Here is a 72,089-nt window from a genome sequence, read left to right as displayed (position 1 = left end):
ACCACAGCGTCAGACTTTGGAGCAGCAGCTTTTGACTCCGTAAATAGAGAATTTAGAGCTTTGATTGGGAACACTGGCCAATGAATTTACATGGAAAATAGCAATATCATGGCTGTTATTTCGACATGGAGATATAAGTTGACTTAAAAATTTACAGATTGCTGTAAGAATTGCATCTTAAGATTTCTGCCTGCTATTCAATTCTGTTGATTTTTTTTTTTAAATAAAAACATATAAACTTTAACATTTTAGCATTTTTCAAAGTTTTTCTTTTCTAACGAAGGGAGAAGAGGAATGAAGGAAACAAGGGGCGATGAACACATCAATGCACAGATTTCAGGGACTTTGGGATTTACTTTATTTCCTTCCCTTCCAAGCCCTTTCTCCTCTCCATTCCATGACATAATTCTCATGAGTAAAATAGCTATCCTTCTTCACTCGATAGTATAGGTTATTTTTGTTGTTGTTGTTTTATTTTTTTATCTTTTTCAAAACAGAGTTTTTCTGTGTAGTCCTGGAAGTCCTGGATCTCACTGTGTAGACCAAGCTGGCCGCAAACTCACAGAGATTCACCTGCCTCTGCCTCCCACGTGCTGGGATTAAAGGTGTGCATCACCACCACCAGGCTTATTTTGTTTCTATCTAAAATATGTAGCACTATTTTAGTATCTTGAATTTATTATATTACTACTGTTCTCCCAACTTGATTTTAATTGTTAAAGATAAACGGTAAAAGGAATTTATCCATTTTGATAAGATAACTCAATTATTCCTTTTACATACTGAAGAGTGTCCTGGAATTAGTGAGTTTAAATTTATTGACTACTATCCATGAACATCTTGCCTGTTTTGTTGTTCTTGTTTATAACACACACATAACTATTCTTGCATATGTGTTCTTGTGTGCTTGGAGAAGGCTTTTTCTTTAGTGCATAAGACTGGTATCTTCTCATTGATGCACATCTTTGGCTTGTCCAGATGTGTAGCAGGATCCAGATACATACAGCTAGAAGCTATTTAAAGTGACTGGCCAGTGTTCTCCATCCATGCCCCTTTATAATCTACTCATAACACAGTCATCCTATAATAACACGTCACATCATGTCATCCTTTGCTCAGACCCTGCAATGCCTCCCTGTTTCAGCTGAGAAGTCTCTAAATGACCCTCTGCTATGGCCTTCCTGCCCCCATTTGCTCTTCTCTAAAAATATTTCTCCACTTCAGGGAATTTTTACCAGTTTATAAATCCTGCCTCTGCAAGTCTCCATCTGAAATGCCCCCTTGACAATGAGACTATCCACACATTTGGTGGTTGTTTATTCATTGACTCCCTGCCCCCATCATAGAACCACTATCCTTTGTTACCCAAGGCAATAAATACTCAATGTGTTTCATAATTTGTCATATTTTCTAGTGTTATAGCCACACTAGAATATCAGGTCAATGAGATCAGAGATCTTTACCCAATGTGTTCACTGATCTACCTCACGTCACCTACAACAGAATCTGATGCATGTTGGGCATGAACAGTGTGCAACTGTCATTCCGTGTCATTCTTTATAGGGCACTGCCAAAACGTGATATTGATATTTTTATTGCTAATGTATGGGGGCTATAATTTGAAGGGCTAATGTCCTGTCTTAAAAACAACAACAACAATAAAACAAAACATAAAACCCTGCCCTCTAAGCAGGGATCAGAACTGTCTTTCCACTGCTTTGTTCCTAGTATCAAGAACAATGCCTGGTCCTGACCCAGACAATTTGTTGAACAAATGGTCAGATGGAGGTTCCTAGAGAATTTTACTCTGCAATTTGGAAGTTAGTTGTGCTGAAAGCTAAGTCTATCCAGGGCTTTGTGACTCAGGCATGCAAAGTGCTTCTGCACTCACCATTGAGGCCTAAATCATCCTGCTCCCACCGAAGGTTTTCCCTGCTAACTCTTGCCCTTTAGAAATCTCATTGAGAAGAGAGTATGGAAATTTTCTGAATATCTACCTCAAGATAAGAACCCCTGGGAGCCAGGAGGTCCCTAAAGAATTCTAGATCTAATCCCTAAATCGTTATCTCTGGGAGACAGTCTGAGAAGAACCCCTGGAATTTTAATGAACAGGTGGGTTAGGAAAACAAACCTTGGCAAACAAGCACAGCAGCTCATTAACAGGCTCAGAACTCCAGGGTGACTGTCAACATCAAGGAACAGGGGCCTCAAAGCAGCGTTTAAAGGAAAGGCAGAAGAGCTGGCAGATGCAGACAAACGGCCCTTTGGTGTGTTTGCTCAGGTCCTAGAGCCTCTCCTCTGTGCCTACCTAACATGGCCAGGGAGTTGGGGTGACTCACAGTCCTGTGTTTATGAATTAGTCATAGACATCACCACCAGAAGAAGGGAGGTGGCTGTCCACCCATCCTAAGCTGCTTCTCAGATCCTGATTGCTTCCATCTCAGGAGCAGATGAAACAGGAAAGGACACTGTAAAAATCTGGACTGTACAGGAAAAGGGGAAGAAACACCATTAAGCAGCAAGAGAAGCTCTGGAGCCAGCTGTGTTCGTACAGGATCAAGCCTAGGAATGTCTGTTTATTCTCCCAATGATAAGAGCCTTCCTGGGTATGCAAATTGCCTGTTAAAGGGGATTCATGTTTGCAGTTCATTCTACCAGAAAGTGACATATGCACCAGTGTTCTAACTACTAACTGTAAAACTGTTCAAGGGAAGGTTTAACTTCTTTTCAGAACGCTTGCAGCCCAGCGGCATCTCTAGGAAAGCTGGTCTACAGATGCAGTTTTGGTGAGCAGTCTTTCAAACACCTGTGCTCTGAGTAGCAAAGTGTGCACAACACACACACACACACACACACACACACACACACACACTCACTCAGAAAACTTAGTGGGACAAGACCTATAATTCGATCAAATGAAAACTCCCCACTTTTAAATTCAGCACGTGTCTCAGACATGCACATGCTTTGGGTCATCTTAGCTGTTTCGTGTTTAGCTTCTGGGCTGGAGAAAGGGGTATTTTACAGACCCTGTGGGACTTCACAACTCTTTGCAGAAATCAGAACATGTTTATGAAAGAGTGGGCAAAACACTTCTCATCTGTTAGCCTTCTCAAAGTGCTGACAAGAACATTCCAATATCCAGCTTGAGCCCTTTATTTCTCAGGTCTTTTCTCTATTTACTCTGACCAGGCATGGAGTTGTTTCAGTGATCAAAGGCAGGCGACGAGGCGTGGCTATTCTAATGGGGAGCTGTGAGCAATGGAAGCGCTTCAAGCCTCAGGATCTTGGATATTTCTGCCCATCTGTGTATGATTCAGCCAAGACCGTCTCCTCCTAGGCCTGCTCTTGAACTTGCCTTGTTCACGATTCTGTTCTCAAAGATACCCTGCACCAAACAGGCAGACGCTCCTGAGTGCCTTGGTCACAGAAGTGGAGTGAGTGACCTTTGGCAACATTGTCTACTTCCTTCCATGGTGCAAACACTCAGCTTCACTTCCAGAGACTAAATATTTGGAAGACTTGGCCAAGCCAGAGAAGATGTTCACTCTGCTTCTTGTTGAGGCCTTTGTTCTGACCCCTGTATGTCCTCTCACTCTGCCCCTGTTCCCTTCTCTGCCCGCATACTCATTTCCATTTTAGCTCGGCTGATCTAGACTCATCTAGTAACTTTTTCCAAATACTCAGAGAAGCAGGACCCTCCCTCTAACACTCTGTGGGCTCTATGATTCTCCTTCATGGAGTTTCGCACAGTTCGGGTTGTGTCTGAACATAGTCAAAAGAATGACACATGGTAAATAAGGCCTTGGGGAACTGTGAGAGAGGCTCCAGGAGAAAAGGCATGAGGCCTTTTACCTCAGGTGCATGTCTTTTTGACTGGATTGTTCTTGGACATGATGTTATGCCTCCTGTGACAAATGCTTACATTAATTTATAAGACATGTTTATTCTTGGTGGATATCAGAACATAGCTATAGAACCCAATCTGGTCAGTGTACCCTGAAACTGGGTATGGCCTTCTGCCTTGCTTTTGTGCTTTCCCAGATCTAATCTATAGTGCATTCCAGGCAACTGTGTTTAAACTGACCTGTCCTGCAAACGTTCTGGGAAAGGGCTGTTTTGTCAATATGTGCTTACTGGCGTGTATTTGCATGTTTTTCTGAACCCAAATAACCTTCCTTAGATCATTGCCTTCTTCCTTTCATGTATAACAGCATTGAAACTGAAGTAGGGTTGTCTAGAGCATTGGACTGTAGTCTGCCCCATTCTTTCAGGTACTCAGACAATATCTGCCTAGGTCAGCTGAAAAATTGACCAGGTTGTTCATTATTACTTCCTTAATAATTATTTAAAATCTGATAGAATTCTAAAATGGCCCCCAACATTACCACCCTGAGAGACAGGGTGTTTTGTGTCTACCCCTTTCCTTGGTGTGGACATGGTCTGTGGATACAATGGAGTGCCATTCCTGTGGCTATGGACGCTGTCTGCTGAAGGTGAAAGGATCCTGCAGACATAATTAATGTTCCTATCAGGTGACACTGAGTGGATTAAAGGAATATCATTTTGGGTGGGTGTTGCCTAGTGACAGGAGACCTTTAAATGAGGATCCACAGACCCTCTCCTACTAACCTTAAAGAAAGCAAACTGACAGAGTTTGCGACTACAGACAGACTGATCCTGTCAGCAACTCCAGAGTTTAGAGGCCATCTCCGCTATCAATCCGCTGCTGTGGAGTGACTGTAAATCCAATAAGAATAACGCTGCTGTTGCACCGGGAAACACTTACTTGGGATGTTGGGCTGCCCACAGCATTAACAGAGGGGTACATGAGCAAACAGCGCCATTGACAGTCCTAGTAGCTCACACGATGCCTTCCAGAACTAGGAAATTCTAGTCAGTGAGAGAACACTTAAGACATGTTCCCCACGTCCTGCAACCACAGCGTTTAGAGTTGTCAGCCACAGAGAACCGCCACCAAGGTCTTGTGGACAACCATACCAAGTACGGGGAAGGCCTCAACTTCCCTGGCGATGATGAAGTTTCTTTCAGTTGGCGTTTTATTCAGTTACCTTCTATAGTGTTTCCTTCCCAGTTAGGGTACCGCCTTTGTTTAAATCCTCTAGCCACTGTTCTTTCAGATTTCAAAAGTAAAACTCTTTAAAAATACTCAGAAGCTAGCAATCTATAATAAAACTGTTCTCACAGTGTGGACGGGATCTCTGAAGAATCATTACCATCTGTCTTAAGCAAGTACAAATTGGTCCTGGGGCTTAGAAGCAGGAAGGGTACAAATTAATAGTAATAATAACTATTATTTGTTTAATTATCAAGATCCGCCACAGCATGAGAAGTTTCCATTACATCTATCAGGTGTTTTGTCAAAGCAGCAGTGTCAACACAAAGGCATAGACGAGGGTCCTGCCTTACTTAGCTCTTTATATCCACTCAGCTACATCCATCCACCAAAGCCCGTATTCCACACACCCGCCAGAGGACCACACGATCCACAGGTCAACTTGTATTATTTGGATGGACCTCATCTGCAGGCAGGATTGGCTGTCTCCTCAGGGAGCTGAGGTAATCCCCACCACACAAGATCCCAGAAGAAAGGGCTTGTAACAGACTTTTTTGTCATTCATACCCTTAGTGAACAGTTGTCTGTGTTTTTACAACTTCTGGAGGCTCAGGAGCACAGCCTGTCTTCCTGTTTGTTTATCCCCTGTAGGAAACAGCACAACAAAATTTCTGCTCTATTTGTTCTCGAGGGACTCTGATAGCACCTTGTATCTTTTTTTTGTCTCACCCCATCTTGCTTACTTTAGGACTTATAAACCCAATTTATACTACTCCAGTCATGCAAATCAGCCAGAGAGTCTCTCCCTTAGAAAGATCAAGCTCGCAACCTCACAAGTCCCAGGATCCCACTAAGTTATCTCTACTCTCCAGCCAATGCCGTTTATCTTATTTGCTGAACTGGAAACCAACGGCCACCTGCAGCACACACAGTGGTACATCTTACCATCGACTGCAAGAGCCACACACTTGCTATCACACCTTGGAAGCATGGCACCCTATCACCACACAGGGAAAAGTGTCTGTATCAGGATTTCCCCTGTAAATGTTCTGCTCTTGCTTTCCCTCAGCCTTGGCACCTGTGTTATCATCCGCAGAAAGAGTCATGCCACTGCCACCAGAGCAAGGACACACGTCACCCCATCTCATACATAGGGAAACAGCCATATCAGTTGCCTGCAGATATTCTGTCTGATTTTCTTTCTAGAAAGACATAAAGAAATGCCTTTAACCCCAGATAGTATACTAACCAAGAAAATAATAATAATAATAATAATAATAATAATAATAATAATAATAATAATAATAATAATAATAATTTCCATCCTACTTAGCGAACCAATGAATTTATTGAGTTACTTCAGGAACATGGGTGACTCAAAGGCAACCATGTCACCAAAATCTCACCCTAGCCTGAATTGATGACTCAGAAACACTATGTCATGAAAGAGTCTCTTCCTCCAAGAAACCATCTATTGTCTCTCTGTATGTTAGGTTTGAAAGAGGGAGAGAAGAAGAGAGAGGTCCAAGAGAAAGGCACTGAATGGAATTTTCTTCAGGGGAGAGGTGTATTAACGCAGGAGCAAACCACATGGCCAGGGTCTGAAATGAGAGATATCAGTCGTGGAAGAAAGACAGAGCTAGGTGTTTATTCTGAGCAGTTTCTGAGGGAAGTAGGAATTCTGGCCTGGTGGAAGCATCTTGGTTAATATATAACCTATGCTACATGACAGTGGTCACACAGACCTGGGGTAGGGGAGTAGGGTTGGGTTAATATGTGACTCAGTCAAGCAGGCATGGACCTGGAGTGGAGTGGGGTTGAGATCTCACTCTTTGGGGGAGTCGCATGTGACTGTCAGCTTTTATACAGTAGCTATGAAGGGAAGAGCCTGCAGTGGGTAGGGCCTGATCTGTAGGATCTCCGTAGAAGTAACTAGAGGGTCTGAGCTCTAATATAAATTCTAGCAACCTCAAACTCAACACCACCCAAGACTAAATACAGTTAAAGGACAAGAGACATCCCTGACTAGAATCACAGGTGAAAGTCAGATGAACTCCTCCCTTGTCCCATTAGAATTGTCACAGACCTAACTAGTGCTGCTTTGATTTGCTGATTTTACTGCTTTAACTGTGAGCCAAAGTCTTCTGGAAGCCTTCACAGCAATGCTGCTTTGTGGGGGCTTGTGCGGTAAAAAGCCAGGCGGAAAGGGCTCTCTACCACCGGTAAATTCCCCTGAGTTTTCTGTCTCCTTTTAGGTTCAGCTGATGAATTTCAAATTTTTCTCTAAAACCTCACTGCATTGACCGAGTCTTTTAAATAGGAACTTATGCTCCCTCTTACCACATACGGCCACTCGCCCTCCCTCTGCAGGACCCCTTGTCCCACCACATTGGACTCAGCTGTCAGCTGCCTAAGGTAAACCACGAACACTGGGCAAGTTACCTAAGCCAAACCCTGCAAAGTTCCAAGACTGGCTCATGACTCAGTGAGAGGCAGCGTTCCTCCCTGAATCAGCCTCAGCCGGGCCACATCTGAGGCTAAGCACAGCCAAGGGCTCAGCCACTGGCCAGCCGCCTGTGGACACTGGGCCTTGTGCTGTCTCAGATGAGAGGACTCTGTCTGCTGATTCACTTGCACCTGGGGCTTCCTGGCTGGACATCTGGAAAGGTGCAAACTCGAGTTTTATTTATCCAAAGCGACTTTTAGAAGTCATCCTCCATTTCTTCAAAGCGTCTGGACGCCGTGAGGAAAGCAGCTTATTTTGTCCATGTTGCTGCTGCCTGTGTTGGAACTTGCTGGGGTTTTAGGCCTATCATCAGCATACAGAATGACATGAACTTTCAGAGAGGAGCAATGGAGGACTGTTCAGGCAAACAGGAGAAATGATTGGGTATCAAAGACTGCCTTGCGAGATGAAGCTCATACCCTACCATCCTAGATGTGCCGCTCTGAGAACTCACTCTCATATAATGTACAGAGTGGGCAGATGACCCAAGAGTGTGCTAAAGTGGATGGCTTGAAATTGGGTCTGTTTGAGATGACATACACAGAATTCTGCCCACTGTGTTTAATAGTTGCGAAGTATTTCCTGTGTGGTGGGTCATTCATCTTCCTGACACCCTGTGAGAGGAGAAGAAAGTGGAGCGGCAGCTCCGTGTCATATGCGAGAAGCACCAACACGACAGGGACTGAGACTTAGATCTGGGTGTGGGTGTTGGCTCTGCATCATGCTGGGAAGATTAGCCCTGTGGCCTTACCACAGATGTGTGTGAAAATTATAGTTAATACTTCCTTCCCCACAATGTTATCAGGATAAGAAGCCATATATGAAGCACCTGGGATGCACCTATACTAACTCACTCAATCTTCTTGACTCAAAGACATTCAGAAGCACATTCAAAGTTGCTCAGCTTGATGGAGAAGGAACTGGGGCCTGAACAAGGTCCTTGGTTCTGGGTGCATTTTATAGTGAGAAGAGCAAATGCCTCCGGAATTTGATCTTCTCACTATAAAAACAATGAGGTCTACATCTCCCATCCTTCCCACATTCATGATCCCTCCTGGTGGAGAACACTGTAAGAGGCCTTTACTTTGCTGTGTCTTTGCTTCCAGTTTCCCTCTTTCTAGTTCTTTCTCGGCTCCAGATGATCTTAAAACCTCTTTTTCCAGAAATATCTTTCCAAAAAACTTCAAAATAAAATTTTAAATCAAAGAAGCAGATTATAACAGCACGTTGACTAGCAATGATGCCTTATTAAAGAAAATTGGCCACTTAGATAGGAAGAAAGATGTGAAGTGTACTAATATAAGAGCAATTGTGTTTGATTGACAGGATTGGATGCAATTTTATTTTGATTTAAAAAAATTGTGTGTTTGTGTGTTATATGCATGTACATCCACGTGTGTGTAGGTGAGCCTACCTGTGCATTTGCATGCAGAGAGTCCCATAAGAATTAGTTATTCTTTCACTTTGCACAGTGCCTCTTACTGAACCTAGAGCTCACTGTTCTGTCCCAAGGACTGGCCTGCTTCTGCCAGTCCTCCACCTTACTTCCTAGCACTAGACTTGCAGACACGAGCTGACATGTGCAGGGTTTGACATGGACGCTAAGGATCTGAATTCAGGCTCTCAGGCTTGCACAGTAAGCATTTGCCCATGGAGCCATCAGCCCCACCCCAGCTATTCTGACTTTGGCTCATCTAGAGTCCCCAAACTCTATATGGTAACTATGGATTGCTTTAGTGATTGGGGGGAAAGGTCCTCATTCTCTGCCTTGAAACTTTCTATAAAGTCAGAACTTTCACCTTAGACTCTCACTGCTTGAATTTCGTTTGTCTATGTTAACCCACAAGTTCTGGAACTTAGAGCTTTCTAAAAAAGCTCCAGCCCTGGAAACAGCTGTCAGCTATTCCACCAAAGGTGCTAGACCCATCTCGCTGTCACATCTAAAGATAGAAACCCCCAACAGGAAAGAACACATCACTTCTGGTTATGGTTTTGGTATGAGCCGGCTGTCTTTCACTAGTGTCCATTTTAAAAATATGCATCATATATAAACTGGGCGGTGGTGGCGCACACCGTTAATCTCAGCACTTGGGAGGCAGAGGCAGGTGGATCTCTAAGTCTGAGGCTAGCCTGGTCTACAGAGTAAGTTCCAATACATCCAGAGCTACACAGTAAGATCATGTCTCAGAAAAATCAAACAAGCAAATATATTTAATATTACATATTACATAGTATTTTATATATCATATTAGAATGTATTGTATATTATATGTGCATAAATATAATTATAAAACAATGTGTGTATGATGTATATGCATCATGACTTTTTTATCCTCTACATTGAAGGAGTTGATATTTCAATCTCTCATAAATTTTGAGAAGATCGTGTGTTCCTTACTGAACACTTAAATGTGTTTATGAACTGTGTGTAAATCATGCCCTTGGCAAATTAGCCGATTGAAGCATTGAATTTCACAAGCATAGACTTAGAAATTTAGCCACTATTAACTGTACTAAATGTTTTTAATATTTTTCTTCTTTTAAATATGGGGTAGCATTTCTGATTGAGGACATCTTTAGTCCACACTTAACCTTTGTAGCTCCAACTGTTTTAGAAGCCAGACAGTTAGATCAGGAGCCAAGTGCATGAGGAGAAAATCTTACTGTGTCATGCTCAGCCCCTTCAAAAACAGTTGAAAGACCTTTTTTTCCCACGAGTTTTAGAGCTTGTCTGTTTTATGTATGGTGACTCTGTGGTCTGAAAGGAGTCTCTTATAATGAAAGGAAAGTGTAGGCTTAATGTGAAAATGTCTGTCCACCCGGTATGTGTCACTTTAGCTGGTCCTGAAGAGCCCTTTGCTATGAAACAGCACAGAAGGAGGAGCAAAGCTTCTGAGATGTGGTGACATGGAGGGGCACAGGGAGTAGCAGACACTCTAAGTGTCTGCAAGCTTCATGAAGTCAGCAATAATCTTTTATGTGAGTTAGCACTTAGTCATGCTACTTGGGAAGCTCTTATCATAGGGAACCAGAAGGCTGCCCAAGCCCTGCTCTAAAGATGTATTCCATACATTGCACTAGGATCTACGTGAGTTCCACAATTAGTGCGTAAGCAGTGGTCTGAGGCAAGGTGATTCACGGAGTCACCTGGAAGGTACATTTTTGAGAAAACATAGACCTGTCTGCTAACTGACTCCTCTTCCATAGCCTGAAAATCTAGCTTTCCCCACTGGAATCAATCCAAAAAGTTAAAACACACACACACACACACACATACACACACACACACACACACACAAACACACACACACACACACACACACACACATGCACACACACAGTTGATCAAAACTGGTGTTTTAAATTTAAGGCCTAGAAACATAAAGAGACTCAGCTTTTCTTTGAAATTTCAGCATCCCCTGCTCATCAAAGGGTGCCACTACTCAATCGTCCATCAAGACCTCAAGACCACACAGGACAGGTCATTGTGGAAGTTCGGAAAGTAGAATGCTCTGAAGAAAAGGCATCAAAGAACAATAAAGAGAAGACCCAGCAAACATAGTGTGAAATTGGAAACCACGGTAACAAAAGGAGTAGCAATGGAGACACTGGCCAGTTTAGTCTGTACCGCCAGATAGCAGCTACCGAGAGATTGGGAAATAGTGAAAGACATTCTTACCCTTTACAGCAGGAGTTGTCAACCTTCCGAATGGCAGGACCCCTTAACACAGTTCCTCGTGTTGTGCTGACCCCAACTGTAAAATTTTCATTGCTACTTCATACGACTATGAATCCTAATGTAAATATCTGTGTTTTCAGGAGGTCTTAGACAAACCCTGTGAAAGGGTTGTATGACCCAAGGGGGTTGCAATCTACAGGTTGAGAAGCACTACTTTAGAGGAAATGGATTCTCCCACTCTGGTCCTATTTTGTCAGTGTGGCAGTATGTCCATGTGACAATTCCTGCAAACAGCTCCTCTTACCCTTCCCCATGCATTCTATGACGTCATCATTCTGCACTGAGCCAGAAGGATCCTTTGTCAATATCTTTACATTCTTCAACTGTCTAGAAAAGGTTTGTTATTTTTACTTTTATGTGTATGAATGTTTGACTTGCCTGTGTGTCTGCTTACCATGTACATACAGTACCAGTGAAAGCCAAAGAGGAAGTTGGATCCTCTACCCTCTGGAACTGAAGCTGTAGATGGCTGGCATCATATATGTGGGTGCTGGAGATTGAACTCCAGGTCTTCTGGAAGAGCCACCAGTGCTCTTCACTGCAGAGCCCTCTCTTCAGCCCCTCTTCAACTTGTTTTAGATATCTAACGTCAAAGGTAAAGTTTGCCAGAAAATATCCCTGCAAGATTGCTTGGCCTACTAGGCAATAGGTCCAGTAGAATCTACTAGAAATTAAATTTGCTTATTCCAGATGTTTCAGGGGAAGATGATTATAAGAGAGAGTCAAGCGTTCCTTGCACAGCCAGAAAGACTTCTGGTTAGTACAGAGTCTGAATGATGTCTTTTAAAAGGCAGTGGCTAGCCGGGCGGTGGTGGCGCACGCCTTTAATCCCAGCACTCGGGAGGCAGAGGCAGGCGGATCTCTGTGAGTTCGAGGCCAGCCTGGTCTACAAGAGCTAGCTCCAGGACAGGCTCTAAAAAAAAAGCTGCAGAGAAACCCTGTCTCGAAAAACCAAAAAAAGAAAAAAAAAAAGAAAAAAAAAGGCAGTGGCTCTGTGGGTAAAAGTCCCCACTGCCAAGAATGGCAACCGAGTCCAATACCCAGGACCAGGTGTTAGGAGAGAACTGATTCCTCCAAGTTGTTCTCAGAACTACACATGTGTGCCAGGATACAGGCATATTTGCACATATGTAAAAAATGCAATTTGAATTCTTAAAAATAATTAGTTATTACCACAAACATAGTAGAAAAAGATCAGTACCTTTGAGATCTACACTTTTTCAAGTTTGCTTAAGCTTCTGCCTCTGGTTGCTAGGATCTGTTCACATCACTTAGCCCTACAAAGGACGCTGACAAAAATCCCTCCTTGTATAGCTTCCTTTACCAACATTTTGCTTCAGAGCCTCCCAAGTGACTCATCCAAACAAGACAGGGTGCTGCAACCCCAAGGGAATGGCTAAGTGAGTGACTAATAATTCACACTGTAGAGAGAACAGGAAGTTGGCTCCATGTTTATTATTGGAAGCAAACACTAAAGAGAGGTTATAAGTACTTGAAAACACTTGAGCCCCCCCCAAAATGTTGCTTGCCTTCTTTGCTTAATTCTAGCTATTAAGGTTAAAGGTGACTTCATTTCTGAGTGGGTTTTGAGTGGTGTGATGATAATAACACAAAATTAAGTGGTGAGGGATATTTGAATTTTGACATTTAAAAAAAACTGCAAGTCACAAGTTACTAGAAGAAAAAAATAAGACCTCATATTGATTTTGACTCACATGCTTCTTTTGTGTTCACCTGGTCAAATGAGATCCCATTAGCAACATCTTTCACCTGCTCGTTAAGAGTTAGATGTTAAGATGTTAACATCTAACACCAACCAACAATGAAACTTTTCAGTTCAATACATCTTATATCTTTTAGATAAATTTCATTAAAATTTTTCTTTATTTTTTTTCTCTCATGGTTTATTTTTTTTATATTTAAAAATTTCCATCTCCTTCCCTCCTCCTCCCCCCTCCCTCCCCTCCTCCTCCCCCTTCCCTCCCCTCCTTCTCCCCCTTCCCTCCCCTCCCCTCCACCCATACCTCCCCCCCCTCCCTCTCAAGGCCAAGGAGCCATCAGGGTTCCCCACTCTATTCTTAAAAATAAAAATGACCTGCTTTTAACAAAGGAAATACTTGTTATAACCCATAGAATTCTAGCCTTTATTTTCCCTAAAACACTACCATTTCAAACACAGTAGATCCATCATTCTTTGATGATGATGATGACTAACTTTGGCTACAGAGATAGTCAGAGAAGAAGAAGGAGGAGGAGAAGGAGAAGAGGAAGAAGAGGAAGAAGAAGAAGAAGAAGAAGAAGAAGAAGAAGAAGAAGAAGAAGAAGAAGAAGAAGAAGAAGAAGAAGAAGAAGAAGAAGAAGAAGGTCTTTGTCTGTAATCCCAGCACTGGGGAGGAAGAGATGGGAGAATCTCTGGGGCTAGCTGCCTAGCCAATCCAACAAATTGTTGGATCCTAGGTCTCAGTGAGAAACACTGTCTTTAAAAACAAGGTGGATGGAATCTGGGAAACAACACATGAGACTGACTTCTGACCTCTACACATACAGACAGACAGACACAAACAATCTGAAGCCCAGTATTATATATTATATTTTTCATTGATTTGGGTAGGAAATTGTTCTTAGTTCATGGGTTAATACTATTTGGAGACTCTGTCAGACTTCTCATCAAAGGAAAAGTTTTTCCTTTTCTACCTATTCAGTATTTCCTCATGACAAACTTAACAACACAGCAACAATTCTGTGCATAGACCAGTACCCAACAGCTAATCTACCATCATTATCATTGCTGCTGTCAAGGAGAAAGAAAGCAATGTCACATTGAGTGTCTTTCCAAAATGATTCTTAGCTGAGATTTTTGACATTCTCTCCCACCAAACCAAATAACCATGTGTGAAAATGGATCTTTGATTTCACCTCTCTTCTCTCTTGGCAGGTTCACCATAGACAATTGTTCTCTGGGTTTCTGTCCTGCCTGGTTTTTGTCCTCCCACCAGGTCCCAAAGCTGTTTAGCCCCAAAGAAATCACACAGAGGTCTACATCAATTATAAACTGTTTGGCACATTAGCTCAGGCTTCTAATTAACTCTTATAACTTATATTAATTCATTTTTCTTGTCTATGTTAGCCACATAGCTCAGTACCTTTTGTGGCAGGGTAGGTCACATCTTGCTTCTTCCATGGCGGGCTCACAACTGCAGAGGGAGCTTCCCTCTTCCCAGAATTCGTCTGTTCTCATTGACCCACCTCTACTTCCTGTCCCGCCTATACTTCCTGCCTGGCTACTGGCCAATCAGTGTTTATTTAAAACATAATTGACTGAATATAGACAACTGTCTTGCACCGAACAATAAAGTGATGAAAACCATGTAGCCTTTGGATTAGACCAGCAGACAACCACAGGCACTGGCAGATTCACCTTATCCCTTGAGCAGTTTAGATATAATAGCAAAAGCTTACTACTGCTTTACATAGGTAAAGATTTTTTTTACATTTACAAACCTTAAAACCATCTGTACTCACAATGGGGTTTTAAGAGTGGATGGAAAAGCAGATTTTAATCTTTCAATTTCTTTTTTTTAATTTTTATTTTTATTAAAAATTTCTGCCTCCTCCCCACCTCCCATTTACCCCTCCCCCTCCAGTCCCCCTCTCTCTCTTGTCCAGAGAGCAGTAAGGGTTCCCCACCCTGAGGGAAGTCCAAGTTCCTCCCCCCTCCATCCAGGTCCAGAAAGGTGAGCATCCAAACAGGCAAGGCCCCCCGCAAAGCCAGTAAGCGTAGTAGGATCCAAATCCAGTGTCATTGTCCTTGGCTTCTCAGCGGCCCTCATTGTCCACCATGTTCAGGGAGTCTGGTTTTATCCCATGCTTTTTCAGTCCCAGTCTGGCTGGGTTTGGTAAGCTCCGAATAGATCAGCCCCATCATCTCAGTGAGTGGGAACACCCCTCACAGTCCAGACTTCCTTGCTCATGTTTTCCCTCCTTCTGCTCCTCATTTGGACCTTGGGGGCTCAGTCCGGTGCACCAATGTGTAGCTCTGTCTCTATCTCCATCCATCGCCAGATGAAGGTTCCCTCACGGTTCTGACTTTCTTTCTCATGTTCTCCCTCCTTCTGCTCTTCATCAGGACCTTGGGAGCTCAGTCCAGTGCTCCAATGTGGGGCTCTGTCTCTATCTCCATCCATCGCCAGATGATAGTTCTATGGTGATATGCAAGATAATCATCAGTATGGCTATAGGATCTGGACTTTTCCGACTCCCTCTCCTCAGCTGCCCACGGAACGAGCTGGGGACATCTCCCTGGATACCTGGGAACCTCTCTAGAGTCAAGTCTCTTAATAATCCTAAGATGTCTCCCTTAATTAGGATATATGCTTCCCTGCTCCCTTATCCACCCTTCCTATATCCCAAGCGTCCCATTCCCCCAAGATCTCCCTATCCTCCCCTTCACACTTTTCTCTCCCCATCTCCCCTTGCCCCCAACCCACCCCACCCCCAAGTTCCCATTTTTTGCCCAGCAAACTTGTCTACTTTCAATATCCAGGAGGATAACTATATGTTTCTCTTTGGGTTCACCTTCATATTGTCTTCTCAAGAATCACGAATTATAGGCTCGATGTCCTTTATTTACGGCTAAAAACCAATTATGTTCATCTTTTTGGGTCTGGGTTACCTCACTCAGAATAGTGTTTTCTATTTCCATCCATTTGCATGCAAAATTCAAGATGTCATTGTTTTTTACCGCTGAATAGTACTGTAATATGTATATATTCCACAGTTTCTTTATCCATTCTTCCACTGAAGGGCATCTAGGTTGTTTCCAGGTTCTGGCTATTACAAATAATGCTGCTATGAACATAGTTGAACAAATGTTTTTGTAGTATGATTGGGCATCTCTTGGGTAGATTCCCAAGAGTGGAATTGCTGGGTCCTGGGGTAGGTTGATCCCGAATTTCCTGAGAAACCGTCACACTGCTTTCCAAAGTGGTTGCACAAGTGTGCTTTCCCACCAGCAATGGATGAGAGTACCCCTTACCCCACAGCCTCTCCAGCAAGGCTATCATTGGTGTTTTTTATTTTAGCCAATCTGACAGGTGTAAGATGGTATCTCAAAGTTGTTTTGATTTGCATTTCCCTGATCGCTAAGGAGGTTGAGCATGACCTTAAGTGTCTTTTGGCCATTTGAACTTCTTCTGTTGAGAATTCTCTGTTCAGTTCAGACCTTCTGGCTTTCATGGTTTCCATTGAGAAGTCAGGTGTAATTCTGATAGGTTTCCCTTTATATGTTACTTGACCTTTTTCCTTTGCAGCTCTTAATATCTGTTCTTTATTCTGTATGTTTTGTGTTTTGATTATTATATGGCGCAGTGATGCTTTCTTTTGATCCAGTCTATTTGGTGTTCTGTAGGCTTCTTGTACATTCATAGGAATATCCTTCTTTAGGTTGGGAAAGTTTTCTTCTATAATTTTGTTGAGTATATTTTCTGGGCCTTTGAGTTGTAATTCTTTTTTTTTTTTAAAGATTTTATTTATTATGTATACAATACAGTGTGCTGCCTCGATGTATGACTGCCTGCCAGAAGAGGGCACCAGATCTTATTGTAGATGGTTGTTAGCCACCATGTGGTTGCTGGGAATTGAACTCAGTACCTCTGGAAGAACGGTCAGCATCCTTAACCTCTGAGCCATCTCTCCAGCCCCTTGAGTTGTAATTCTTCTCCTTCTACCCCAATTATTCTTAGGTTTGGTCTTTTCATGGTGTCCCAGATTTCCTGAATGTTTTGTGTTAAGAATTTGTTGGATTTGTTTTGTTCTTTAATCTGTGAGTTTATTTCCTCTATAGTATCTTCAGAGTCTGAGATTCTTTCTTCCATCTCTTGTATTCAGTTGGAAATACTTGTCTCTGTAGTTTCTGTTCATTTCTAGTCTTCCCTCAGATTGTGTTTTCTTCATTATCTCCATTTCATTTTTCAGATCTTGCACTGTTTCCCTAACCTGTTTGATTGCTTTTTCTTGTTTTTCTTGGGTATCTTTGAGAGATTTATTTATTTCGTCTACCTTTTTGTTTGTCATCTCCATTTCTTTTTTTTATCTCCATTTCTTTATGGCAGTTTTTTTTTTTTTTTACCTCCTGTTTAAGGTCCTCTATTATTTTCATAAAGTACTGTTTAAGGTCGATTTCTTCTATTTCTTCTGGAGTAGGGTGTTCAATTCTTGTTGTTTCAGGATGTCTGGATTCTGGTGATGTCATGTTGCCTTTCATGTTGTTGGAGGAGTTCTGGCATTGGCGTCTGCCCATCTCTTCCTTCAAATGGAGCCAGGAGGGACTTGGTGTCTTAGACCAATCTTTGCTGTGACTGAATCTGGTTGGATCTCCTCAGTGCCAGAGCAGGAGCTATTCCTTGCAGCACAATCTGAAGGAGTCTGCACTCTCTTGCAGGGATCCTCAGACCTGCCTGCAGGGCAGCCTCTCACCCCTTTGGGTGGATGGCCTTAGTGCAGGTGCAGAACACTTGAATACACTAGGGAAGGCCGTCCAGATGGAACTCCACAGCACCAAATCAGGGATTTCTGGTAGCCCAGGGACGCCGCAGGGACAAAAGGGCCAAGGTGGGGTCAGGGCGGGATGGAGTATCACACAGCAAACCTCGCAGCACAATCTGAAGGAGCCCACACTCCCTTGCAGGAATCCTCAGACCTGCCAGGAGGGCAGCCTCTCACCCCTTTGGGTGGATGGCCTTAGTACAGGAGCAGGACACTTGAATACACTAGGGAAGGCTTGGGAGAGGCAGGGACGTGTGTATCAAAGACACCCCTGTACCAGGAGCTGGGGGAGGGGGGCTGTGCTCTCTTCCAGCCCAGGTTGCCCCAGGGTCGCACACACTCACCCGTCCAGATGGAACTCCACCACACCGGATCAGGGATTCCTTGTAGCCCAGGGATGCCGCAGGGACAGAAGCAATTTTTCAATTTCTAAGCCAGTGCCATAGAGCAGCTATGCTTCATGACTCTACAAGTTAGTTTACCCACAATCCACTGGGTCAAAATGCAAAGATGACTCTTGTGTCTATATGTAACTTAGAATAAAAGCACAACCAATTGCCAGGTGTGGGTGCAGGTGTGGATACGTGCCTTTAATCCCAGTACTTGGGAAGTACAGTCAGGTGGATCTCTGAGTTTGAGGCCAGCCTGGTCTACAAAGCGAGATCCAGGACCCCTACAGTTACACAGAGAAACCCTGTCTTGAAAAAAAAAATTGCTCTCTATTTTCATATTCTTCAAAGTAAATTCATATTTTTCATATTAAATACTTCAAATGCTGAAGTATTTAAGGCATTTCCTATTCATATATCTACCAACACAAGTTCACCAAGATTCTGTGTATTCAGCTCCTCGAGTATACTCTATGTCTCTCTTTTCTTCATCTACTAAATATGACCCTTATTCTCTTCTTATTCTTATTTCTCACTTATTCTTAAGTGGCAAGCCATCAAAGGACTGTATTAGAAAATAAACCTCAAACATCCCTCTGAGATGACCTCTCTTCTATCCCTTTCTCTTGGAACTCTGTAAACCAGTTGCAATCTGCTGTACCTCTGTTCTCAGGGAAGATGTGGCCTTGGTATCTTCTTCCTCCTTAGTGATGCATTTGCATGCCAATATGAAGACTCATTACCATCTGTCTCCAGCATCTTGGGCATTACATTTAAGAAAGAAGGAAAGGGCCCTGGTATTATTCTAGGGAGTTTCTGACAGCCTGGAAGGCTGATAATGGAAATGTGTCAGGGTTGGGAAAGTCCTGACAGGATGGGCAAAAATGCCGAGTCTGCCATTTCCTGTTCACTTAATTACAGTGCCAAAGGCCACTCCGTGAAGGTGATGAGAACATGCAGCTCTTAATGTTCACTCTCCGAGGGATCCGCCTCACCTTCGCCTTTTGGTTTTCTGTCTTTCCATCACCTCTTGCCTCTGAATCTTTTCCTAAATTCAATGATGAAAGTTTCCGGGAGAAAAAAAAGAAAACTCTGGGAACTAAGCTTAAAACCTTTTCCATCTGAACAGCGGGGAGGGCAGGAGAGCCAATGATTGTGGCTCATTTTAGAAGGCACCAGATCCCATAAAAAGAGACCGTGGTTCAACTTCAGTGACTGGACAGAGGGAGACACAATGTATGACTGGGAAGAGCTGGAAGAGAGAGAGTGCTTCATGAAGTAACTGTCATTGTTCACGAGGGCAGTCTGACCCGCTGGCACTGGGCAGAAGCTCTCACCCCCAGAGATCTGAATGGCTCTCAGATGAAGGCGGCTGCAGTGTTTGAGCCTGTGATGAGCTTTCTCAGCTTGAGCATGGTCCCCTTGCCCAAGATGCAAGACTAGCTGGCTCGGAATGGAGTCGTCTTGGTTCTCAACAGTCTGGGGAGACCTGGCCCAGCTTCTGCAGGTGATTGTTTTCCCAGACCCCTGGAAGGGAACAGAGGACACTCAGTTCTCCAGCAGCAGCCTGCTTTCACCAGTGACATTACTTTAGAAAACAATTTTAGAAATTAAAGGTGAAATGAAAAATATTGCACTGGACTGGAAATAGCTGCCAATGCCAGCGGCTAGCGACAGAGGAACACATTTAAAGAGGGTATTTCTAAAGGGATGTTCTCTGTCCTGACAGCCTTCCCATTATGGATGCCATGCAGAGGTCAGGTTATTGCTGTATCAGACTTTTAAACCACATCTGGAAAGTTAATCTCCAGGATTATGCAAACCCTCCTCTGCTAAATGACTTTCCAAGTTGCAGTTTTAAAAGGATGAGGAAAACAACAGAATTCTCTGATTTTCTCACCCAAAAGGTGTTTTTCCCTCTGGTGTCTTCCCCTTGTCCAGTTACTGCACAGTACCAGACCAATAAAAGAATGAAATGGAGACCTTTTGAGAGTGATAGAGAACCCATGGAAATAAGAACCACAGGCCATGGGAACCATGTTCCTCACTGTCACGTCCTGTAGAAGAAAATGCCTCTAATAGTGCATGAGGGGCTGTGAGGAAGGTTGATGAGACACCCCAACACACCTCCTCTTATCCACACCCACCCGGGATAAATGTCCAGGGCAGACACAGCGCAGGGGCTCCACACGGTGCTGCCTCTCAAGGCTCTGTGTGCTTGGCACAAATGTGGTCCTTCTAGGAGGAAAGGCAGCTGTTTTTACACATGATTGGATGAGGGGAGAGAGAGTTTGGCTTTGAAAGAGAAGACTGGAGGGGAGTCAATGATGCCCAGCTAAAGGCACCATGATTTCTCCGATGGCGTTTTTATTTAATGATAATGAAATCTGGTCTCCATGCAATTTCCTCCTAACAGGCAACGTATGCTGCGAGCTATTTTGGCACTAGCAATATGGAAAGAGGCTGGGGTGAAAGCCACCAAACACAACATCTTTTCTTGTGGCTTTTTCTCTAAGAAGTGACAAGGCTCCACAAACAATTGCTAATGTAAACAGGTGACATTTCAGACTAATACCTTAACGGGGGGGGGGGGGCAGCAGAGTCTGACAGAGCATTTGTCAGACTGCATAAGAGGGTATAAAACAAATTATTTATTCCTCGGGAACCCTGTATGAGTCAGCCGCAATAGGATGATACAGTTCGACAGTAAAGAGAGCAGGAATGAAAAGTTAGGAAGTGTTTTCTTTGTTTGTTTCTCTGCAGTTTTCTACTAGCTGGTTAACAGAAAGTATGCTGCCTGTCGGAAGTATAAACACGGCATTACCGTCCAAGCCTTAGGTAGCTCTTATCTGCCGGCTCTTCCTCAGGGGACTGGGAGGGAGTGGCAGGGTCAAGTGTGGTCAATACTGAGAAAATGGGATGGCTACGTGTAGATGCTGAGGTACATGGCAAGCAGCCACGCCTGCAGAGAACCTGGCTAGGCAAGGCGAAGGCAGACATACTGAAGCCTGACAAACCACCACGCTGAAACAAAGAGCCCCAGCCTACTTCTGCTCACTCAACCGGTGGACCAGTAAATTAGGGGAAGGAAGGCAAATCCAAAAGGAAAATTGGGCTGTTCAGTTCAAAAAGTGAGGTTAAACACAGTCAGCACGTAGGGACCCTTCGTTTCCCTGGTCACTGTTACTACAGCAGAATACTGTTATTGTTCAAGTCTCCCTCAATGATTATGGTCACTCATCAATCCTAGGAATTCTGGAAAGAAGAGGCCCTGCTCCTTGGCAAGACTAGCTCAGGTCATCGTTTTCCTTTATTGGTCAATGCAATGACTGCATTCTGTGTTCTCAGAATAAGCAGCTAGTGAGGCTGGCTTCTTAACTATGATCCGTGGAGCTGGGGTGAGACTTTATAGCCTACCTGTTCTGGACTTAGAGAAAAAGGACTCTCTGACGGCCTCCACTTGAGACACCAGACCCATTGAGGGACCTGGCCACTCTACTGCTGCGAGAGGGACTTTCTTATGAGACATCCAGGAAAGCGACTGTCAGGCATGTCAGGCAGTTTCTTCCCCAGCTATCCACAAGGACTCTCTTTCAGTCTGTTTGGCTTCCGAACCTTCTATGCTTACACATCACACCCAGCCATGATGAGAAAACCAAATAGAAATGCTTTCCTGCGAAAAATGAATGGGGCCATTAAAATAAGATGAATGAAGCCACATTCAGCTGCACAATCCAGATGGAGAGGCTCTGCTATCTCTACCTTAGCACCACCCATCAACACTGAAGTCTGGATCTCAACCCGACTTATTGTATCAATATGGATGCACGCACATTCCTCAGGTCAAAGTCTAGTCTGCCCAGGTAACGTGTGGAGATGACAGATCACTCTGAATGCCTTCTAAGGTTTCCATGGGGTCTTGGGGTTGATTAACAGCTGCATTTTCAATTTTACTGCAGGCCAGTTTCTGAAAACAGTGCATTTTTTGTTTTTAAAAAAGACCCATTTTAAAGTGCTAGGGGCAGGTTTGGAAGACTCCCCTTCCGCAAGACTCACTTTGTATGAATAAGCCACCAGCCTCTGCAGCCACCATTTGCAGACATTTATTCTGAGAGTTTGGTGACCAAGGAGGTATTGCCAGAGGAACATAGCAAAACCTATGTCCTGCCTTTTGAGTTATTAGTATTAATGGTGAGATGTTCCCAGTTGGAGTTGGCTAAGTCACCTGTCCGTTACTGAAGCCTGGGAGGACAGGTTCTGAGGCTAGTAAAGGCTCAACAGTCAATCAGTTATGAGGCATACTCGTGAAGTGATTTTGATTCTTTATCCATGAGATGCTGAGACAGTGCCCGGTTTTCTTAGTCTTCCAAACCAGATTCTGCACATAGTCACACAGCTGCCTGACATAAGTTCGACATAAACATGCTCTTTGGCGCTTCTGTCCACACCGTCTGCGAGCATCAGAAGGTTTGGCAGCCCCCGTGAGGACATCTCCTTTACTGCCTCATCAGTGCCTGCCACGCCTACTCCTTGCCGTGTGAGCAGAGCATTGGCTGTCTTACGGCATTCCCTGTGCGCTGGTTGCCATCGCTTTCCTTTCCCACTTGGCAAATCCTCTCTCTTCTTCAAGCATCTCATAAATAGGAAAGATTCACAGAAACGTGCCAAATACACGAGATTCAAACCTGAAAACTGAGAGAGCTGTGGGAGGCTGTAGTCGCAACCAAGTGCTTCCCGAAGTCTTGTTCAGAGTTTCACCACTGACTCACCTAAGCTAGTGCTTTTCAAATTCTAGTGTGGAAACGAATGATGTAGAAATGTGCAAGGTGGTTCCTGCGCCCTACCCTGGGACAGTGGTTCTCGACCTTCCTAAGGTTGTGACCCTATAATACAATCCCTCATGGTGACCCCCAAGTGGAAAATAGTTTCATTGCTACTTCATAGCTGTAATTTTGTTACTGTTGTGAATCATAGTGTAAATAGCCAATATACAGGATGTCTAAGAGGCAACCTCCAAAGGGATTGAGACCCACAGGTTAAGAACCATTGCCCTAGCATTTCTCATTGAGTAGGTCTAGGAAGAGAGGCTGGAAATTTACACTGCTGAGGAGCTCCAGGTGGTGCTGATACCTGGCCACTTGAAGCAGCTCTGACCTGAAGCAGGAACTGGCTCTTTACTACCTATGAAACTACCCAGGAGGGAAAACTGGGACAGAATGGAAGATTGAGAGGTCTCAGAAATGGAAGATAATTATAAGTGAGCAGCAAACGTTAGGAGCCAAGAACTGAAGAGTGGGAAGAAAGAGGAAACAGAGAGCTTTCTTGTGGTGGCAGTGGGCTAAACAGCTGACTTTCCACTGTGGCTTTCCCAGTATGGGAACATAGATGAGCAAGCACAACGAAGTGTCCAACCAGAGACACACAGGGCAATCCCAACCATTCCGCACTCTTTCTACTGCCAGGGCTAACTCTAGAATGTTCAAGAGCCTCACAATTAAATGTTTTCCAGGCACTAGCTGTCTAAAAAGGAGTAAACCAGAGAAGTAACAAAAAGGAGAATTAGCAACAACTACATCACAGGTTTGTGGGTGTGTCTCAGTGGTGAAGGTGCTCGCTGTGAAAGCTCAGAGCTCTGACTTTGACCTTCAGCATGAGAGAGGAAGAGGGGAGGATGGCAATATGTCTTTTAAATTGACATTAAACTCATGGCTCTGAGTTAGAAGCTTTCCATGCAGGCATCAAGCATCTGTCATAACTCTTCCTTTTATGGTATATATGAATGCGGAGGAAAGGCATGCACAAATTCAGTTTACAACAGAAAAACAGAAACTAACAAAGAAGCAAGAGGAAAAGCTAGGACTGGAAAGTCACAGTGCTCAACAATTCACTGTACCGACTGAGTAGCATAGTGAGAATGTGGGAGTAGACCATGGGCTGTTCTATAGATCCGCTCAGATTAACAAACATACACAAATGATCTGAGAATGAAGGGGAAGCCTTTAAAAATCAAATACAGCCCCAGGAACAATCGGAAAACTATATCTAGCATTTAGGTCATCAGAGGATTACTTATAAAAGAGAAAGGGATTAATGCAGAAAAATAATTGAAAATAGTGAGAAAAAATGTCTGTAATATAGGTGGGCATGATGATGCACACCTGTAATTCTGGCACTTGGAAGAAAGAGAAAGATAAGAGAATTGTGAGTGCCACACCAACTTAAGCCATATCAGGAGACACTGCCTCAGAAACGACAGGAAACAAACACAAAACCTTTTCTAATATAGTAAAAGGTGTATATTCACAGATCTAAGAACCCAACAAACCTCAAAGAGGATGAACACACACACACACACACACACACACACAAGAATTAGAGTAGTAGGAAACATTTAATGACAAAATAGTCAATTCACCAGAAGGCATAACAGTACAATATACTTGGCAATACATCCTCAAAGTACATAGAGCAACAACAAAAAACTAGAACAAAAGAGAGAAATAGATATACTTGAGGTATGCATGAAGACAGACTGCAGTATATGTCTCTCAGAAATCAATAGGATAAATGTACATAAAATTAGCAATAAGAATACCCGCCATGGACTACCAGATTGGCCTACATCACATTTACCAAGCCCTCTAGCCCACAGCAAGATACACATATTTTTATACATAGACTACTCATTAAGACAAACCACAACCTCAACCTCAAAGACATTTAAAATATTTTAAATCGTTTAAAGTATATTCTCTAGCCACAAAATTTTAAGAAATAAAATAGAAAGAAACATATAAAATTCTTGAACATTTGGAAGTTAAACCCACAAGTCAAAATGGAAGTCTCACCAGGAACTAGTATTGTGATCTAAACAAAGTAGTAAGCTATAAAAACTACAAGGTTTAAAAGAAAATGTACTGGGGTTGACAAGATGGCTCAGTGGCTTGCCTCCACACAGTCTGAGTTCAGTTCCATGGCAGAAGGAAGCCACCTCAAGCTGTCCTTTGACTTCCACGAGTACACCATGATGTGAGCATATCCACCCTCCTTCCCAACAAAGAAGCAAATAAATGCAATTCTTATGTTAAGTAAATGAATAAAGGACTTTGGATAAATAAAAAGTCTAAAATACTGTCTCAAAAGCACAATTATTTCCAGAACAGCGGGTGGATTAGCCCTTTACCACACTAATTCAAGTGAACTATGGTTCTGACTGTACCTATCCACCCCATCAGTGTTGCCATTGGGGACAGATAACTGTTGTGAGCCTGTCCTAATATTTAATGTAGCTTTGGCTTCAATCCACTGCCTTCCAGTAATATCCATAACCCCACAATTTGACAACCAAAAATATCCAAGTCTAGACACAGCTCATTGACCCTTTTGAGGGAAACAGAAATTGTCCCCACCTCGTGGCCTGAAAACCGCTGCTGCTATTTATTAATTTTTAACTGCTATGTAACTTTATCTTGTCAAGAACATTTTAATTATTAAAACTTTTTCCTATCATAGGCCATCCTGTTACGTGTATTCATAGTCATAGACAGATAGTACAAACATGGGAGATGTTATACTGTAGAGTATAGACCTTATAAAAATGTGTACCATCCCTTGGCTGGAGAACCCAGATTTCACTCCCAGGCTAAACCAACCATGCTCCTTCCCAGTGGACAAGGGCTTTTTTACTCCCCCTGCCATACCTTTCTGTGTTGACATAGAATTTCTACCAATCTAATAAATACAAAGTATCCTCCTCTTATATTTCTCTGGATTTTAGTCACTTGAGTTGGTTGGTTGGTTGGTTGGTTGGTTGGTTTTGTTTTCTTTTGCTTTAATTTTTTATTGTTTGACATTGTCATACATTTATGTAATAAATTTTAGCCATTCACCCCACCTCCCCGCTGAAACCATTCTTCCCAACAAATCCCCTTTGCCCTCACAGGCCTGCCTGTATGCAGATCTTGAACTTGGGATCACTCTGTCTTTGATTCCAAGGTGGCTTTGCCACCAAGCCTAGTTCTTTGAGCTTTTTGGAATAAACATTGCATACTTTTTATGTTCCCCCTAAAGAACAGCAGCATATACCAGCATACTCTACCTAACTCAGAAACTATCTATCAAACTCCCTTCTTTGAAGTCGTATTAGCATTTAATCTACTTGTAATTGACTTCTATGAATGCTAAGGGTTTGATGTTACTTTCTTTCCTAAAAACAGTCAGTTATCCTGGCAACCTGCATTGAACGGTATGTACTTTACCACCAATTAGCGACACCAGTTCTGTTATGTGTCTCTTTTCTGTTCTACTGACAAGTGTCCCCCATGCCCACTTTGACATTACCACACAATTTCAATGACTAAAACTTAAAAGTAAGTTTTTCTGTAAGAAGTCTTTCTACTATATTCTTCAAAACTGTCCCTAGTTGCCTTATACTTCTGCTGTTTTATGTGTATTTTAAGGTTGGGTTATCACATAGTCTCTATGGGATTTTTAATTGGGAATTTTCATTGAACTTTTATAAGTTTTGTAAATATGCTATCTGTATAACATCGTGATCCCTGCAATTTTTTTTTTCTTTTCCTGCATTGAGGTCTTTGCAGCTCCTCAGCTGGGTACTCAGTGTTGGAGGCTGAACCCATCGCGATGTTCTACCACTGATGCATACCCAGCCCCCACCACCTCCCTTTGAACTGAACTTCTAGCCAAGATTTAGGCAAGCTTTTCCTATGTTGGTTCCTGTTCATTATTTTTTGCTATTCTGAGGATTGAACCCCGGGCTTTAAACACGTAGGCAAATGATCTGCTATGAAGCCACCTCCAGGCTTTTGTAGCTATTACATATACAAATTGTTAAAGATCGGTATTTTTTTTTCAGAATTGGTTAATACTCTCGAAGGCAGCAAGTTGTGTGTTTTGTTACTCTCTGTACTGTTGCGGTGAAAATGAAGAGAAGTGGGGGGCAGAAGAGATGGGGCTGTCAGCTGGTCCTCACAGCTTGCCTTATTTATCAGCTAGGAATCTGTGAAAACTGGCAGTTTTATTTCTTCCTGTTTGTAACTGGCTTTCACACCTTACTGTGATGACTTATGACGTCTAAACAATGCCAGCTAGAAAGCTCGAGAGCAGTGAGAGCAGGCATCTTGTCTCATTTGCAAATTTTAAAGAAAACATTTCTTATCTTTCCACTTCAAATGTTACAACTGCATTAGCACTGAAAAGTACACGAAGGAAGGAATTAAGCCATATTTCAAGTTAGTTAGTTCATTTACCCAGAGTTTAAGTGGAATTTTTATTTTCTTTGTGATTCTTGTCTGGCCAAAGAGAGGGGTTTTCGCTGATACTAGCCCGGAATGCTAAATTAATGTGGGGGGGGGAGGGTGTTGAAAACCTTCATGTTTCTTTGACAGAATTAGACAATGGTAAAGCCTGGGGTTATTTCTTGACATCTCCTTTTAAAAAGTAATGATCTAAATTGACAAATCTATTATAGACTGTTGTTTGTGAAATGGTTCAAAAAATAACTAAAGGAATATTGGCACAGCAGTCAATTTGTATAAAATCTTATTCTTTAATGATTATCATAAAATGGAGATAAAAAGCTAACAAGGGCTGGAGAGATGACTCAGAGGTCATAACGCCACCTGCGGAAGCACAAGGATCTGAATTCAGATCTATAACACCCATGTAAAAACCATGTGGGTGATGCCTGCCTGTGACCAGCAGAGACGAGCACCCAGGAGCTCACTGGCCAGCCTGCCTAGCCCAAACAGCCAGCTCCAAGTTCAGTGAGAATCCCTATCTCAGAAAGTAAGGACAGAAGTAGAGGAAATACCCAAAATTGATTTCTGACCTCAAAACATGCACACATGAGGATGTGCACCCATGCACACACATCATATCACACACGTTTGCACAAAGCAAAGAGCCAGGCTTACTTCTGACTCTATAGTTTCCATTAAGTTTGCATTAAGTCATCTTGGAAATATTTTTGTGTGATTGTTGCTTGGACTTAATCTTTTAAAATAAATATTTATATAAATCCTTTTGAGAATTAAATTTTTTTTTTCAAGACAGTCCTCTCTGTGTAGCCCCAGCTGTCCTGGAACTACTCTGTGGACCAGACTGGCCTCAAACTCAGAGATTTGCCTGCCTCTGCCTCCCCAGTGCTGGGGATGAAAAGGTGCGCCACCAACACCCAGCGTCTTTTGAGAATTTTATACAATGATTTTGACCATATTCACCCCTATTCCTCCTCCCAGATCCACCCCACCCCATATCACCACAAACATCATGTTCTCTCTCTCTCTCTCTCTCTCTCTCTCTCTCAGTTTAATAACCCTTTGGCTCCAATTTGTGTTGTCTACATACTTTTGGGTGTACGGACATTCACTGGAGAGTGGTTGACCTATCAGGAGCCACATCCTTAAAGAAAACTGACTTTCCTTTCCCCAAGGGCCATTAACTGTACGTAGCTCTTTGGCTCAGGGTAGGGACTTGTGAACTCCTTCCCACACCCTGCTAGAGAGCTGCCTGACTTGATCTTGCACAGGTCAGGTGCAGGCGACCACAGCTGCTGGGAACAAGTGCATGCGGAAGGCTTGTTGTGTCCGGGAAACAATCTTATACTCTAGTCCTACCCAACCTCCGGCTCATACAATCTTTCTTCTTCCCCGTCCTTGATGGACGCTACACCCATAGAAGGGGAATAACAGAAATGTTCCTCTTGTGACTGTGTCTGCCATGACACTTACTGTCTGGGCTTTTACCAGTTGTGAGTCTCTGCATTAACCACCATCCATAGTATGAAGAAAGTTCTCTCATGATGTAAGGAGATATGAATTTAGAGGACAATTTGATACTACATCCATTTTGCAAAATAATAGTAGCAGGTTCACCCCAAGAGTGTGTGAACTCACCAAATGTAGGTTCCCCGCAAGTTTTTCAGTACCAGGCATGTGCTTTCTCCAGCAGCATGGAACTTCAATTCAACCCAACAGCTGCATCACTTTTATCCCCAGTGTCTTGCCACCCCAGTCATTAGTGTAGTTCTCAGGTTCACAACTGAGTAACACTGTTGATGACTTTCCCCACAAGCAGCCTTCTTGTACTCTGAGAGCTGGCCAGCAGAGAGGATGCTTCATCAGTAATATCAACTTGATTTCTCCATATAATATGATCAATATGTATAGTGTCTGCAACAACAGCATCTTACCATCAAGTTCTAGGGGAAACCAAGAACAATGGCAATAGCCTGTGATGTGTTCCCCCATCCTCTTCATATCACCTGTGTTCTAGTCCCTTCTCTTGGAAATTTTATGAAGATGTCTATCCTGGTGTTCCATTCCAGCATAAATTAGTTCAAGATGGTTTCTAGTCTCTCAGTCTTTGTTCCTTTCTCCCTTTCTCTCTCTCCCTCCCTCTTCCCCTTCCTCTCTCATAACCTCTGTCTTGGTAGTACCACTTCTTTTTAAATCCCAAACTTGTTTAAATAGATTCAACTTTAAAAGGATTATATTACTAATAATTGACCAAGAGGTCTGCTTATCTTGTACCTTTCTCTCCTCCACACAGAATCCAAGCAAGAGACCGTGTGACTTAGGAAAAGTCTACAGCTTCACTTATTAACACCCCAAAGCTGCAAGCAGTGGAGTCTGCTAGAAAAGGGGTCAGTGTGCAGCAGAAAGTCACCCCCATGTCTAGGAAGGTCCCTACTGATGCGCTGCCTTGGATCCTTTGCTTTTGATGTGCCAACATTGGATCCCTGTTGTTCGGGCCTCCTCTCCTCTCTTCATCCTGCTCTACTTCCTTCCAGTGACTGAGCGTTTAAGTGAAATCACAAGAGTCTTTTTTAAAAAGAGGAAGGATAGGAACTAGACATTTATATGAAAGACTGCATGTCAACTGTACTGCCAAGAAAAACTTAATGAATCAAAATAACAAATGGGTTAGCTTAAATAATAATACATAACTCGTGGGTGTCATATGAAACTTGTGGAATGTCTGAGGTTTTCTATGCTTCCCTTATGATATTTTGGCTTTCTGGAGGCTATCTTTCTGGCTTTTTGGCATTCCCATAATTTTTCTTTGGTGACATCTAGATTTCCTGTTATCAATAATAATGTATTATCGACTTAAAAGTTGTCAGGAAACACAAAAGATAAATATTGCCAAGAAAGTAGGCTTCAAATGATTTCACTACAAATAAATAAATAAATAGTACTCGAAGTGATGAATACGTTAACTAACTTCATTTTATCAGTGCATTTGTGAATGTGTGTGTGATGTATAGTTGTATATCTTAAATGTACATATTTGTTATTTAATTAAAAAACAAAAAGTTAATAATAAAATTAAGTTCACTCATCTGGTTAGAGTATTTTAAAATTAAAACTAAGTCTTTTAGGCATATATCTCAAAAAGTAGATTATATGTATATGTATATTAGAGACAGGGTCTCATGTAGCCCAGGTTGGCCTAAAGCTTTCTGTACATCAGACTGTCACTGAGTCTGTGATGGCCCTGCCTCAGCTTCCTGGGTACTGGAACGACACGTGTACCTCCTCACTCAACACGATCTAAATGCTGTTTCCGTCCGACTTCCTGATCTTTTCAAAGCCCATGTCATTGCTCTCTTAGACAGAAACCTCAGTCTCCAGCAGTTCCGACTAGTTCTCTGTTCGCGGCATTATGTACTCATCCAGCGCTCTTTAAATGATTACACAGACACACCTGTAACCCAAGCACTCAAGAGACTGAGATAAGAAAACTAGAAGCTCAAGGCTAGCCTTAGCTACATGGCAGCTCTATCTCAAAAATCAAATTATATATATAATTTATATTTATAAATATATATTTATATAGTGTTTATATATATAAATATATATGTGTATATATAATTTGTATTCTCAGCTATCAGAATTTGGCCTACTAGATTTTTTTAATCATAACAGAAGTTAAATGAAAATAATCTGTACATTCCTAATCCACTGTATATAGTGCATAGATAGTACCAGAAACATTAAATATTGAGAAAATATTTAGAAATCAATGTTTCTCCAAAAAATGACTGGTGGTATCTTTTAAAATGCACTTTAAATATAACTAAGTAGCTTTCTAAGTTGGCCAAACAATCCTAGAGTAAAATTGTGAAGTGTTTAAGCAATATGAAGATCTTTCTAAAGTTTAAATAAATGTTCAGTCTTCCTTGTATGAGCAGATCATAAAGAAAATGGAAAGACAATATCAGCGTGGCTGAATGCATTTTACACTCGTGGTTTACTCACCAAATGTTGTTCATGGTTTTCTTACCGATTCTACAGAATATACATATTTCTTTTTAATTATTTCCTTTTATGTCTCCCAAGTTCACAATTCACGTAAAATACCCATTGAAGCAGACAGGAAAGTAAAATGAATGTTTCAGAGCTCTTCGGGGATTTAAATGGGTTTTTACAATAAAACTTTGATTACTCAGAAAGGACGGGAGTGCTTGACGCTTGAAAGCAGCAGCGAGGAGATTTCCAAAGTGTCAGAGCAGACTCTGAACGTGGCGGAGTGGACGCGGTGGGTTTTCAACCCCAGGACCCCATCAAATACCAAGCTAGAAGGAGGCCAGACAACACAGGGCATGGTAACGGCGGGGTGAGGGGAGCAGCTGGAAACGATGTGCAAGGTTGTGGCTTCCTGAAATTTAAGATGACACAGAGAGTCCCACAGGGCTTGCTTCATTATGTTATTGTGAAATTTGAACTCAAACAGAGTGAGGCAAACCCACAAGTTAAAGGGTTTTCAGAGTGGTTCAAAAATCACTTTGAAAACAGGACAGAACACTGACAGAGCGCCATTCCAGTCATGCTGACTGCAACATCGATCAGCAAACTTTGAGAAACACAGGAAATAGCTGGCTAACAAGTGGTGTCCAGGTGAGGGTGGGCCTGGACCCGAGGACACACACTTTCCTTTTATGGTCAGGACCCAGGTGGCTGTATTGTGTTCTCTGAGCATTCTCTGAGGCCTCTGTAGAAATCTCACCCCCCTGTGAAATGTTTAGAAAGGTTATGTAGGACAACATTAGGGTATTTGAGCACTTTTGAAGAAAGACCAAAGTCATTGATTTTTTACTGCCCCAATTTGTCTTCTTGTTTAAGAATCAGCTGACCAAAATATTTAGTACCAACTGGGTAGGAGATCTACTAAAAGAGTGCTTTTATTTTCATTTCAATTTCCTTGTGGATCCTTTGATGGCTTGATTCCATATTATTCCATAATACAGGGATTATATTGATTGGCTCTTCACCTGCAACCATGTCATATGACTTCAAATGACCCCTCTGAGTGTCACCTATGGGACTGGGACATCAGCTTTTCCAACAAATCCCAATCCATCTCTAAAGCAACTTCTGCTTCTGACACCGCCCTAGTTAGCATCAGTTGTCCAGTTGACACACCCAGGAAGTGGGATCACAACTGAATAAGTGACCTTGTGGAGGTTTAATGAGAAATCTCGCCCACGGGCTCAGCTGTTTGAACACTCGGCCCCTAGCTGTTGGGCCTGTTTGAGGAGGTCTGGGAGGTGAAGCTGAAGGAAGTACGCCACTGAGAACAGGCTTCTGGGAACAGGCTTCGAGAACTCCGGCCAGGACAGACTCTTAGCCCTCTAGAACAATAAGCCAAAATAGACTCTTTCTTCCTTAAGTTTCCCCAGCTATGTTATCATGTTCTCACAGGAACAGAAACACATTTTAAAATGCACACCATGTATAATGTCTCCTTGAAGCCCATTATTGCATAGTGTTTTTTTTTATTGATTATCATTAGAATAGAATACCTCATAAAATCATAAAGTAGTTGGTGAAGGAATTTTGTTCAAGACTGCAACCACATTTTCTTGTGCTGAAGGAAACTAATGTTTACTAAACACTTGCTCTGAACCAGGCATTGTGAAGATACCTCTGCCTCCGCGTTGGGCAGAAAGTTGAATCGGCTGCCTACTCCGGTGTCTACTAGATCTTAAACTGGCATTCAGTTGAATAGTGATAGAATGATAGCTTGTCTTTAAATTTCTTCCTAGATATCACTCAAGCTAAAGTGAAAGAAAAAGGAAAAAAAGAGGGGGGTGAAAGATGAGCGAGACAGAGGGAAAGAGAAAGAAGGGAGGAAGGAAGGAGGGGAGAGAAAGAAGGAAGGAAGGAAAGAAGATAGGAAGAAAAAAAGGAAGGGAGGGAGGGAGGGGAGGAAGGGAGGAAGAAAAGGAGGAAAGAAGGAAGGGGAGAGATGGGAAGAAGGGAGAGAGAGAGACTATTTGGGGGTCTCTTGGAATACCTTGGATTTTTGTCAGAGAGAAGTTTCTATTGCATCATTTAACATAGTGAAAATGAAGACTTTGGCTCAAGTTCTGATTCTTCCAGTAACCTTTCTGCGCTTCCAATAATTTCAAAAGACCAGTTTATTCCTCCCAGTATTGTCATAAAGACTTTATTTATGCCGCTGAATGTATGCATGTGTACATGTGGGGGCATGAGCAGGTCTATGTATGTGCACATGTGTGGAAGCCAGAGGTTGATATCAGGTGTCTTTCTCATTCACGCCATTCTTTGAGATGGTTTTCCACACAGGCCTGAAGCTCAGTCATGCAACAAGCCTAGCTAGCCAGAAAGCCCCCAGGGATCCTGTGCCTCTGTCTCCCTGGCAAAGGGATTGATTGCACACAGGCAGGGCCACACCCAGCTTGTCACGTGGGTGCTGTGGATCAGATTCTAATCTTCACACTTTTGGAGCAAGAACTCTAACAACTGAGCCATCTTCCTAGATTTTATTTACTAAAGTTGACAAATATCCAGGATATCCTATAGTATGTGAGATCATCCTTGCTACAGAGGATGCCGTCAAGATAAGCATCGCCATCTCACCAGCCCCCACCCTTTGGCTCTTTTTCTTCCTTCCTCTTCTCTCTAGGGAAGAGAAGGAATTCAGATAATGATCAGTGTTGTTTGTGGGTGGAAGATAAGGCTCCGTTTTGATAAAAGATGTCTGGCTATCTCCAGACCCTCCAGACGTCAGGAAAGATCAAGACCAGGTTACAACCTTCAGTTGTCTGAGAGACAACACGGGGGACATGGTCAGCATCCAGCCAAACCTGATACCTATACAGGAAAGTCACGGCAAGAAATCCAGATCTTGGATAAACCAAGAGCCTCACATTATTATGTTTAGGGGGCCCCAATAAATACATTCCAAACCATTGTACAAATCTTAAATAACTGGCCTTTAAAGTACAAACACCATGAATATTTAAAAATCAATAAAGGGCCATTGAAACGACTTAGTATGTAAAGTACTTACCACAAGTCTAACTAATGACCTGAGTCAGAGCCCTGGAAACCATGCTAGACTCTGCAAGGCTGTCCTTTGTATGTCTTACATACATACATACATACACACACAAACAAACACACACAATACATACACACACAATACACACACACAAACACACACAATACACACACAATACACACATGCACACACACACTCCATTATACTCATGAACATGTATGCACACACATGCATGCACATACATAAAATAAATAACTTTTAATAGACTAGAAATCAGTAGATTCTCCTTTTCAATCCATTCCTCTTCCTTTCTCAACACAATAGTAATACTGTTCTAACTACTCCACATTTATCAAGATCCACCTTTAGAAGAAATTTAGGTATAAGTGGGGGAGCTGAATTGTAGGGTAAATTCTTTCAAATTATGAGTTGATACACATACATATGTTGAAAATGCAAAAAAATAAAACAAATACACTGTAGTTTCCTTCAGTTATGAATGATTAGAAGAATTTACACACATAGGATTCTATGACATCCACCGAGGAGATCATGGGAGAAGTAATAAAATTCATAAGGTTCATGCTAATGACCAGCAGATATGTAAGAGCGATTTATTTATTGGTTTGTTTGATTGCTTGTTTATTTATTTATGTCTTGCAAGTGCTTTGGGGAGCACTCCATGCCATTTGGTTTAGTTTAGGAATTCTGTGCATGAGAGAGGGGGAGCAGGGAGGAGAGACAAGGGAGAGACAGAGAGAGACCATCCTTGAGGCTCTTCCTGAAGACGGTGTAGTGATAATCACCTCTTCTCTCAGGAAGGCAGCTATGTTTGTCCACCTATGTTACTGAAGCATCTCTGTTAATCATCCAAAGAGAACCTAGAGATGCTGCAGCTGGCTGTGGACCTGGACAAGCATGGCAATGGCATAGTCTTTGTTGGGAAATGACCGCTCTGAGTACAGCAAAGTTAAATGGCTAGACATAGTTTCCTGGGCATTTGTTTTATCATATTTTAAGCTCTTTTAAATTTCATTTTTATGTCTCTGTGTATGTGTGTTGATTTATATGTGGAGGATGAGTAGATAGCTCACAGGAGTCCTTCTGTCCTTCTACCATGTAGGTCCTGGGATTGAATTCAGGCCTCTGGCTTGAGGGCCAGTGTCTTTATCCACTCAGCCATCCCACCAACTCTATAAGTTTCATACCCCTGCCAAAGGTGGGCGGGAACTGACAAATCTGATGAACCTTAAATTATATTTTTGACCTCCTAGGTAAGAATAGAATATGACAGAAGCTGGATTTTCCCCTTTGCTTATTTTTTTCTTTCCCTTTCTAATATACTGATAAAGAAAATAAAATTTGCTGTATTTTTATTGGTTCAGGTATCAAAGTGCTGGTTCAGAAACAAGTATCTTTGCTGTACATCAAATCCTGAGTCTTTTTCAGTACAAAGGAATCAAATCAAATTTGATAAATATGTGCTGACAAGGCTTGGGCGTCAGACGCATCTGTCCTGGGTTCCACACTGATGGTACTTGGAGCTGCTTCCCAGGACTCTTAGAAGGGCGTGATAACCAGATTTGACTTTATGGCGATGTGGTCACCTTCTGCTTTACATCACTCACCTACCCTTCTCCTTCTGCCTCTTCCCTCATAGGGTAGCTACACAGGAAAACAGCAGGCTTCAACCCAGCTGGTCAGAAGGGCCCTCAGTGAAACAAGGCCGTGTCTGTAGCTACCATTAAATGAAAAGTGTTTTCCTTGTGTTGAACTCATGAAGATACATACACTTAGACATGGAGCCAAAAATAATGGTCTTGCTTTTCCCGTTGTGGGAGAGACCCTGCCCAATGACCCAAGCTGCCCACACAACCAGTGAGTAAGAGCCTTGTGACCTCTTGGAAGAAACGCTGAAAACAAGGAAGTGTCACTTTAAATTGAAGAGTATTTTTTTTTCTTTTTCCCATGAGTCTTGAGTTAGTTAGAACATTATGAAAGCTCATCGTGGTTTTAGTATAAATAAGAAAACTATTATATTTGGCAGGAGAAAAGCAGGCATCACTGGTGCCTGCTTTTTATTCCATCTTTCATAGTATTTGCATTGATTTTCCCCCTGTTGGAAATAAGATGATAATAAATTCAAGAGACTAGTGAAAATGAAGTTTTTAATATACAATTCTACAAAAAGAGATGGTGTCATAGAGAAAAGGCAAAATTGACTGGCATACTAATTAGACACAAAACTGGTTTAAAATGTCTCAATCATGAGAAATTCTTGTCTTTTCTTCTGTAGGCCAGGACTTGTGCCGTTCTCCAATCCCCCATCTTGTTGGGTTAGGACACAGCCTCATCTGACAACTGATTTGAGGCATTGGAGTATCCTTTTTCTGATCGTGGACTCAGTCACATGGCAATACCTGCAGCATCCCAGCTCTTCTTGTTTTGAGCTAGGCAGGCACCAGCCACCAACTACAGAAGAGAGGGACCAAACAACTCCCACTCACCTGCAACTCTGATGAACTTGAAACTCGCCTCATGTTGAAAATGGACAATAACAATCTTATATTTCTTTTTTTGTCTGTCTGTTTTGTGGGTGGGTGGTTGTTTGTTTCAAGACAGGGTTGCTCTGTGTAGCCCTGACTGCCCTGGAACTCACTTTGGAGACCAGACTGGCCTTGAACTCACAGAGAACTGCCTGCCTCAGCCTGCCTCTGCTGGGATCAAGGGCGTGCACCATGACCACCCGGTTTTCTTATATTTCTTAGAGTTTCTATTGCTGTGATAAAACACTATGACCAAAAGCAACTTGGGAAGGAAAGTATTTATTTATCTTATACCTTTAGGTAACAGTTCATCACTAAGGGTTTAGAGTTTGTTAGTATTGCCACTTCTAATTCTGAAAGTGTCCTGAGTTGGCCAGTATATGTGATACGTAATAGTTACACTTATTCAAAGAATGTGTTAGGTATGGGTTATCCTGGTTGGTTTTATTCTGTCAGCTTCATACAAGCTAGAGTCATTTGGAATAAAGGACTGTCACTTGAGAAAGTGCCCATAAGCAAGACTGTAGTACATTTTTAAATTAATGTGCTTTAATTAATGCACATGGCAGGAACTTAAACAAGGCAGGCACCTGGAGGCAGGAACTGAAGCAGAGGCCATAGAAGAGAACTATTTACTGGCTTGTTCCTCCTAACCTGCTCAGTTTGCTTTCTTACACACCTCACGTCCACCTGACCAAGAATGGCACCACCCATAGTGTGCTGGGCCTACCTATCGCACTGATTAATATAAAATGTGCTACAGTCTTGCTTAGAGGCCCTTTCTCTTCCCAAATGGTTCTAGCTTGTATGAAGCTGACAGAACAAAAGCAACCAGGAAGATCCATGCCTAACCCATTCTTTGAACAAGTGTAAGTATCACATATCACAGGGAGGAACACTGGCCACCTCTGGGATCTTTCAAAATTAGAAGTGGCAACTCATACACTAATTTCCAAATTCTTTATTTTGTGTTTCCCCTCAAGAGCCAAGAAGCAAGGCTGTAATTTCTAATTCTTAAGTATCACTGGGCAAGTTAAATATACTCGCCTTTCAATTTCTTCATCTGTAAAATGGGACCAATTATTTCTGCCTCATGTGATGCACAATTAATAAAAGATCAAGGTCAGAAATTGGGATTCAATCTGAAGATATGAAAAGCAAAACAGCCAGCCCCTGGCTCTTACATCAACCTCAGTCTGAAAAAGGTGATCCTGCTTCCAGGAATCTCAGAAGGAGACTGTGTGTGTGAGCTGGTTCCCCTCCTCCCTATTTTATATTCCTCTTTAGGGCTGGAATTAAAGGTGCGCACCACTGGGATTAAAGACACGCACCGCCAGGATTCTATGGCAACTAGGGTGGCTACTGGGATTAAAGGTGTGTGTCACCGTCATCTGGTCTGTAAAGCTGACCAGTGGGACTGTTTTACTCTCACATCTTCAGGCAGTCTTTAGTTATCAAAATACAACTGAAATGCCACTGCACTCACGAAGGCAAAATGCAATTGTTGATGCAGCGCTTACTAAAACACAGTTCTCCTGCTAAGCACTAAAGCTCTGCCAGCACAGAAGAGACCTCTGAAGCAAAATCCTCACTGACATCTTAGGAGTTCTTTACTGTAAAAGGCTTTTCTGCGCCCTTTGCTGGGCATCCGACCAAAAGGCTGGGTTTCTGTTTTTGTAGATGTTAAACATCCAAGTTAAGAACATCTGAAATCCTGTATATGATAAAGATTTTGAAAATGAATTTGTCTTTTAAGATAGGAATATATGAATTATTTTTAAAAGATGAGGAATGGGATGCTTGGGATACAGGAAGGGTGGATATGGGAGCAGGGAAGCATATATCTTAATTTAGGGAGCCACCTGAGGGTTGTCAAGAGACTTGACCCTAGAGGGGTTCCCAGGTTTCCAGGGAGACGCCCCCCAGTTAGTTCCTTGGGCAGCTGAGGAGAGGGAGCCTGAAAAGGCCAGTTCCTATAGCCATACTGATGAATTTCTTGCATATCACCATAGAACCTCCACCTGGCGATAGATGAAGAAAATGACAGAGCCCCACATTGGAGCACCGGACTGAGCTCCCAAGGTCCTGATGAGGAGCAGAAGGAGAGAGAACATGAGAAAGAAAGTCAGGAACGTGAGGGAACCTCCACCTGGCGATAGATGAAGAAAATGACTGAGCCCCACATTGGAGCACTGGACTGAGCTCCCAAGGTCCTGATGAGGAGCAGAAGGAGAGAGAACATGAGAAAGTCAGGAACGTGAGGGGTGCATTCACTCATGGAGACGGTGGGACAGAACTAATGGGAGATCACCAACTCCAGTTGGAATGGGACTGATGGATAATGCGACCAAACCCGTCTCTCTGAATGTGGCCAACAGTGGGGGCTGACTTAGAAGCAAAGGACAATGGCGCTGGGCTCTGATTCTTCTGCATGGACAGGCTCTGTGGGAGCCTTCTCAGATTGGTCGATCACCTTCCTGGACCTGGGGGGAGTTGGGAGGACCTTGGTCTTAGCATAGAGTAGGGAACCCTGATGGCTCCTTAGCCTTGAGAGGGAGGGAGGGGAGGTATGGGTGGAGGGGAGGGGAGGGAAGGGGGAGAAGGAGGGGAGGGAAGGGGGAGGAGGAGGGGAGGGAAGGGGGAGGAGGAGGGGAGGGTAGGGGGAGGAGGAGGGGAGGAGATGGAAATTTTTAAATAGAAAAAAATAAACCATGAAAAAAAAAAAAAGATGAGTTGATTGACATGAAACCTAGAAATCTACGCAGCACTAAAAATGAGGGGCTTCAGTTGTCTGGGATGATAGCATCAGAACCGTAATACAGGAGCTCCAAGCCCAACTTGTAGGCAGCTCCACTGAGAGTCTCCTGTGCTCTAGTGATTGCTCAGGGATTATATAAAGTTGAGAACAAATCTAGTGGATATTGTAGCTCTCTAAACTTCCTGAGACTTGTAAGTTCTATTAGCTTTGTGAAGTTTGTCAATTTTTGGCTGATGATTAGTGTAGAAATGCCCAGCTCATTGTCAGTGGTCCCATCCCAGGATTAGTGGTCCTGGGGTAAGAAAGCAAGCCATGCAAGCCAGGAGGAGCAATTCAGAAAGCAAGAAAAAGTTTCTGCACCCTGCAAAGTCTCTCAGCTGAAGCAATAATCCAAATCAGATCAAATCAAACCAAATTAGAGAAAGTCCAGGTTTAATGGATACCAGTGCTCCCGGATGACTTTTCAGCCCCGCAGAGAAGAGACGGAAAATGAAGACTGGAAATGACGTGTCTGTTCTGGGGGTAGGAGGAGAATTCAAGTACCCTGTGGGAGTGGTCTTGAGCACCTCTGAGGGAAGGGTCATCATTTGAAGAGCTTTCTCAAGGGCAGAGTCTGGACTGAGGCAACTCCAGGGGAGAGGACTTGAGATGGAGGTTCTACACAAACATTCGAGGCTCTTTGGATATACGGGTACCTGTGCATCCTGCCATCTGAGCACAGCGCTCTTCCATGGCTTCTGCTCTAGTTCCTGCCTCAGGGTCCCTGCCTTGACTGCCTTGCCTCACTTCTCTGCCTGACAGACTACAACTGTAAACCGAAATAAACCCTTGCCCTAGCAAGTTGCTTTTGCTATGGTGCTTATCACAGCAGGAGGAACCAAATTGAGATACTTCTGGAATATAAGATATTCCCTCCCCTCCTCCCTTGATGGGGTATGCTCCAATTCGAAGGAAATAGCAACTTGGCAAATGAATGAGTGACATTTCGGGTCCCATAAACCTGTGAAGTCACCAAGGTTAATTCACAAAGAGGAACAAGGAATCTGGAGAAATACATGAGGAGCAGAGAAACAAGACAGCAGGGTGAGTGAGTCCCTCATGCCCTGCCCCACCCTTTGAAAACTTAGCTAAGGATGTGGTTGTCAGGATGAATGAGGAAGGACTAATTCCTGTGAGTTCCTCATTAAAATATTTCTTTATAGGACTTTTTAAAAGGTGATTGATGAAGACCAGACATGTCCGTAACTCTTCCCAGAGATTCCTGGTATGGGGTGTCCTGGGATGGAGGTGAGATAAACATTTACTAGGAAGAAACAGACTGCTAGAGACAATGAATGCCACAGCCAACATTTATTGAGTGCTTTCTAAGGCATAGAGAGATTAGTTAAGTGATTTGCCAAAGATGTCTAGCTAATAAGTTTAGATTCTTGTAGGCTAAACTCTTGAACAGGTGAAGCACTGATCACTAAGGCATTCTGTCTCCTCGGTCATAGTGAACACAGAGTCTCTGGCCAAGCCTACAAGATAAGAGAGTCTTCCTGGTGGAGAAGAGGCCTGATAAAACTGTTGAACAATAAGATTATATCCCACTCAATGGATGAAGAAGGGGTAGAAGTCTGGTCCTCAGTAAGAAATAACATGAGCATCTAGTCTAAGCTACAAAATAACATAATGGGTTTAGATAATCACAAGTTCAGTAGTATTAGACTATGATACAGAAAACAGGAGAGTTTGGATTCATGGCAAAGAGTCAGGTCAGATAAATTGTTCTATAAATAAACAGCCACCAAAAGAATTTGAAGTGGAAGAAATTAAAAAGATTTAAACGGGTTGCTTTGATGGCAGTGTGGGGGACACAAAGTTGGAAAGAGGCAAGACAGGTATAAGCTGGGGACAATGGAACAAGTCAGATGAAAGAAGACAAGGATGTAGATTATCTTGCCAGAGAGACACAAACAGACTCAAGGAAAGTTTGAGAGTGAACCAATGTCGCTCATTAATGTGAAGAACAAGCAGGCATGAAGAACAGTGGTCGACTTCTGATGGCGGTCATTCGGGCAGTATGATCAAAGAAACAGTGAGATTGCCATGATATCAGTTTAGGGAACAATAGGTTCAAGGAGCTTGACAAGTAAGTATTGGGGTGTTTAGAAAGTACTGAGTCTTAAGTTCAAAGTTCAAGATTCACGTTTGTGTTTCATCCATTCACTCACTGAGCAAACACCCGCTGACAAAAACAGCCTGTTTCTTCAAAAGCAACAAGGGCCTTGCAAGTCAAGATAAGAAATTTCAACTTTTCCTATAGTTAGCAATGACTAGATTAAGCAAGAGAGGAAGAAATAAGCTCTGAGCTGTGGTTTATAAATACCCCTTTGTCAAAAAAAGGGGGGGCAGTCAAAGGACAGAGAAGACAGACTAGAGAAAGTGCATTCAAAAGTGTGAGCAGTAGCCCTGTGAGGTAACTCAGAGACCAGCAACGTCAGCCTAAGAGTGGGCAATGGAAGGCAAGGCCACAGAGGAGGCAAGGGGTGAGGTGCTGGTACCATGAGCATCAAGGAGAAGAGTGCCAAGACAGAGGGTATGGGTGGCAAACAAAACAAATATGCGTGAGGCACTCAGTTAATCTATGAGATGTACATGGTACCCCAGGATAACAATCACCTTTGTGGCTTTTTCCAAGCTGTGATGGTTGAAGGAATCCATTATGAACACCAAACACGTCAAGGAAAATCACAGTGAGATGGTTAGCTCTTACTATCAAGGAGTCTCAATGAGGAATCGTCTGGATTGGCCTATTGGCATACTTGTGAGGAATTTTCTTAGTTATGGTAAGTGAGGTGAGAAGACACTCCCTGAAGGTCACCATTTCATGGGCTGGCCCCTGGATGGTGCAAAGGAAGGATGAAGCTGAGCACAGCACACGTGCATTCTTTCACTCCACTCCTGCGAAGGGGACAGCAAGTGTGTATTTTTTTACTCTGCTCCTGCCAAGGGGATGGATGTAGCATCACCAGCTCTCTCATGCTCCTGCTACTGTGACTTCTTCACTGTGGTGGAGCCAAAACATGCCCATTCTTCCCTTAGCTGCTCCTGTCAGGATGCTTTATTTCAACAGAAGGGGAAACTGGGACACCATCTTACATCTGCTAGAAGAGCTTTGATCCAAAGGAAGAAGGATATTGGGTTAGCAAGAGAGTGGAAGAAAGAAAACCCTTTTGTATTTTAGTTGTGGATGTAGATGAGCAAAGTCATAGAAAATTGTGTGGGCCTCCTTGATAGCAACAATGCACACTGAAAAGGAGAACCAGTTGGCTGTAGATCCAGAAATCTTCTGGGAAGGTACCCAAAGGAGATGAAATGAGTATTGAAATATATATATATATATATATACATATATATATATATATTCCTATATAGAACAAGTCACAATAGGCAAGATACAGATCTAAGCATCCATCAGTGGATAAATGGATAAAAAAGCAAAGGAGGTATGTGTAACCTCCACCTTTCTCCCCATTGTTATTCAGTCTTGGAAAAGAAGGAAACCTTGTTTTTTGTAACAACATGGATGGATTTGCCTCCACCTCCCAAATTCTGGGATTACAGGCAAGTTCTTCTATTATACCAACTATAATAAGTCAGACTTAGGCAAGAATGAATAATATATAATTTCACTTACACACAGACAATAAAAAGGTTTCATTCCTAGAAAAGATTGGAGTGGTGCTTACCAGGGACTGGGGACAGATTGTCAGTAACTGGGAACAAGGTCTCTGAGAGACAGAACAAGTAAGGTCTTAGCCCTGTCCCACCACAGGACGGTGCAGTCTCTATGCTGTATGTTTCAGGTGACTAAGGGGGCAGAATGTCAAATATCTCACCACATAAGTTAATAAGCGAAATAATAAGTGATAATCGCGCTGATCAGCCTGATGGAATTTCCCCAGACTGTTTCCATGCACATGAGACTTCATAAGCATGCCAATCATGATCTGTCTGTTTGAAGTGGCAGAAAATGGCTGCAGAGATGTTAAGAGTACATGATTTCCTTGCAGAGGATTCGAGTTTGGTTCCCAACACCCACTGCAGGTAGCTTACAACCGCCTGGAACTTCAGTTCTAGGGGATCTAATGCCCTCTTCTGGACTTTATAGGCACCCACACTCGCATCTGCCCCCCCCATAGGCATATACACCAAAAATTTAAATTAAATGATGATGAAAAGAAAATGAGTTTAAAGTCTTATTTTTATTATTTTTTAATTACATGTATACATGTCTGTCTATGTGTGAGCACATGCATTTGTGAGTGCGTGTGTCCTCAGGGTCCAGAAGAGGTCATCAGATCCTGTGTGGGTGAAGTTACAGGTGGTTGTCAGCTGCCTGATGTGGATGTCAGCTGCTTGATGTGGATGCTGCGAACAACAGCTTTCTTCCTCTGAAAAAGAAGTGCCATCTCTCCATCCCTTTAAGCTATTCTATAAAAAACAATTAATTTTAATAGGGGAGAGTTTTATCCTTTTTTAATCCTTTTGTTTTATTCCCCCCTTCGGTTTTTCAAGACAGGGTTTCTCTGTGTAACAGTCCTAGCTGTCCTGGAACTGTCTCTGTAGACCAGGCTGGCCTCAAATTCACAGAGATCCACCTGCCTCTGCCTTCTGAGAACTTGGATTAAAGGTGTGCACCACCACCACCCAGCTGATCCCTTTTATAGACTATAAGAATGTATTAAAAAGTGGTTCAGGGTAAAAGAGAGAAGAAGAACAACTATGAAGCAGCCTCAGACACGTTGGCTTCTTGCTTTGATACATATTTTTTGGCCTAAATTATATATCCCAATATAAAGAAATTGTTGTTAGGGATTGTTTAAAGTAAATGAGTTGAACACACATAGAGCAAGCTGGGTCCTGCTTTGGACAACCATTGAGTCCAAATCTCCTCCCTTACAGCCCTTTCCTTCCCTGTGCCTGTTAAATGTTTGTGCTTGCTTCTGTATGGGAGCCCATGAATGTGGTGGATATACTGCCTGCCCTCCTTGCCGACCTTTCAGGTTCAAAGTTGCTCTGAGCTCCAGATGTTCTGCTCCAGCTTCCGTCTCAGGACTTGAGGCATCACTGCTGTGCCTGGGGTTTGGCGTTCCAGACAAATAGGAAAGGATGCTAACCCTTGCTGCCAGGCCTGGAAGAATTTCTTAGGGGATAGCGATCCAGGAGGAAAGATCCTGTCCTTGAGATGCCTTCCAAACTCATCCTGTGGGGATTACTGGCTTTCTTAGCCTCAGAAGGACTGGCTCTGAGGTCCTGAGGGGATGGGTGTGGCTGCAATGGTGGGAACAGAATCAGAGGGTCAGCAGTCACTTTGACTGGTAGAGAAAGAATGTCATCTTGTTTGTGAAGGACAGAAAGGCTAGAAGCCATGTGGGGTGTGGAAGAAAGGAAGCAGAGGTGTGGAAAGAGGGTCACCTCATGAGCTTCTGTGGGATTCCTAATTCTTCAGTATTCCTAATACTTAAGGAAGTATTTAAATCGAATTCACTTTTACAAGTTTTTATTTGTTTGACAACATGATTTTGACGGTCATATCACTTTCATACTTGGTTAGGTGGAGCTCTGATAGCATTTAGATTTTTACTCAGTAAACCCAAAAAAGGTAAATTTGCTCTCCTCCCTTTTCCTTCTCCATCTTATTCTCTCTCTCTCTCTCTCTCTCTCTCTCTCTCTCTCTCTCTCTCTCTCTCTCTCTTTCTCTCTCTCTCTCTTTCGCGCTCGCGAGTGCGCGCATGCTCTTAAATTCTGTTTATGAAGTAGATAAGCTTCCAGGTAGAAGTCAGAAACGTTAAGAACACATAGACCAAGCCTGAGGAATTGCCTGAGCTTTTTCAAGCACCGTGATCCACAACCTAAATTTATTTTGTTTTTGTTTTTGTTTTTGTTTGTTTGTTTTTTCAAGACAAGGTTTCTCTGTAGCTTTGGAGCCCATCCTGGAACTAGCTCCTGTAGACCAGGGTGGCCTCCAAATCACAGAGATCCGCCTTCCTCTGCCTCCAGAGTATTGGGGTTAAAGGTGTGCACCACAACCTCCCCGCAACAATCTAAATGAAACTCACTGAAGTGCTCCAGAAAACATGCGAAGCACTTAATGGGATATACTGCAGAGGCCCCATGAAGTTCACTGACCCAGGAAGAGTAAGTAAGAAGCTGTTGCAGAGATCCAGGAAGAGGGGGAAAGGAAGAATCAATGAGGGTAGGGCGTTCTTATGGTAGGATTCATCTGTGTGGGAGCAGAAAGGGACAGGCCATGATGCAAGGTAGGGATGCATACAATCAGTCACCCACCTCTCTACACAGATGGGGTGACTTAGAATTTTCAAACCCAGTTCTTCTCAGTTTGGCAAGCTGGTAGGAACAGACAGACATGGCTATGCACTGTTTTCTCCTTCCTGACACCTTTGTACCCACGTGTCATATGCCCCCCCCCCCCCGACGCAATACCCCTTTGCCAAGTGGAATCTCCTTCAATAGTCCCTCTTTCTATGCCATTGCCAAACTTTTCTTCTTCGCCCTCATCAGAACACTCCCTCTTTATTCCTGACCACGTTCCCTGAAAGTCTGCCAGAGTCTTGGCTGTAAAAAGAAAGAGGGGGAAAGAAGAAAAAGAAGTCTAAAGACTGATGTCCCTATGGACTAACACTTCCAGATAGCACTGACATTTTAACAAATGTTTTCTTTAGCGTTGAAAAGTGAACATGAAGGGCTGGTTAGGGGCACTGGCAGGCTGAATGGAAGAGCTGGTTGTCAAAACAGTATCAGATGTTTCCATTGCCCAGATGGAGCCATGCATGTTCCTGTCTAAATCTGTTCTGTGTATTTTCTCTCCTTTTCTTCCTCCCCTCCCTCTTTCCCTTTCCTATCCCTTTCCCCTTTCCTTTCATCCTCTTTTCCTCTCTGCCTCTATGTCTCTCTATCCCTCTTTTCTCTATACATATACTCTTCCCCAGAAGTACAAAATTAAATTATTGTATATACTTTAGCATTTCCTTATAGATTCTATATTAATTTGTTTAAATGCAAACATTTGCCATGACTTGGTATATGTTGAAAGTTTTCTATCTGTTTCACGCATTCTTAAACAGAATGGACACACTTGAGTTACTAAGTGGAATGTTTATTGAATTTAATAAGTTGAATTTAATATGCTTGAGAGTCTTCTACATTGCATTGACTTTTTTCTGTCATAGACAAATTATGACTAGATATGAAGCAATAAAATATTCCACCATATTGGATTTTAAACTTTCCTTAAGTTTATGCAAAAATTTTGCTTGCTGTATTAGGTCTAGTTTAGTTTATACACGCTGCTTCTTTGGCGTGAGCAAAATGCCTTATCACGGTGTGGTGTCCATTTATTGGTAGCACCGCTCTTTTGTCTGATGGTAATATAACTACACCAGCCATATTTTGGCAGTATTTTCATTATTAGTGTCTCATAGCCTAAAAATTGCTGGTTTCTTCCTTTAAGAAACTCTTCCATATTTGTTAGCCCCTCTGTTGTTGTAGGTCAGGAATCCTGCAGAGACTTTAGTGGGAGGTTCTCTCTTGGGGTTGAAGTTAAGATGTTGGTTAGGGATTCAGCCTATTTGGAGCCAGGGAATCTGCTTCCAAAGTGACTCACACCATTGGCTGGCAAATGGGTGTTAATTGTTGGCAAGATGTTTAGGTGCCTCCCTGCAAGGGGCCTCCCTGCAGGCTGCTTCAGAATTCTTACAGGGCAACAACAGGGCTCCTCAGGAGGGATCCAATACAAAGAACCAAATGGAATATAATTTCATGACATTGTATCCGGTCCATAGGTTTCTATTGGAAAAGCCCAGGCTCAAAGACAAAGGAATTAGCCCCTGTACTGGGAAAGGGGGAATGTCAAATGATTTGCAGCTTTGTGTCCTAGCCACTGTTCACTGATTTTTTTATTTTTTATTTTTAATAATAATAATAATATTTATATTTATTAAAATTTCTGCCTTCTCCCCGCCTTCCATTTCCCTCTCCCTCCTCCCACTCCTCTTCCCCTCCCTCTCCAGTCGAAAGAGCAGTAAGGGTACCCTGCCCTGTGGGAAGTCCAAGGTCCTCACCCCTCCATCCAGGTCTAGGAAGGTGAGCATCCAAACAGGCTAGCCCCCCCACCCCACAAAGCCAGTCCATGGAGTAGGATCAAAACCCAGTGCCATTGTCCTTGGCTTCTCAGCAGCCCTCATTGTCCACCATGTTCAGGGAGTCCGGTTTTATCAATCCCAGTCCAGCTGGCCTTGGTGAGCTCCTATTAGATCAGCCCCACCATCTCAGTGGGTGGGTGTACCCCTTTGCAGTCCTGACTTCCTTGTTCATGTTCTCCCTCCTTCTGCTCCTCATTTGGACCTTGGGAGCTCAGTCCAGTGCTCCAATGTGGGGCTCTGTCTCTATCTCCATCCATTGCCAGATGAAGGTTCTATGGTGATATGCAAGATATTCATCAGTATGGCTATAGGATCGGGCCATTTTAGGCTCCTTCTCCTCAGCTGCCCAAGGAACTAGCTGGGGACATCTCCCTGGACAACTGGGAACCCTCTAGAATCAAGTCTCTTGCCTACCCTAAAATGGCTCCCTTAATTAAGATATATACTTCCCTGCTCCCATATCCACCCTTCCTTTATCCCAACCATCCCATTCCCCCAAGCTCTCCCTATTCTCCCCTTCACAGTTTTCTCTCCCCATCTCCCCTTAACCCCATGCCACCCTACCCCCAAGTTCCCAATTTTTGCTCGACAATCTTGTCTACTTCCAATATCCAGGAGGATAACTATATGTTTTGCTTTGGGTTTACCTTCTTATTTAGCTTCTCTAGGATCATGAATTATAGGCTCAATGTCCTTTATTTATGGCTGGAAACCAATTATGAGTGATTACATTCCATGTTCATCTTTTTGGGTCTGGGTTACCTCACTCAGAATAGTGTTTTCTATTTCCATCCATTTACATGCAAAATTCAAGATGTCATTGTTTTTTACCGCTGAGTAGTACTCTAATATGTATATATTCCACACTTTCTTCATCCATTCTTCCACTAAAGGGCATCTAGGTTGTTTCCAGGTTCAGACTATTACAAATAATACTGCTATGAACATAGTTGAACAAATGCTTTTGTAATATGATAGGGCATCTCTTGGGTATATTCCCAAGAGTGGAATTGCTGGGTCCTGGGGTAGGTTGATCCCAAATTTCCAGAGAAACCACCACACTGCTTTCCAAAGTGGTTGCACAAGTTTGCAATCCCACCAGTAAAAATGAGTGTACCCCTTACCCCATAACCTCTCCAGCAAAGGCTATCATTGGTGTTTTTTATTTTAGCCAATCTGACAGGTGTAAGATGGTATCTCAAAGTTGTTTTGATTTGCATTTCCCTGATAGATAAGGAGGTTGAACATGACCTTAAGTGTCTTTTGGCCATTTGAACTTCTTCTGTTGAGAATTCTCTGTTCAGTTCAGTGCCCCATTTTTTAATTGGGTTAATTAGCATTTTAAAGTCTAGTTTCTTGAGTTCTTTATATATTTTGGAGATCAGACCTTTGTCTGTTGCGAGGTTGGTAAAGATTTTCTCCCAGTCAGTAGGCTGCCTTTTTGTCTTAGTGACAGTGTCCTTTGCTTTATAGAAGCTTCTCAGTTTCAGGAGGTCCCATTTATTCAATGTTGCCCTTAATGTCTGTGCTGCTGTGGTTATATGCAGGATGCAGTCTCCTGTGCCCATATGTTGTAGAGTACTTCCTACTTTCTATTCTAACAGGTTCCTTGTGTTCAGATTGATATTGATGTCTTTAATCCATTTGGACTTGAGTTTTTTACATGGTGATAGATATGGATCTACTTTCATTCTTCTACAGGTTGACAACCAGTTATGCCAGCACTATTTGTTGAAGATTCTTTCTTTCATCCATTGTATACTTTTAGCTCCTTTATTGAAAATCAGGTGTTCATAGGTTTGTGGGTTAAAATCCGGGTCTTCCGTTCGATTCCATTGGTTGACTTCTCTGTTTTTATGCGAATACCAAGCTGTTTTCAATACTGTAGCTCTGTTCACTCTCTCCACGTCTCTTCAATATAGTGCTAGAAGTTCTAGCAATAGCAATAAGACAACATAAGGGGATCAAGGGGATTCAAATTGGAAAGGAAGAAGTTAAACTTTCGTTTTTTGCAGATGATATGATAATGTACATAAGCGACCCCAAAAACTCCACCAAAGAACTCCTACAGCTGATAAACACCTTTAGTAACTTGGCAGGATACAAGATCAACTCCAAAAAATCAGTTGCCCTCCTATACACAAAGGATAAGGAAGCAGAAAGGGAAATCAGAGAAGCGTCACCTTTCATGATAGCCACAAATAGCATAAAATATCTTGGGGTAACTCTAACCAAGGAAGTGAAAGACCTATTTGACAAGAACTTTAAGTCTTTGAAGAAAGAAATTGAAGAGGATACCAGAAAGTGGAAGGATCTCCCTTGCTCTTGGATTGGGAGGATCAACATAGTAAAAATTGGCAATTCTATCATAGTCAATCTATAGATTCAATGCAATCCCCATCAAGATCCCATCAAAATTCTTCACAGATCTTGAGAGGATGATAATCAACTATATATGGAAAAATAAAAAACCCAGGATAGCCAAAACAATCACTGATCTTTTTACTTACTTGTTGTTCTGTCTTGTTTATACTTTTTAGGGTGCCTCTTATAGCTAGGATTTGATCCCTGTCTCATCACATGGGTCATTCAACTGTGCCATTTAATCTGTTCATATTATTCATTGATTACTAATCAGTTAGAAATCATGCCACCATTTTATCTTGTATCTTTTGTTTCCATGTCCTTTACATTTTTCTTTTCCCTCTTCTTTCTTGACCTCTTCTGGAAATTATTTTGCTTTATATTCCAAATGTTCCTCTCTACACATTTTTAAGTTCTGCACTTTGTTTTCTTATAAGTCTTTTTATAAACCTGAACATTTGCCTTTTACTTCATATACTAAGGTAAATAAATACCTTTGTTGTAAATTTCCATTCATTAGGAGTTTGTCTATTGGGCACATTAAGAATCTGATTTAAAGCAAACTTTCCCTGAAAGGACTGCATTTATTTCTTCCCTGAGGCACCAGTAATCTAGGACCTTTTTAACTCTGGAGATTTGGAGCTAAGTAAGACTAAGTAAGGACTTATAGAGCTAAGTATGGAATGGATTAGTTGCCTCCCAAAAAAACATTTCCTTTCCATTTGTAGCCCAAGTTTGGATAGAGTGTGAGTGTGTGTGTGTGTGTGTGTGTGTGTGTGTTGTTCTTTTTTGTTCTAGAGCTCATTCTTTCACTAAAGGCATTCCTTTGGGAGGACATTTCTAGTGTGTCTTCTCTCCTAATGTGAAGCCATACAAATTCTTGCCCAAATCTGGCCTATACATTTTCTCTTGAAATCCATAGAATTCCAGGAAGGGGCTGCTATTGCTGGACTCTCCGAGATCATGACTTCTTGTTTTGTTTTGATCCCATGTTTGTTTGCATTGTTTTATTTTTAGAATTCCCCTACTTTTTTTTTTTATCAGTTTAGTTATGTGCTCTAGAGACTTTTAAAGTCTTCACTGAAGAGTTTTCACCAGGCATGGTGTCATATGCCTGTAATCCCAGGAAATAGTACAAGTCCAAGGCTAGCCTGGTATATATAGCAAGTTCTGAGTCAGCCTGGGCTACAGTTAGACCCTGTCTTAAGAGACAAAACAAACAAGAAAACTAATTAAGAGATTTCTGAATACTTTGAAAATGAAACTTACATTGAAGCCCTTAACTTGAAGAAGTTTAGTAGAAACTAGCAGCCTGAATGTAACTAAGCTGATTGTCCTCCATAACAAAAACAGTGACTGTCACCATGAGAGTCAAGTCAGACCCATACCCTTAAGTACTTAGGATACAGTCCAAAATTACATGATCTATGAAAAACAGTAAAATATGAATTTACATGGGAAAAGACAATTAAGAGACAAAATTTCAAGATTACAGATGATGAAATTATTTTTTAAGTTATTTAAAAATGGTCTAAAAAAGTAAAGAAAAATACTGTGGAAACAAATTGAAAGACTGGGGGTGTCAGCAGACAAAGATGTGAAGAAGAATCAACTAGAAATTTAAAACATTATATTGTATTGAACTCGATATGGGAATTATCTCTTCTACTTGACTGCTGTCCTCTGATTTCTGTCACCCAGTATAACAATGGAAAAATAGTCAGTAGTCAGTGAACTGACTGAATTGGTGAGAGGAGTAAGAACAACATCAACAACTCTCATACAATATATTTGTTAGGTCTCAGACCCAGGACAAGTCTCTCTCAGTGGCTGTGGCTTCTCTGAGCAGTCCTCACTCTTTCTTCCCACTCTAAAACCTCTCTTCCAGAGGCTGGGCTTCCTCTTGCCTTCCCCCATCCTGATCTCTATATAATGCTGCCATTCTGGCTACACTAGTGTCTTAGCCCTGACTGCTTCACTCAGTCCGGTGACTCTTCTCTTGCTCTTCCTCTCTCTTCTCTCATGGTCCAGCCATGTTCAGCCTGAACTCTTTCCTCTTCCTACTTTCTCCTTTAATCTACAATAAAATCTTCATACATTAGAAACAGACATGTCCTATCTTTCGATTTACTTTTTCTATTCTGAATGAATGGTTAAAAGATACTTGGTACAGAATACAAAGTCATTTAAACTGTATCACAATGGGCACAGAACGAAACTGGCAGCCACAAAACATTCCGACTGTGGTTTCTGTTCTCTCATCTTGCTTCATGTTTTGATATTTTGTTTTGATTTGGTTGGGGTGGGAAAATCCTTCACGCAAATCCATCCCTACCCAGCAGGTTGAATAAATAAATAATCATTTTTGAAAAACCACATACACACTTCTCTAGCTGAGGGCAATTGCTGAACCCTTCCTTTCTCCTCCTGGAGTGTGCAACTGAAATGACTGCTGGTGTTCATCTGAATGGCTTACGACTACCCATAGAAGTGAGTGTGAAATAATAGTACATTATGTACATCTATGGTGATGCCATGAGACCCACTTTATATAGTTAACATATGCTAATATATACATATTACTATATATACATATATACACACATGTATTATAAATAATAAATATAGTAAAGATTTTGCCTGAAGACATAGCTAGTTCTAAATTTCCATGAACTAAATCTCATTGAGTGAATGAACTCAGATGACTTTCTTCATGACGTAAGACAAAGTCATCCTGGGGTAGAAAAGAAAGAAATACCTACAGCCAGTACTCAAATGTCATAGATGCTAGATGCTATATAGAAAGACTATGCACTATAGAAAGAAGACAATGAGAGTTAATAGGCTGGAATGTGTATCTCTTGGGATACTTCCTGCTGGAGCTACTGGAGGACTACCTGGGATGTGGCTGAAGAATTAACAGTTTGTTATTTCATATATAAAAAGGGAAGGGGCAAAGATGGGACAACGGCAGGGTGATTAATGACAAACTGTCTTTGTCGAAGACTCGGGCCCTTTCTGATTGCTTGTTCTACCATCCTCAATTACCAGGAAAGGATAGATGCTGTTGTTGTAAAGTGATACAGTAATGGTATATGCAAAAATAATTATGGCCAGTGAAGTAAAGAAGTGTGGCTTCCCTCATAGTCTTTCTGAAGAGAATAATTTTTCCAGCGTTCTATGACTTCTTCCAAAAAAATGGAATATATGTGACATATATACACACATACACAAGAAAGGCTGGCCTAATCTGCATCATGTGACCATTCCTGGACCAAATCATTTGTGGGTGGGTAAGCAGCAGTGTATTACAATATTCCTGTCCTATAGAAGAATGAAAGTAGGCAATTGCTTCTTATCTCTTCATATGTGAAAATTCTGAGGGCAGGACTTTCCATATTTTATCACACCAGAGTCTTCTACATTCTTGCCTCATGCAGGGCATTCCATTAGGATCGTTGAAATATAACAATCAATTCTGACAAAGATTTACATGCTCTGTGGACAGTAGTTCATAACGTCATATAAGGTAAGATTCTTTCATTATTCTCCCTTTACCATGCTTGTATGCACGCGCATGTGCAGGGAGGTATATAAATGTAATGCATGGGTAGGGAGGCAAACATGCATATCTGTGTGCGTGTGTGTGCACGTGCAGGCAGTGGAGATCAGAGATCAATCTCATATGTCATTTCTCAGGAGCTATCTACTTTGTTATTATAGTAAATAGTCTCTCACTAAAACCTGGTATTAGGATCCAGGCATTATGCTGGCCTGTAAGCCTGGTGGGATACACTCATGCCATACCCTGGCCAACCCAGGGTCCTATGGCTGCTACAAAGAAGTAGTCTGTACACAGGTGCAAAAGATCTCTTTAAGAGAAAAGCTCTGCCCATTACCACTCTCACTTCCCTGCTGTTCTTCTGAAGAGGCAGGCAAGCAGTCTCTCTCTCTCTCTCTCTCTCTCTCTCTCTCTCTCTCTCTCTCTCTCTCTCTCTCTCTCACACACACACACACACACACACACACACACTTCCCTTCCCCCACTCCATTTATCACAATAAAACTCCCCACTTAAACTCTGTCTGCATGGTGTGTCTGTCTCTCACTCGCAGCGTGATCCCATGTCCCACCAAGGTCCCTCTTGCATAGAATTGTACACCCGGTCCTTGTTGATTAGGTTAGACTGCTGGCCAACAAGCCCCAGAGATCCTCCTGTCCCACTTCCCTATCACTGGGATTGTCATTTTAAATGCAGACACCTGGCTGGTTCTTTTACACCCATGGGTCTGGGCATCAAAATGAAGGCCTCATGCGAGCCCTTTACTGACTGATACCGCTCCCCAACTTCTCTTTCCACCTCTCAAAACCTTTTCATATTTGTTTTTTGAAGTTGAATTTAAGCATTGAGCCAGTTTTCAGACACCAGATTCTGAATGAAATCAAGTCACACAATGACCATAGCTATTAAATCAGATTGCCACTAAGGGTATTGTTCAGGTTTTAATTATTCAGTGTTTAACAATGCATCTTTCCAAATCTCTTTAACACGGCAAAGAGTAAAAGTTGTAGAAAAAAAAACAATCCACACAATCTTAAATGTATTTCTTCCTTAGTCACACTCTCTTTGTTCTTTCCTTCTCTTTTTCTTGTTGACCAAAATCACAACATGACAGAATTTCTGTTCCACTTTTCCCTTTCAGATGTGGTCCTTCTTTCAGCTTCTGTCCTTTCCGAATGGAAGGCAGGGTCAGTCTTCTCTACTGGGGTGTCGCACATTCATGAATGTCTATGACATCCCTCATCCCCATTCATAACAACACCACTTATCGGATTTCATCCTGAGAAGTCGAGCATGGCTGTAGAAAGTTATGAAATTACTATTTATAAACACAGAAGATAGTTTAATTTTATTAGCTTATTTTGCTTGCCCAAACTGCCACCACATACGCCTGGAAACCACATGTTGCTTTCCAGGCCACCAAATAATCTGATTAAGTGGATTTAAGACATCTCTGACTTCAGCAACTTTATTTTCTTTCTTAATTTCAAAACTCCATTCTCGAATGAGGGTGTGCTCAGTTTCCCCAAAGACGGCCATTTTGTGTGCAATTTCCCCTCTTCTTCCTGTTCTACGACCTTGTGTATTTGTCTGTTGGAGCTACCATAACAAATGCCACAGGCCAGTGACATAAGCAAGAAAACGTCATTTTCTCTCACTTCTAGAGCCTCGTTGTCCAAGCTCAGGTGCCCTGGTGTTGAGTTCCTCTGATCTCCCCTCTTGCCATGTTCTTGGTCTTTCCTCTGAGCCCTTGCAAGTACACTTTGTGTCTTTCAGTGTACTTTAGTCTTTTCTTCCCTAAACACACCAGCCAGCTTGGATAAAGGCCTACCCTGAAGTCCTCATTGTAACTCAGACTCCCCGTCTTCAAATGTAGTCCCAGCCTAAGTCACTGGGGAGTAAGATCTCAACCCGAGTTTTGCAAGACACAGTTCAGTCTGTATCATTTTGAAAGTTCATTTCATCTTGTTTCTTCCCTCAAAAAGAACTACATGGAAACTCGCATCCCACATATACACAAGGCCCTTCTCCAGGCCCTCTCTTTCATCTTCCTTCTGGATGCAGGCAAGAATTTGCCCTGCAGATAAGCTTTCTGGTTTGTGTTTTCTGCTCACAGATTCCCTGAGCACAGCTGTGTGTGGCTGTCAGGCGGTTCAGATTGACTTTACCTCAGGCACCCGGACAATTTTACCTCTCAGTCCATCCTTTCTAGTGACAGCTCTCCTCTGCGTTCCTACAACCTTACCTCTATGTCTTTGGTTCTTATTCTTTATGCTTTATGCATATACTAGTCAAGTCAACCTACATAGATTTGGAAACTTTAAAGGGGTCATAATTTGGCACAAATAATGAGAGATGAAAAGCTGCTACTGGAAACTTCTGGAAAGATTAGCATCAATAGGAAAACACTTCAAGGAGGGTTCCATGACTTTGCTGTTTATGTAATAAACATTTTGAGCAAATTAGTACATTTGGGACACACAAGGCCTGAGTCTTACTCATTTTTGGAAGAATATTTATTTAATGTTTGTGAAGTGGGGTTGAAACTCAAGACAGGAAAGGTCAAAGCTGTTATTCATTTTAGAGCAAGGAGAATGTGGAGTCCAAGAAGAAGGGCGAGGAGAGAATAGACACAGAGCCAACCTGAGTGGATATGGAGCGTGCTGCCCAGGATGGAAGTGCTAGTGACCAAGCTTGCAGGGGTAGAATCCTTAGAAGGACTGATTTTGAAGCTGATTGAATCCTGGAAGACAAAATGCCTCTGGCTCTGCAAACTTTCCTTAGGCTGCTGCTGGTCTTTGTGAGTTCCTCAGAACTCCACCAGAAGAAAGGAAGCAACACCCCTTTCACTGAGGGACTGGAACTGAAGCAACCAAACCAGCATAGTGTGCCACTTTTTTTTTAAATTTGAAAGCAATTTTTAAAAAAGAAATAAAATAACAAAATAAAACTAAGTAAGGTAAGATGAAATAAGGTAAGGCTAAAATTAACTTTGATTTTAAAATATTAGAAATGAATGATATAATTGAGTAAACTTTAAAAAACTGAAAACAAATATTCATCCCTTAAAGTCCTTCCTACCGTGAACAAAAGGCCTAGCGCATACAACAGGAGCCCAATAAATGCCTGCTGTGTGTCTAGATGGCCCAGAAGGTAGTGTGGGCCAAGAACTGCTTGGGTACCCGCTACCTGGAGCTGATCGAGGCGGAGTGGGGGACGACAAGCTCGTTCTTTCATTGAGCTCTTATTGAGCGCCTACTGTGTGCCCTGCACAGCTGTACTCCAGAGTGCACTCCCACCCAGGCCCCCCTAGGCCCTGCCCCTACCCTCTTGTACTTCTGCCAGGCCCTTAAGCCTCTGGCCGGTGCCACCTGCCAACAACTGCTGTGATCACTCTTTTAAATATACGATTATTTTTATTTTATGTGCATTGATGTTTTGCTTGCCTACATGTCTGTGTGAGGGTGTCAAAAGTCCTGGAACTGAAGTTATAGACAGTTGTGAGCCCTGTCCTGTGGGCACTGAGAATTGAACCAGGGTCCTCTAGAAGAGCAGCTAACACTCTTAATAGTGGAGCCATCTCTCAAGTCCCTGGATCATTTCTTACACAGAGTGCATGGGACAAAGGCGGGAATCAGAGGTAAGCACAAAAATGTGACATCTGAGAGCATCCCTTTAACCCGCAAAAAAAAAAAAAAAAATAAAAAAAAAAAAATAAAAAATCTGAGAAAGCAACTAGGCATTTTCAAAGTTATGTTATAAAGCAACTGTCATGCAAACAAAACACACAAATAGATGAATATGCCAACAATGAATATCCACACATAGCACAACCAACTCACTGAATGGCATCGGTATGCAGCATACTTAAAGCTCTCTCCTCCAGTCATGGGGCCCCCCTGCTCCAGCTGGACGTTCATTTGCAGCTTGGGATTTGTCATTCCCAGAAGTACTGGACTTTCCAAAAGAAACCAAATAGAGTTCAACTCACTCTCTTTAAACGTTTAAAATTTTACTTTATGTGTTTGCCTGTGCTTATGTCTGTGTATCACTTGAGTGGCTGGGGTCTCTGAAGGCTTGAAGGTGGAACTGGATGCCCTGAGACTAGAGTTACAGACAATTGCGAAGCACCCATGGGTATTGCTCTGAAAGAGCAACCTGTCTTCTTAACCACTGAGCCATCTCTCCAGCCCGTCAAGCATCCTTATCTGTCTAAAGAGGCAAGGTAATTCTAATATGCATAGTACAAATATCCAGTCCTTTTGTACACACCCAGTGCCAAACAAATCAAATTCTTTGTATATAATAGACGCAAGCCATATGTTCAATAAGTATGAACACAAATATATACACAAGTGCATATATTTACACAAGGTATTTGCATATAAAGCACTGTCGTTGCAAATATTTCTTGAATATTTGTTTCCTCAGCAATTTCAGATTCATTCAGCTGTTTCATTTTAATAATTAATCGTGTCACTATATTCATAAAACAGTCTTAAAACTTAAAACAATTAAGTATGCAATGTACTTTGTGATTCCTTCAAAAACCACTAAGCCAATTTTCTTTTTGGCTTGGGACACCCCAGTATAGCATTTAAGAATAAATTTCCACTTGTTTTGGGTTTTCTGCTCAGTTGCAATTAACTTTGAGACTCATTCTCACAGGACATGTTTTTCTCAAATCCCTCAGATGTCAGCTAAGAACAGAAGCAGCATTACCTACATCTAAGGTCATCTAAAACACTATTTTTCTTCGAGAGCACCAAGTACATTTATTAGCAGATAGCACCTTTAGAATATGGGGAAGAGAGACAGGAAACACACAAAATTCATTTCCAAGTTTGTCTAACGTATTTAGGAGAAAATGCCCAACTCACTTTCTTTTAAAAGATGATACCAGCAACCAGTAATACATATCAGTAAACAACACTTCAGGAAATTAGCTGTGTGTTTATCTACTGTGTGACCTGATAAACTGGAGCTGCCGCTGAAGGTGACTTTCAAAGTCAGAACTGTGGGCATCCACAAGGTGCTGTATCAATATAGCCAGAGGAATTCTAGGAGCTCCAAAGAAAACTCACAGAGATCTTACCCCAGTTAGCAGTGCACACTTGAAGGACCGTGAAGCATGCAAGCTTTATGCAAAGGGTCTTCAGCCCTAAAGTATTACCCGGGTTTCATCTTCAAATGTGACCCTCACAGGGCCATTGATTTAAGGAACAAAAAAAGGCTGAGAAGGGTGTGATTCCAGCACTCAGGAGGCAGAGGCAGGTGGATTTCTAAGAGTTGGGGGAAAGACTGGTCTACTCAGAGAAAGCCTGTCTCAAAAAAAAAAAAAAAAAAACCGAAGAAAAAAAGAAAAAGATGATCTGTACCAGGCCTGCCCAAGGTGTCTTTGAGTTTGGGGTCTGTCTCAGTTCATTAATGCTGATATAACATAATACTTTAGGCTGAGTGACCCATGAACAGGAATTTGCCACCCACAGTCATGGAGGCTGGAGAAAACAGGCTCAGGCTCAAGGCACCAGCAGATTTTGTATCTGGTGAGTGTTTGTTCTCTGTTTCAGAGGCGACACCTTATTTCCGTGGCTTTCCATTGTCAAAGAGACGAATAATTTCCCATGAACTTCTTTTATACGAACACCAGTACCACTCATGAGCTCAGGAAAGCACCAGGGACAGCATTTCAACAGACAGGTTGGGAGGGAACACCAAGATTTCAGCTATAGAAGGCTCCCAGTATCACAGGATTACAAGGTGGGTTGTTTTTAGGTGGAGGAAAGAATAATATACATACATACACACACACACACACACACACACACACACACACACACACGTGCGCGCGCACTATCACATACACCCAAGGAAAAGGTGAAACTTCCCCTCCCCTCACTAGAGCTCTGCTCATCCTCCAACTTTCGAAGCCCACAAAACTCCTTAGAGTCAATCAGCCCACAGCTGAAGCCTGGAGTTAAAACAAAGGAAAGGACACCTTTGTTCCCGGGATATTAAGGAAGGAGAAGAGAGGGACTAGGATTCAGAACAAAGACAGCGAGGAGGGTCACAGGAAATGATATAGATCTATTCTTAACTCCAAGGCCATCTTGTATATGTAAAAAGGGAAGTGTTAGATAAAATCTCCATTCCAAGTTCTGATCTGCTTTGTGTAAACTGAGGTTTCCAGAAAGGGGAAGACACACATGTGTTCCAAATTCCACAGAGGTGATAGATTAGAACTTGCATGGCTACGGAGAGCTGTAATATCACAGTTCCTTCAGCTCCCGAATAGTCATTCCTCGCCCACCTCTGTGTTTGACCACACATCCCTATAATTATCCGGCAAATTCTGGAATGTATTAAAAGACCATCAGCTTCCACCAACCCAAAGGCCGACTGAAACCATCCTCGGGAAGCATGCGAAACCCTAGTGGAGATGTCCGTGTTTGCTTCTACCCACCTACTGATATTTTCACCAGAGTATTTGAAAAGCACTTTGATTCATAATGTTTCCACTTGGCAACTGTAAGAACTCGGTGCATCGCCACCACATTAGAACATCACACTTGGGGAACATGAACCTATCTTCCCCGACCCTTATATTTGACTCCAGTATGAACTCTTACTCCCTTGGAGGGAAGAGCTGGGTTCGTGTCTGGTTGCTCCATGGGGCTTTCTCACTCTCAGTCTACAGGAAATGAACCACACAAAGTTTCCCATCAGTCACTTTGTGTGTGGTCTGAAGGGGGACACCAGCCCACAGTCCCCGAGCCCTGACCAGCACATATTTCACCAGCACAAGTGGACTCAGGCAGCCCCACAGCCCATCCAATTATGAATTTCCAAGTGGATCCAAATGCCATACAGAAAGACTAACAGAACAGCTAGCCTGTAGTGCCTTCTCTTGGGAGCACCTGGAAGGGATGGCAGGAAAGCCTAATGAAAACTGGAATTTTTTTATCTTGAGTCTTTGCATAGTTATGAGTCTCAAGGCCTTTCCCTATAAATAGTCTGTACCCTGAACTGACTTGAAAGAGGCCCCTAGGAGAAGGAGTAGCAGAGAGGTGGATGTGAGCTTGAGCTTGCTAGACACAGCCCCTCAGGAAGTATCAGCATACCTGAGGCCGTCCAGCTACTGTCGGGAGTGAGTGCTTACATGTAAACACCACAGCTTCGTTCTCTACAGACAGTCGGTCCCCGTGCTCCATTTCACCTTCCAACTCCAGGAGGGAAAGGAATGTCTTTGTGGATTGCCTGCAAGGCAATATATAACAAGGCCGCATTCCTTTGCCATCACCTCACTCTCTTGACTTGGGGGAAACGGGAATGTCACCTAAAGAAACAGAATCAACTGCCATGAACTAAAAACTGCTGTCAAGGAGTGCCAGCTCCCCTTCCAGAGTTTCCCCTTTGTGGCCAAGGGCATGCCTGAAGTGGACAGTGTGGACAGGGGAAGTTCTCAGAGTCTTTATCAGCGAGGGCTTCCCTTGAGGATGTGATCCCTGTCCTAAGACAGGAAGTCTGCATGGCTAACAAATACTGATCATTTAGCTGACTGCTGAGAGTTTCTAAGATCTTTGTCAAGCACAGATAACCTTTCATATGGTCAGGTACTTGCTATGTGCTCTGACTTCAAAGACTAGAGGAGTCGGGGGAGGTTCAATAATTCTCAGTTGATGAGTGAAAGAATCCTCAGCTCCCACATTACCTACCCTAGATCCACCCCAGCTTCAGTACAAACACTGCTTATTCTTTTGTTCTCTCTCCCTCCCTCCCTCCCTCCCTCCCTCCCTCCCTCCCTCTCTCTCTCTCTCTCTCTCTCTCTCTCTCTCTCTCTCTCTCTCTCTCTCTCTCTCTCTCTCTCTCTGTGTGTGTGTGTGTGTGTGTGTTTTCGGGACATGTAGGGAACTGGAGCATACCATGCCAGCATTATACCTCCGAGAACATTTCCAGAACCTTTCTTTTGCTGTTAATGTAAAATGTTTGCCCTGCAAAGTTGAGACTTCACTCATCACACAGAGACTAACTAAACTCAATGTAGTCAATAAGGATTTATTTATCGCCTACATGAAAAGCACGTGCAAGGTCTTGGGGGTGAGAGTGTCTCCACCATATCTTGAGTTTATAATCTAAAAAGTGGTGGCGTGTACCCCAACCCTGCTGCTTCCCAGCTGTGTGACTTAAGGCAGTTAATGAGCTTCTCTGGGTTTGTCTCCCTACAAGTAAGATAAAGATAATCACTCCCACTCCCACGATGGCCTGTGAGAACTATTAAATCATATCTGAATTTCACACAGACTTTCACCCACACTCAAGACTGGATGAGTGGCACTATTATTATTGTTTTCACTGTTCTGGCTGTTGCATTTGTTATTGTTATTATAATGACCTTTGAAAAAGATTGCCAGAGACATTAGCAATGGTTAACCCACTGTGTTAAATTACTTTTCCACAAATAGCCCAATCAGTCATCTTTCTGGGCTCTGAAGGACAAAAGACAGAGTTTTTGCACTCGGTGGAAAGTTCTGGTAAGGGTCCTGAGCACTGGTCGTTGGGGTCTGAGTGCAGGGATGAGACAGACGTTCCCAGAAAGTGCCGGATGAAAACATGAGGAGAGCAGCTAGGAGCTGCATCCTCTCACTTACATCCAACAAGTACCCCATGAACAACTATTACCATGAGCAGGCAATACTCCTGAGTCCCGGAGGTTTGTGGAGGAGTGGAAAGAACGCCTGGTATCCCTTCTGCCACTGTTTCCTTCCCCTTTCCTTACTCAGAGGGAACTGGTAGAAGTGCAGTTGGAGGTCAAAACACAGAAGCATTTAAGATGTTACTTTTCTGTAAATCCTTGAGCAAATATTAACTCAGTCATCATCTCCTTACCACTGAGAGCTTCAGACTTGAGACCTGAATAGAGGCTGGAATGTCATAATCCCATCTGTAAATTACAGTGCCAGCATTGTTCATTAACAGAAGGGCTAAGACTTTGAGCGCTAAATGTTCTCTCAATCTCCATCACAGGATTCACTCCAAAGGTGTTTGCAAAGACGGGGTAATGCTAAGGCTGCAGCGCCACAAGCCAGTTGGCCATCTCATGGGTCAGAAGATAACGGCAAGGAAGAAGAGATTAGAAGGATTCAGGGGAGGAGGAGGAAGAGGAAAGGAGACAAAACACGGAGAAGGGGAAGGTAGGAGAGAAATGAGAATTCCCTTTCAGATTTATTATCAGCTATTACTTAAATATTTCAAGTGGAGCAAGTACTGGTTGAAGGATGCTCACCAACCACAAACATTTGAAAGCAAACTTCTGAAGATTCCTACTGTGTCTGGTTGAATTAAAGCACGCACTGAAAGGTGAGCAACCAGAAGTCTTCTTGAACAACAATGAGGGTGACTAGGACAGGAGATGAAAGTGGGAGCATAGACTGACCAATCCGGTGTAGGACTGCCTGCTTGAGACCAGGTTTACAACTTGTTACAAAGGGGATCCTCTGCCAACATGGGAAAGAAAAGTCAAAATTCTGGAGAAAACCTTTGGTTTCTTAGCCAGGAAGCCCCCTCCTCTCTTTCCATGAGACACATGGAGCCCGCCAGCCTCCTGCCCCATAGACCTTGCTTCATGGTTTTTCTATTGTCCTTGACAGATGGGAAAGAAGCAAGGCTCTCCAACCTCTTCCCTTGTTTCTGTCTCTTCTATCCCTCTTTCCTCAAAACCCTTTAAAAATTAGGAAGATTACTGTGATAACTATGGGAAAATAGTCTCACAAACAGGAGGGGTTGTGTACTTAAAGCCTAAAATTATGTGGTCCCCATGCTGATTATGTGAAGGAGCCTTATAGGAGTTCGGAGGTCAATGGATGATAAACCTCTGTCTGCTGGAATCCAATAAAGCCCTTTCACCCTATACTAGGTAGACCTGAGTCTAGAAAATTCCCTTCTGAAGAGTTTTTGGTGTGTGTCTGGAGGGGGGAGTAAATGAATTATTTCCTCCTCCTCTTCTTCCTCCTCCTCCTCCTCCTCCTCCTCCTCCTCCTCCCCCCTCTCCTCCCCTTTCCCCTCTCCCTCCCCCTCTTCTTCTTCTTCTTCTTCTTCTTCTTCTTCTTCTTCTTCTTCTTCTTCTTCTTCTTCTTCTTCTTCTTCTTCTTCTTCCACAGAGTCTTGCTGTATAATGTAGACTGGCCTTGAATATGAGTTTTTCCCACCTTAGCCTCTGGAGTGCTATGATCACAGATATATGCTAATATATATGTTCAGCTAATAACAAAACCCTGATATCTTTAATCATAATAGTTTAAGTACCTATAGTAACCAAAATTTTCTTTATTTTTTTATTTTATGTGTATTTGTGGGTACCCAAGTGCATGTGTGCATACCACATGCATTCAGGTGCTCACAGAGGCCAGAGGAGGGTGTCAGACCTCCTGAAACGAAAGTTTCAGGCAGATAAGAGTTGCCCAACATGGGTGCTTAGAATTAAACCTGCATGTTCTGCAAAAGCTGAAGAGTACTCTTGACTGCTAAGCCATCTCTCTAGTCCCAACCACAATTTTCTGATCAAAAGAACACCAGAGAGATGATTCAAGATATCATGATATACCCTTCCATCATTAAGATGCCTGTATCAGATATTTTGCTATTGTAGTTAATATAATTCCAAAGCTATTGAGGAAAAGAGACCCTCCCTGTCACAAAAGAGAACATGGCTTCCCTTTCTCTCTTTCCACATCTTCACCTTAATCTCTCTACCTTGTTGACTGTCCTTATTTCTCCTTCATCTTTCTGTTCAGTTGATAGATGTTTTCATGCTTATTGTAAACCCTGGAGGCTCAGTCTAAAAGCCAATAGCTTTCAAGTCTGCTTCAATACAGAGGAATGAGATCCCGACTCAAAAAGATGTGAGCACTCCTCATACAGATGGAAGAAATGCTAATGGGCAAAACCCCAGGATGGGGCTGGAGTTTCCCCACTGTGCCTAAAATCATATGATTTTAACCACCATCTCCTGTTGAAGGCAGTCCCATCAAGTCCGTCAGAAAGACGCACATCCATTATGACTTTGGCCTTGCTCTAAGGAAGTTTTACTCTGAACTTATTCTTGACTTGAGTTTCCTAATAAAGTCTCTTAACAATCACAAAAAAAAAAAAATAAATGTTAGCCTAAACCACACCTCTTAAATTCAAAGGCCCCTCACTTGACACTAACTGTTACCCTTGGCTAGCCACTATTATGAGAATGAGAGAGAATATGCCTGGCTCTAGCCTTGGCTCATTTCTTTAGCCTCCCAAGAACTCTCCAGAGATGACATTCTCATTTCTGAAGAACACTGGACTCTTTAGATTAACCCACTTGTTCAAAATCTCCCTACTTTCTAAAGTGGACCTGGTTAGAGTCTTTATCTATCTGATTCTATTGCCTCTGTCACATTCCATAGCATGTTCCATGGCAAAGCAGAAACCCTACTCTGTTCGGGGGCATGTTCCAAATAGTCCTTGCCCTGTCACACCTGGAAAAAGAAATGACAGTGAATAATGGCACGTCTCTGGGGCGAATGCTAGTTCATTTTGACATTCCTTCCTGCTGCTGCTGCAAGCCAATCAAAGCTATTAAGCTGAATTGGTTGCCCTCCCCATCTCAGTCCTTAAACAACTTCATCATCAGCTCTGTATCCATTTCCCAGTAAGGCTACATTATCACATGGCAGACATCACATATATCAGAGAAGATGGGTGGGAATCACCATGGCAGCTCCAAAGAATGCTTGCCTGTGCCATAAAGCAAGCCTTGGCTCCCTTACATCAGGGATGGCAACAGGAATTTTTCCCAAAGAGAGGAAATGCCACTTATAGCAACTCAACTGTTTCTGGTCACATTAGGCTCTCTCTCTCTCTCTCTCTCTCTCTCTCTCTCTCTCTCTCTCTCTCTCTCTTTCTCTCTTGTTCATTGTTCTGCTCGTACTTTGTACATGATGCTCAGAGACTGAGAAAACTCACATCACTCTTGTTAAAATCTACTCCATGTGGAGCACCATCACATCTAGTGCGACCTCAGTAGTTAAGATAGTGAAAATCAGGCCCCAGGAGTTTCTCCCTCAAAGCTACCCCTGGAAATCACTACAGAGGCTACAATAAAATGTAAGACTGCTATCCTTGAGTCTCTTTCTTCTCATAAGAAAATCTCCCACTCTGGGCTTGCAAGAGAAGTAATAATTCACCTATTTTTTTTTTCAGAAAATATGAGTCCTCAGCATTCTAACAAGCTATGGCTGTGTCGGGTGGGATTTCTCATCTTCTGAACTGGAAAAATATAATAGGAAAGCAAACCAAATATGCAAGACAGAAAGGTAAGGGATCATTCTAACAAAATTGATTCCATATTGTTCAAATTAATACATTTTAATTTTGCATCAGTATGTCACTAAACAATTACTTTGATACTCAATGGAAGTTTGAGATAAAAATATAAGTTATTGAATTACTGGGCATAGTAGCACACACCTTTAATCCCAGAATTTGGGAGGCAAGAGGCAAATAGATCTCTGTGAGTTCAAAGTCTACCTGGTTCACATAGTGAATTCAAGGATGGCTAGGGTTGGCTATGTATAAAGATCATATCTCAAAAAAACAAAAATAAAGAAAAATGTTTAAAAATTACTGAGGACTTTTCCGTTATAAAGAGAAAAGGGACTGGAGAGAGGGCTCAGCAGTTAAGAGCACCGGTTGCTCATCTAGATGATCTGAGCTGGATTCCTAGCACCCACATGGTGGCTCACAACTATCGATAACTCCAGTGCCAGCAGATCTGATGCCCTATCCTGGCCTCTGTAGGTACAGCAAGCGTGTGTGCAAAAGGAAATGAGAAAAGCAAGCTTAGTCAGTACTAAGTGCTCTTGGATACCAAATGCCTGAGCAGCCTCGTGTCTGTAAATTAGGTTTTAATATGGCCAAGATGACTGTTTCCACCGTGTCCTATCTGCCACACCACAGCACGCCACACCACACCACACCACACCACCTCACCTTGGTCCATCCACCCCTGGTTCTTCAGGCTGACGAGGATGTTACTCATGAAAGATTCCCACACTCTCTCATACTTTCTATGAAATAATATATTCCGTGTATTATTTTAGCCAGCACCCAAATACTGCAAGTGACACTAAGCAATGGCTTCCCAAGGGTCAAAGGACCCACAAAATGCTCTCAGAAGACCAAGGTGTTTGACCCAAAGGGAACAAACTGCTCTTCCAAGCAGATACTCAAACCATTTCATGTTCCAAGCCCTTTCTCGGCGTAGCATAGGAAAACATCTTCAGCCCTGACTCAGGCAGGAGACCCTTCCTTGGTTAAAAAGGACACAAATACAACCCCTTTAGATACCCGTGTTGATATGATATCAGCTCAGATCTATATCAGAATCTGATCCTGGGGCTGCTGGGTCCATTCAAAAGCTTGCATTCATTTCACTCCAAGGGCAGATAAGATTGCACTGGAAGATCATTTGGCCCATTTAAAAATAATCTTTTTATGGTGCTTTCCTATAAGTCTAGACTAGCAAATTAACCAGTTCTCCAAGAAAAAGAAGATTTTTGTATTTATGTTTTAAGAGATACTTATATCTATTAAATATACAGTCTTGGAAAAAAGAGAACAATTTCCTCTTTTCTATAACCTTTGGCGTCATTATTATTATAAAAGATAATCATGTTTGCCCATAGCCAGATGACTGCTGAGTTCTGTTCCCTCTGTAGCTTTAAAATAATTTGCTTTCAAAAAGAAAGCCGTGGGGTCTGGAAACAGACAGAGTAATCTATGTCTTCTTTCCCACCCCTTTTCTAGCTGTGAGAAAATTGGGGACCTGGGAACTTTACATTTTGTTTTCTATAATTCCATCACAGACTACAACATGTTAGGGAAAACAGCTGAGGGGGGTGGGTATTTGAAAATCCAATAGGTCAGCATTTGGCTCCAAAGGAGCTGGAGGAGTAAAGATTCCACTCGGTGCCTTTTCTCTTTCAAGTCTCCCTTCTGTTTCCTTGCATTAGGACACAGTAGGCATTTGTCACCAGCAGCTTTTCAGAGAGTCCTATGTGCCCTCCTCCCAGAATCCAAGAGGGGACTTTGGACATGTAAGAATCAGATTTTTTTTTTTTTTGCGAAACTGCAGAATTTTTGTGCAATGTTTATCAGCCAGGCGAGAGGCTGTGAAGACAGACTTTGGGAAATGATCCCAACAGTTCATAAACTGAACCTAAATGAACAGGACGGGCTCTTCTTTTTGACAGCACCCCCCTGCCCTTATAATCTTTTTACTGGGTCAGAATGTTATGTGAACAAGAGCTGGGGGTCTAATGGAGTCAGAGTACTTTTGGTCACTCAATGTAATTTGTTTTTTCTGGCTATATCCTGAAAGAGAATTGTATTCTGCTCTCTGTTACATTTATATAATACCATCTCTTTTGATATCGGCAAGGGTTTTATGCCAGGTTGCATAGCACTGCTGATAACAAAATTCTTTGGAAGAAAAAAATCAGTTTTTTTTTTTAAAAAAAAAAACAAAACAAAACCATTTTTCACACATCAAATAACAGCAGCTGAAATCAGCTGGAGTTTGTTTTTGACTGGCTAAAAAAGTAAAATGTGCTTTTCATACATAATTTCTAGGGAGCTCTAAAAACATAATATGCAGTGCCCTAGCCCCCTTTGCTCTGAAACGAACAGAAACTACATGACTCTTTCTAAAATTTACATTTGGCATACTAACCAAAGAGCAGTGTCACACAGACTCTAAAGGGTGACCTAAAGTTTGCTTCTGACTTATTACATGGTCAGCTACCAGAGTTTCACAGTGAGTGGGTCAGGAGGAAGGACAGTTTCTTAATCCTAGGGAGGTCATAAGGTCAGAAGCTGGGAAGGACCAAGCACAATCCCGAGTTACAATCAGTCAAAGACCACAGAGACGATCAGAGCCAAGTTCTGAAGGACCCCCATCTCTCCGGGTGCCCGTCTCTCTGGGTGCCAACTAAGGGAAGTGGTATTTCCTGGCTATGCCATCACAGAAAAGCCTCACCAAGGCTAGAATACAAGCTAATCACTAGTAAGATGTCCAAGTTCTAGTGTCTGGGTCCAAGCCCTTAACTGACCTTGGTCTGTGCTCTTAACTTGTCATTGAGCTTGCAAACGCATCACTTCCTAACCGAACCATCGTAAATGGATCCTCCTCACTACACAGTGAGCCCTACTCTCCCAGTCTCCGTGACTGACCCATCAGATATTATGAAGAAAGATTTGAACTGATATACTCACACCTAGGTATTATGAAAGGACAATTGTACTGTGGACTCTCCATGGCATATGCCAGGCTGCCACATCAACACTCTTTATCTGGATTTATCATAGACCCAGATATTTGGGGTTGGTCTAGGTTATCAAGAGATTAAGCCCAATTTAGCTACATGTTTATACCAGTGGCCAGAACCCTTGCCTTCTGGCAGAGAGTAACCCGATTCTCCTAATGACCCCCAGTGTATTTCTCTCCAACCTTATTCCTCCAGACCCAGCTCACCTTGTCTGGGGAAGTTTCACAATGCTCTTGGCCTGTGGTGTGATAAAACAGAATCATCTGTTACATTATATTTGAAGGCAAACCCAGTGTCTTGTAGCCTTGTTGTATGATTTATTGGGCCCTTAGGGGGCTTCTCCCGAAAGTGCTGAAATGCCACACTGATATTTCACTTCAGACTTACAGCCATTGACACTCCAAGTAGGATTTATTTATGACTGGAGGGCTTCTTCCATTAAAACTCAGCATGTGACGCCTCCACCTACCATGGAATCTATCCACTGACAGCTGCCCAGATGGTAGGCCAGGGAAGAGAAGCAAAGCCATGCCACACCCTGGGGAAGGCAGATCAGACTCTTGAGGACTTTACCTATTGAAACAGGAGAACCACACACAAGGGTTCAGGGGAGAAGCCTCCAAAACAGCAGCTGGAAGCATTTTGTAACAGCTCAGGGGCAACACCTGCAGATGCAACATAGCTACTCTTGCCTCCAGTTGTCATGGCCAGATAACGCAAAGTCTGAAGGCTTTCTAAGCTCTCCAATGAAAAACCAAGGAGCCAGTAAGATGTAAGACTACCCTTTATTCCATCCACCAATTTGATAAATTGGAAAGTGTTGATATATGCATAATGCCATATATGTATAAGGTTGTTTTTGTTTTTCTATATGTACATCATGGTTAACGTAATGTGAGGACTCATTCACAACAAAGTTTTTTCAGTTCTGCAGGTCCTTGTCCTAACAAGATGCCAGGTCCACAAAGGTTTATGGTGACTGCTTCTAAGCATGCCAACAAGAAGGAAAGATCTTCTGTCTTATCTTCATCCAGTACTTTGCACCCCTAAGACCAGGCCTCTGGAGGCAGAGTCTGCATCCCAGACCTGTGCTGGGTCACCAAGTTCTCACAAAGCAAAATTCTAACAAAACAGGTTAGAGACTCTGCCGTGGTGATCTGTGAGTTAGCAGAGCACTGGAACTACATTGCAGAGGAAAGCGGGGCCCGGTTGGGAAGCATCCACAAGGATGAGATGGACAAAGGAAAGCCACTGGGCACAAGTTTGCGCTGAAGATAGATTTCTGCACCATTTAGCTTCTAGCCTTGACCATGATTGATGAAATTCTTACAGAAGCACAGTAGTTCTTTGCCCCCTTGGTTCTTATCTATTCAAACATAAAATCAAGCAGGAAGCTTCCACGATTAAGTGGTGACAGACATTCTCCATTGACAATTTTTATTACTAAGGGAAATGATTTAGCAATTTAAAAACGAAAATGTATTCAGTAAATACATTTTTTACTAATGTATTTTAGACATTGGAGTAGGCTCCAGTGAGTAAGATCAATGATTATTATGAGAGCCAAACCGCTAGCATTGTGAAGAATAGCTCCTGTTGGGACTCTAAGACACTCCATCAGAAAACACCATGACTGTTGATTTGGAGTCAGCTTGAAGAAATCTGCAATATCTGAGTGAATTAGCCTTTAAGATCCAGAACCTTCTCCATCAGTAGTGTTCCAGTCTTTCGCATGCTTTCATAGGGACCAATTTTGAGACTCCTGGAGTCCTCGCCCACTTTACATGGTATGGTGAGTCAGCAGAGAACCGGAGGCCGAGGGAAACTGCCTGTAACTTCGCAAGGCAGCATCTTAAGCCAGCTGCCAAATCCTGGGTTGCCAGCTGGCAAGGAGCAGTGCCCTTCCATCCAGCAAGGAATCACGTATGTGTTGCTGAAGATAGACATAAACTGTTCCGCTTTATCCTGAATCATCCACATGAATGAACAGTGAAGTGTATTCCCCTGGGAAGGTGGTTGGCAGTCTAAGCCACAAGGTAAATTATGAAGGATTCATTTCCCACTTTGTCCTTCCACCAAGAACACAGTGTCCAGTGCTGTTCCCAAAACTTCGCAGACACCCTCACTCTTACCCCTGTTGGTACCCCACACACACCCTATTCCCCTAACTCTGGGTCTAAACTGCCTCTTTTAAAAAGAAGCTTGATTTCAAACAGTTTCTACATTTGATTCATTTTGCTTTAACATTCATGACTGTTTCCAAAAACATATCTACCAAGACTTGCCAGTTTTTATCAGCACTATGGAGGGTAATAAAATTCCAATATAACTTTATATAACTAGAATGTAAATATATAAATCAACATAATGAAAATAAATAATGTTGCCTGATGGTGGTAGTGGCAATACATGCCTTTAATCCCAGCACTCAGGAGGCAGAAACAGGCAGATCTCTGAGTTTTAGGACAGTCTGGTCTACAGACCAAGTTCCAGGACAGCCAGGGCTACACGGAAAAAACCCTGTCTCGATAAAACAAAAACAAACAAACAAACAAACAAAAAATAAGTAATTAAATGTCAACAGAAGTGACTAAATATTATTATCTGCTTAAAGCTCAGTGTTCCTCTCATTCTGTATTTGTAAACTTGTACGAGAAAGCTTAGTGCTTTCTTGGACCCATTTGAGACTTCTTGTATACTCCAAAGACTG

This window comes from Arvicola amphibius, chromosome 8 (assembly GCF_903992535.2).
Source record: "Arvicola amphibius chromosome 8, mArvAmp1.2, whole genome shotgun sequence".
Lineage (NCBI taxonomy): Eukaryota > Metazoa > Chordata > Mammalia > Rodentia > Cricetidae > Arvicola > Arvicola amphibius.
The sequence above is the reverse complement of the archived record's forward strand: the minus strand, read 5'-3'. Positions refer to the sequence as shown.